We start from the raw sequence: 60,948 nt of genomic DNA, 5'->3' as shown, positions 1-60,948 counted from the left end.
AAGGGGAGGAGAGGTAGAAAGAGACAGAGAAACACAGAGAGAGGTGTGGGAGGGAAATACATGAATGCAAAACCTCATCTATGACTGGAGCCCTCCTTTCTAGATCCAGTGATCCAAGAAATCAAAGTTTAAACGGAAAAGGAAATCTGTGGAAATAAAAAGAAAACGGAAATGTTTCTCTCAGATTCTTATTTTCCCAGAAAGGGAAAGGATTAGAGAAAAATAATAATATTATTGTGTTTTTTTAAAAGAAGAAAGCGAATTTAAAAGTATATTTTAAAACTCTTTACAGTGTCAATTAATGCTGACCAGTAAATAACAAAACCGAGGTATTCCTTTGGTTATGCCAATTAAATTAGAAATATCCATTAAGAAATAAGCAGCATTATCCTCAGTAGACCAATACAGCATTATAGCAAGTGGAAAAGGAATATGACCAAATATGTGCAAATTAATAAAAGCATTTTTAGTAAGAAAATCTATCATTTTTACAATAAAAGCTTTCCATTTTAGACATTATTGCTCAACAGACATTTCAAATATGATCAACAAATGCCTGCATAATTTCAAGCCCACACCATTGTGTTCTTCATGGCAATATGACTTTCAGTCATCCTTTTTGTCTGATGGACTTTCTTCATGGCTCTCAGGACTGACTTTATTACTTGGAATGGAAGGAGCAGGCTGGGCTTCATTTGGCAGTGAGAATACATGACATGTCTGAAGGTCTAAGTATGTTGTGAATATCTTAGCATATTCCGGATGTTTTAAGGCAAAACTTTTGAATTCCTCTAGAAGGAGAGAGAAAAAAATCAAATAAATTGGGATGAATCTACTTTGCTCATGATGCAGAATACCAAACATTCCTGAACATACAATTATTGTGCAATTCTGTCACTCAGCTCCAACATGGCTAGTGGGAATGTAAATTGTAAGCTCACTTTGGAAGATGGGTTTTGCATTCACTAGTCCAGGTGACAATATGCCTATTCCAGGGTTCCTAAATTCCATCATGAGGTATGTCACCTAGGATGATTTGTGCCTAGTGCGTTCTGGAAATCAAGTATGAGAATGATCATAGCAACATTATTCATAATAAACAAAAATGGAAGTCTGTCAGGAATAGATGAATGATGGGATGAAGGTTATACAAGTGTTCACCTTATAAAACTTCACTGTGGGGGCTGGGAAGGTGGCTCAGTGGCAGAGGGCTTGCCTTGCATGCATGAGGCCCTGGGTTCGATTCCCCAGCACCACATAAGCAAAAAAAGCCGGAAGTGGCACTGTGGCTTAAGTGGTAGAGTGGTAGCCTTGAGCTGAAAAGCTGAGGGACAGTGCCCATGCCGAGTTCAGGCCCCACAACCGGACCCCAAAACATCACTGTGCTATAGATTAAAATCTTAAGTCCATTTGATGTTTTTAGCAATAGCTGTCTATGATGGCTTTTAAAATTATTTTAGATCTTAACTCTGCTATAGAAAGACCCAGTCTTGAAAAATTGAGCTGGGGGGAGGAGGGTTGAGTGGGGAGCCTGGGAAGGGGCTCAGTGACTTGCATGCATGAGGCCATGAGTTTGATTCCTCAGCACTACATAAGCAGAAAAAGCCAGAAGTGGCACTGTGGCTCAAGTGGTAGAGCGCTAGCCTTGAGCTGAAGAGCTCAGTGACAGAGTTCAGGCTCTATGACTGGCAAAAATAAAAAATAAAAAAAAAATTGAGCCGGGGTTTATAGTCAATAATGGCTAAAATAGTGTACATATTAATCATATCACAAAGCCTCTGAGGAGTAGACTGCTTTACATCTCAAATGTTTTAGATCAAGAGAGGAGATGGGTATAGAAGGCTGATCAGTATCAGGACTGAATGCCAAGTCTCCAGTAAGCTGGTGTTCTAAATACAGGATGCTGTTCTCAATTCTGAAGTGTGTGTGTTCTCTTCTACAGTGCTATGTCTATATGGGAAAGAAGACTTCTGGGACACTTTTGCAAGACAACTGAGCATGAGAGTTGATCTAGTGAAACCAAGGACTTTTGTTTCAACACAGTGCTTTTTTCAAAAGCTCAACTATTTCAATGGAAAATAGTACTAAGTGATTTATAGCTAACCTTACTGTTACCAATTTAAGTATTTTTAAAAGAAATATGCTTTAAAATAAAAACCTTCTATCTTTCTCTTTTCAGAATACACAGAATGTTTCCCATTGGTGAGAGACCTTCAGTGGTATTAAAGGGCTTGAGTTCAAGCCCCAATACCAGCACAAACAAACAATACCCCACTAGATTGGCAGTGGAGGGGAATCGATAATGGGAGAGGGAGACGTTCTGTATATCTTGAAAAGAAAAGGGTTGAAGTTTTTTTTTCTTTTTTAAAAGCATACTTCTCTAAAAAATCACAGAAAGGCTAGCTACAAATCACTTAGTATTATTTTCCAATGAAATAGTTGCTCCAGTTTTTCACCATTTGGTAGTTGAAATAGAGTATTTATGAGGGGAAAATAGTCAGAGGAGAATTAGTACTCATGGATTTATCAAGAGTCATGCCAGTACAAACACTTCCCTATTTTATCCTGCCTGTTTTTTAACTAACTCAATTGGTTAAGGGCCCCAGGCACTTAATTATCTTAAAGACAATATTAGGCAGCCACAATGACAGTAATTAAAGACAGGGTTTACTGTCTGTTCTTCCCATTCCATGAAAGTTAACTGGCTAAAACCCTTTGAATGCCAAGAGGGACAACCCTTCAGTCAGAGGAGAAGGTTAGAGGATAAAACCAGCCTGGTTTCCTTGACGAAGTTGAAGCTAAGGGAGGAAGGAACCACCTAGCCCTCTCCCCTGTGCATGCATGGAAACTAAATCATCCTCCTTCAGCCCTAGGAAACTTGTTCAGAAGACCAAGGTCCACCAGTCACTAATGGATGGACTCAAGATGGCACCACAGGATTTTGTCGTAATGGCCTTCCTCCCAAGGGCTGTTAGGAGGTGGTGAATGTTAAAGCTTACCTACATGACTACAATAGAACAGATAAAAATGATTAGTTATTACTGCTGGTCCATAGCCGGCTGTAGCTTCAACCCAACTTGCTCAGTGCTACTCAATGTTGCCTGGCCACACCATCAGCAAATACAGGAGACAACGGTAACAACTATACAGGCTCTAAAGCCAAACTGTCTTGGATTTCTTTCTTATTTTGGACACAGGTCATGTCGCTCATTATATAGCCAAGGCTGGTCTCAAACCCTCATAAATCCTCCTGCCTTCTCCCCTGAATGCCATGATTACAATTATTTCCTACCATGCCTGGCCTCTGCCTTGGATTTTGAATCCTTGCTTACATTCTTTACCTGGATGATCATAGGAAAGTTAACTTCTTTGTACTCAATCAAATAATGAGTACCCTTCTTGAAAAAAAAGGAAATATGGGTTAAATAGGCTTGTTGCAAAGAGTAAGTAAGTTCATATATACAAAATGTTCAGAGGAGTGCTTCATGCTCAAGTCCTCAATAATTAGCTCCTACTGCCATATAACAATACTGTTAGCACCACCACCTTCATTATTGCTATTATTTGTACTATTTAAGAGAAACATTTCTGTGTTTCAATTCATCATCTGGATGCCCTCTGTGTAAACCAAGAGCCAAACTGCCTACTCACCATAGGAAATAGAATCCCCTTGGGCAATTTCCTTGAAGAGACCAGAGACATCAAGGTCAGGCACCCCAAGAGAAGCCTGCAGGATGGTGGTAAACTCTTCTTCCATTATGTAGCCATCCTCATCGACATCAAAGAGCTGAAAGGAAAGACAAAATAAATGTGAGCTCCCCAGAGCATAGGTGGTATTGAATGATCTTAGATAATAAACTCTTTCATAATTCTAATGTCTACTGTGACTGTGGCTATTTGTGTGTGTGTGTGTGAGAGAGAGAGAGAGAGGGAGGGAGGGAGAGAGAGAAATCCTGTCCTGTTATAGTTTAGTGGAAGAAAGAAATATGACTCTCAAGAGGGATATCAAGAGTGAGTACAAAGGATCATGGGAGGGGAACATAATGAATCTTGCCCCAAATGAGGCTTGAATAAGCTATTTGGGAGCCTTCCTAGGGGAGCAGGGAACAGGTTGTGAGTTCTGAGAAGTCTCCTCAGCCCACTCCCTGGCCTCCCAACTAATTCCACTAAGGCACATGAGTCTGTCCTGTCACTTGCAACTAAAAAATTGAAGTACAAACCTTCTACCTCTAAAGGTCACTATGAAGGTGAAATAAAAAATAATAGGAAGTTAAATAGGAAGTGCTGGTGGCTCATGCCTGTAATCCTAGCTACTCAGGAAGCTGAGATCTGAGGATTGCAGTTCAAAGCCAGCCTGGGCGGGAAAGTCTGTGAGATGCTTATCTCCAGTTAACCACCAGAAAATTGGAAGTGGCGCTGTGACTCAAATGATAGAGCACTAGTCGAGCTGAAGAGCTCAGGGACAGCACCCAGGCCCAGAGTTCAAGATCCACAACCAAAAAAAAAAAGGAGAAAAATGAGAGAAGGGGTAACAAGTATGACAAGAAATGTACTTATTACCTTATGTAACTGTAACCCCTCTATACATCACCTTGACAATAAAAAAAAATGAAGTGGTAGCCAAGAGAAGAATGTATAGAATCCTATATAGTATAAAACATTAAATAAAAATTAAACATATGCAAAAGTATTCCTAAAAATATAAAAGACAACCCAGAAAGCATAAAGCTTATATTGGTTAAAAATACCAATGATAGTTGGACATGGTAGTGCATGAATATAATTCAAGTGCCTGGAGAGGCTGAGGCAGGAGAGCCATATGTTTAAAGAAAGAATAACCCAGGCTATATAGTGAGATTTTTGTCTTATAAAAGAAAACCTTAATTAATTAATGAAGGAATGAACACAGAGCATGACCTTTGCCTTACTGGAAAAAACTGCTATTTATAGATGTAAGTCTTCCTTTCTCCTTGCCTCCCATCCATCCTCAAACCAAGGTCGAGGCTAGACAAAATTCTCACGACTTCTTTAAAAACAGTAATTACTGTGATGGAGGAGGGGCAAGTTTTCTATCAAGTCTTTCATTGGTAAACCAAAAAGTGACTATTTGCTTAGCTAAACTTATCATTACACATGCAAACCCAAAACAGAAATATAAATGTCTAGATTGGAATAAGTTAGCTATGTGTGTAATTTTAGGTTGTATGATGAGTAAGTCTATAAAAAATGAAGATTTGAAACTTCTGAAACATTTCTGGCCCTTGTTTTATGACTTTCTGCTAAACATCAACTAGGTGGGCTCTTTATAAGCCTAGCTAACTCTGCTTAAGCCAACAAGATAACAAGTAAACTTGCGACTCTCTTACTGATGACAAAACACAAAAATGTCCCTGATACTATCATTGGTGGACTCTAAGGCAGGCAGGAGAAAGAACTCTGGACAAGAGAGGTCTCTAGAAAATGGAGAGAGATCACAGTGGTCTCCAAGACCATCAGGAAGGGGTCAGAGTGGGAAGCAGGGAGAAAAAAGTCCTCAGCATCCAAGCGGGAGAAAGGCAAAGAGATCACGTGACTGCACAAGAGGCAGAAGAATAGCTTGCAAGACCAGCAGATGAAGCTTCTGTTTAACTGGAGATGATATCAGCTTGAAACTCATTTACATGGACCTACTCCCCTACTCCCCTACTTCACTTTGCAATGTAGTCTTCCTGTTCCTCTGTGCCCCTGTAGGTAAGGAATGTCATCTGAAGCAGCACGATGCCAACTCTCCCAGTCACCATTGCTGTGAAAACGCCCTGATACTCTGGGAAGATGACACAGGGTAAGAACTTGAGATGTTTAGGACAAGGGTTCACCTGACTGCCCCTCTCCCCTCAACAAAATAAATCCTATCAGCCCAATGACCTTCAAGGATCTCTGACACATGGAATGAGAAATGAAAGCCAGATCAGACTTTTCCAGAGAGTGAATTAGGGTGAAGAGCAACAACTGGTGTTTATTTATAAACCTGACTCCAGGGCTTCAGACATGAAGCCAAAAAAGAAATAATTTTTAAGCTAATTTGCTCAATCACCTGTTTGTCAATCTTGCCAGGCAGCTCCCATTTTTGTTTAAATGGATGCTTGTGGTGGTGTTTGATTTTTTTTAAATTCTCAATTTAATAATGGACTTAATCACATTATTCCTGTTCATGTCACAGCGGGTCTACACGCTCCTGTGACAGGTCCACTGGCTTTTCAGATAATACACTTAGAGTCAACATTTGTTGACAGAGATGACTGGGAATGGGCAAGTGGGTCTGACAATACCTTAAATGCCACCTGGATGATCTCCTCTGTGTTGGCAGGGTTGCACAGCACAGCCAGGCCAATCACATACTCTCGGAAGTCGATGCTGCCATCATTGTTCTGTGAAAGGAAAGGAGAAATCAATCAGGAAAGCTGATGGTTAGGTCACTTTTAGCACACCACAAGGTGAGATACAAAGTATACTCAAAGCTCCACGCCCAGCACTGAACCTGTTGGGGAAAAGTTCTTACTGGTACAGAACAGCAAGCCAGGGGCCCGCCCTGGCTTGATGGAGAAGGAAGAGCGATATCTCTCCTTTTTAACAAATAACTAAACATCCTATCACTGAGGCCATTTAAAGTGGATCTTCACACACAGAGTGGGTTCTTGAGCTCAGCCTCCTCTGGGAGGCAGGATCTAAGACTTTCTTCCGCAGGGGGATCAAAACACTCACTCTAGCATTAAAGTGGTTCTGTTAGCACAGCCAACACCATGAAAGAGTCATGAGGAGTTTCTGAACAACCTTCCACTCACAGAATAGACAGGAAAGGAGAAAGGGCCAGTGGAGGCATTCATTCCAAGTTAATTCTTTTTGCTTCTGGCTTAAGATGCAGTCATCCAGGTTAGGTGGACAAAACTTGGGCAAGTACAGGAGCTCCTTGAAGGCATCAGGACCCAGAACATTCTGAACTTTATTTTAACTTTAATTATTTTTTAGATAGAGTTTCACTTGTGTCTGAGACTGACAGCAATCCTATTTACTGAGATCTCACACACTCACACACACACACATGCATCTGACACATTTATATGTGTGTGTGTGTGTGTGTGTGTGTGTGTGTGTGTGTGTGTGTGTGTGTGTGTGTGTATACCACCATGCCAGGCTTTTGATTGGTTAAGGAAGAGTACCACTTTTTCCCCAGGCCTGGTCTTGAACTGTGATCTTTCTATATCTGCTTCTAGAATAGCTGGGATTTTAAGTATGAGCCACCTACCACATCCAGCCTGAACTTTTAAGCCAAGGAAAATGAAGCATAGGAGTTTGTGCAACACAGGAGGCATTTCCTAATTGTACCATAAAAAAAGGATTTCTTGCACACTAATTATTCATCTAGACAGGAATACTGAAAGAATGCAAGAATAAGAAGTAGAGAGATGGACAGACAGAAGAGAGAAGAGAGAGATGTGGAAAAAGAGATGGAAACAGAGAGAAAGGAAAAGAGAAAGAATGCGTGTGAGGGAGAACAGAAGGAAGAGAGAGCAGAACTAAAAAGAGAAAGGAAAAAGTGCAGGAGAGAGCAAGAGGAGAGGGGAAGAAAAGAGGAAAAGAAAAGAGGAGGAGGGAAAGGAGACCATTGTAAACCAGCACAATGATTAGAAACTCAGATGTGAGAAGCATTTTGGCAGCAAATCTTTAAGGAATGAATTTCCAGATAAACCGTGAGCTAGTAACCACAAAGTGAATGCAATACATAAATTCTTAATGTGTCAATTTAACAAACCATGTTTGGCATCAACAAGAGCATGAAACCCCAAGTAGGATTAAGCAGCGATGCTTCCTTCCACCGAGGCTCCCTTCCAGGTAAGGACAGCATTCTTCACTTGGCTGTGCTTCCCATACCTAGCACATAGACACCTAGCACACAGCCTTTCTCTCATCATCCTTATCCACCATTCTTGACTCACAGATCCTTACTTTAAATATCTCTTTTAAACACCATGGCAATCATTCCTCACTGGGGTGTCATGGGTAAACTTGGGAAAGAGAGGTGCAGTCTGGGGGGCTCTTAATGTACTGTTTATATGCATGTTATTGGTGCATGATATGTACTGGGGTCTGAACTCAGCCTCACTTTGCTAGGCAGAGGTTCCATCACTTGAGCCATGTCTACAACCTTTGCTTTTGCTATTTTTCAGGTAGGGCCTTGGTTCTTTATTAGGGGGTGGGGATGGGCTGGCCTCAAATCACAATCTTCCACATCTCTGCCTCCTGAGCTGGTGAGATTACAGGTATAAACCACCAGGTTTGGCCCAGGATATTCACTTTTTAAGAGAAAAAAAATTGGTAGTTTTCATAAGCCTTTCAAATAATAAAGATTCAATAAAAAAAATCATGAATCACTTTCACCATATTACTTTACCTTCCTGGAGGGAGGAAATGAAAAGGAATAATAGTTTAATTTCACCTTTCCACCAGAGAAAATAGAAATGAAGATTTCAAGATTTCCCTAAAGCAGCAAGTTTTATTCCCAAGATTAAAAACTCAGGTCATCTGATTCCATCATTGTCTTGAAACTAGCCTGTAAGACAGTGTTTCCTGCTTCCTTTAATCAACTTTATGGAGGTGTAATTCATTTATTTATTTATTTTTTGGTCGGTCGTGGGGCTTGAACTCTAGGCCTGGGCGCTGTCCCTCAGCTCTTCAGCTCAAGGCGAGCGCTCTACCACTTGAGCTACAGCGCCACTTCTGGTTTTCTGGTGGTTTATTGGAGATAGGAGTCTCACAGTCTCTCCTACCCAGGCTGGCTTTGAACCGTGATCCTCAGATCTCAGCCTCCTGAGTAGCTAGGATTACAGGCGTGAGCCACCAGCGCTCGGCTTGGAGGTGTAATTTATATTCAGCAGGATGTCCCCTTCCATCTACAGTCTGACTGACTACTGGGTATACCAGGGAAAGCACCACCACCAGCTGCAGTCCATAGCCAAGAAGCCTCAGAGCAGAGAGGTGCTTAATGAAACATAGCTATGTTGTGCGACATAGACAAATTTCTTCTGTTTTTCATATTTGTGTGTGTGTATAGTAATAGGGCTTGAACTCAGGGCCTTGCACTTACTTACTGGCCAAGCACTCTACCAGCTGAGCCACACCTCCAAAGGTGTGGCTGTACCTGGCTTGTGCCTGGCCTGTCTTCCTCCCATCTATACCTCCTGAAGAGTTGGGATTCGTAAGTATGTACCACCAGACTCGGCTTATTTAAAGATAGAGTCCTACTAACTTATTTAGCTCAGGCTGGCCTCAAACCTAACCTTGATCTTCTCATTTCTGCTTCTGAGATAACTGGAATTGCCTACGTGGGCCACCATACCCCCACGGCAATTGGCCTTTTCCACTAAGAAATCTTAAATAGGAGTTCTAAAGAACTGATCTAAAAATGATGTGTGGACTCTAAAGTTACAATGACTGATTGGATGATTGGGAACCCTCCTTTGATTTTAGGTTGTGTCTTGCTTGTGAGACATCCAATGTTACCTATACCACCAAACCATCATAACTCATCATCATAACTCTATCTAGAGAAATGGAAGCAAGGAATTGCTTAGAGCCTTGTTGTAGATCCATGCCGTGAGCCTCAGTCCTTTCCCAGTGGTCAGCAGGGTCAGAAAAGAATGGCTGTGTGGGGCCATGGTGAATCCATGGCCTCCAGCATCTGTCAATCACTCAGCGAGATCACACTGGCTTCCAAGGTCAGAAGGAAGTTCTAGGTCACTTGTTCAAACACTGTCTGCTGGAAATGTCAGGAGGAATTCTCAGGTGCCAGTCTTCCGGAGCTGTTCCACAGGAGGATTTATTCATCATTTTTCATTTGGATTCAGATACTCTGTGTTTTAAGTCTAACAACATTTCAGGATATTATTTCTCAATATTGAACTCTCCAGTATAGGGACTCTTTCTCTTTTATGTTATCTCTGGTATAATATTATCTTTGCAGCTGGAAGATAATCAGCATTCTCCAAATCATTTTGAAAATGTTTACATCAAACAGAATTTGCTTGTCATCAGTCCACAACAAAAGACTCTTTGTCTTTGAAGACATTACAAATCCAATCAATCTTCAGTCATCCAAAAGTCAGGGAAGAAGTATTCTGTCCGCTTGTGTATTCTGATTAAGAGTTTATTTGTACTCATGTGCCTCAGAATATTGCCAGTTTTCTTGGGATTTAAGCTGTTTTAATATACTTGGCATTAAGTAAGTTCTTTCCTTTGTTTTTGTTCTTGTTTTTGGCAATACTAGGTTTTGAACTTGACCTGTGCTTACTAAGGAAGCACTCTACCATCTTAGCCATGCCTCCAACAAGGAAACATTTTGGAAAGCAAATTCTGAACGTTCAAGTTTGATGCATATTAAATATTAATACAAATGTTTAGTGGGGGGGGTGCCCGCACGCTTGCCAGTACTGGGGCTTGAACTCAGGTCTATATGTTCTTCAGGTCTACCAGCTCTTTAGGCTGGTTTTCTACCACTTGAACCATGCCTCTCCTTGAGGATTTTGCTAATTGGAGATGGAATTCCTTGGAGTATTCTGCTTGGGTTAGCTTTGAGCCTTGATCCTCGGATCTCAGTCTCCTGAGTGGCTAGGACTGTGGACAACTAGCCATTGGCACCTGGCTTTACAAGTATGTTTTAAGTGCTACTCCCCCAGATCTGGGCAGTCATACAATCCTACTATTTTTGAAAACACATGTGCTACTCAAAAATTCTTTAAAGCTGCCCTTGTAAATGATACTCAAATTTTGAATGTCTTTGTAAGTTGGCTACTCTTAGATGAAGCAAATATTTTCTTTTCCTGCGTTACTCAGGTGATAGAACTTAGTAGATTATATGAAGATAAACTTAGTTCCCAAAATTCTATGGGCTATTCTGAAATGTACAAGTGTGAGTGATATACCTTCACATATTTTATGAGGTTTAATTTATTCCACTGACTATATTTTTAGTGACAGAGATTCAACAAAGATCTTCATCTTAGACTATAAATAATTTTCCATACAGAGCTGTATACATTTTAAAAAGTTGTTGATTAACACTTCCAGTGACACTACAAATGTACTTTAAAAACATGAAATACTGAAGGACAATGAAGACATTTAACCAGGAGCTGGGTTCCTGGTTCTACACAATGCCAAAGATTCATCTACTTGGAGAAATCTAGACTGAGTGAATTTTCTACTATCCACTTCAGTAACTGAGGGTCTCAATTACAAACCCAAGGATACCAGGTAAGAACCGTGCATCTGCTCAGCATACTCTTCCACACACACACACTGGGAGAGTCATAGAAGCAGGTATTCCTCACCTTGAGAAATGGAGGAAACACTTCATACCATTCCTGGTGTGAGAGGATTGTTTTTCCTTTAATAAAACATTTGCAGTGTATTTGTTGCACACTGCCATTCCAACAACCATAAAGTGGAAAAGTTACATTATGAAGTTAACATTCTAACTCCTTTAAAAAAAACATCTTGGCAGCTTTCTCCCTTTCCTGGCTATTCTTCTACACCTATCTACGCCTATCAAGATTCTTGGATTTATTCTCTAACAGGGCAGCTGATATTAATGCATGCTCGCTGTCACCATCATAGGGTTATATAACCACACCTTGTCTAAGGAGCTTTCCAGACCAAGTGAAGTCACAAGTCCCCTGAGGAAAGTGGATGTGTTTTGTGTGCTTGCTTCACCTGAGAATTACAGGCCTATGGTGTTTCATAAATGTTCTGTGATGGCGATGGCAGGAAACACAGCAGCCTATGACAACCTCTCCCAATTTCACCTCGGATTTCTAACAGACCCTCAGAGATTCCCAACATGCAATTGCATCATTCCCACAGGTCACAACCTTCTTCTAAAGGAGTCCAAGAGGAAAGAAGAATTTATCTTGAAATTCAGGAAGATTCTTCAAAGTAGCCCGGAGCAGAGAACCCATACACACACACACACACACACACACACACACACACACACACACACACACACACGTGTGTGTGTGCATATATATATATATATATCATGTACACACATGTATACACATATACATATGCATGTATACATATATGTGTGTATATGTATGTATGTGTGTATGTACACACACACACACACACACACACACACACACACATACACACATCAGCAGAAGAGATGGAAACCAATTAATTAGTGGGTAGCTAGTTTCAGTGCAGGCTCTCCTGCTGAGTCTATTCATTTGGGGATCCTGGATCAACACTGCAAAACTAGGCCTGAAGTGGTGGTTGAAGTAGTCTGCATGTATGAAAAGAGAACAATTAAACCTGTTGTAATTACATTAAGAAGGTCGGGACAGGAGTGGAGGGGAAGAAGGGTGATGGGGATGAAAACAACTAACGTATGCTAATAAAAGAAATGATAACATCATACCAAGGGCTTTACCCAAGAAAGGTATGACCACTCCTGACTTCTTCCTGAACACTGCCGTGCGACCTCTCCTGCAGGGCCTCAGGTATGGCAGAGACAGGTCTGAAAGTTCTGGGTAGACAGCAGGGATGGGAAGGGTCATGGTATGAACTTGCAATCTCCAGGGTAGCTTAGGAACAGTCCTCTCTGTGCTCTCCTGCTGAAGAGGCTTCTTTTGCGTGGGACATGGTTACTAGTTTGCTCAAAAAATTCTCCCATGGAAGTAGCACTGTGGCTTAAGTGGTAGAATGCTAGCCTTGAGCTGAAGAGCTGAGGGACAGCACCCAGGCCTGGAGTTCAAGTCCCACAACTGACAAAACAAACGAACAAAGAAAATTCTCCTAGTTGGGCATCGGTGGCTCATGCCTGTAATCCTAGCTACTCAGGAACTGAGATCTGAGGATCACAGTTCAAAGCCAGCCCAAGCAGGAAAGTCCATGAGATGCTTTTTTTTTTTTTTTGGGGGGGGGGGGTCCGGTCGTGGGACCTGAACTCTGGGCCTGGGCACTGTCCCTCAGCTCTTCAGTTCAAGGCTAGCGCTCTACCACTTGAGTCACAGCGCCAGTTCTGGGTTTTTTCTTTTTTGCTTATGTGGTGCTGAGGAATAGAACCCAGGGCCTCAGGCATGCAAGCAAGCACTCTACCACTGAGCCAACTTTCCAGCCCCCGTGAGACTCATCTCCAATAACAACACCAGAAAACAGGAAGTGGCACTGTGGCTCCAGTGGTAGAGTGCTAGCCTTGAGCTGAAATGCTGAGGGACAGTGCCCAGGCCCAGAGTTCAAGATCCATGACTAACAAAAATAAATCAAAAAACAAAAATTCTCCCAATGATTCTGACTTGCAGCCAGGGCAGAGAAGAGTCAGTGCTATTTGTTTTCTAGGTTGGGCTATATTCCATTGAACTTATTATTATTTATATGTTTTTCTTTGTTTGCTTTCCCTGTCTACAGTTTCCAAAGATAAGCGCAAGAACGTTCCTTGCTCTGAGGTAGGGCAAGACATGACAAGAACTGGCCAGTGTTAGCTGGGCAGGTGTGGATTTGTGTGAAGTAAGCGTAAGAGAGATCCTTCTGATTCGTTAAGGCTGTCAAAGGTGCTTTTCAACTAGGGATAGATCTCAGGATTCCTCAATAGCCCATTCTCTTCACAAATTTACCAAAACAAAACAAAACTCACACCAAACAGCCAAGTGTTGGTGTTGCTACAGAATGGAAGGAAGAATTCTAGAATTAGAGATAGCTGCTCTGTCATTTAAAGCATGCTCTCCTTATATGAAATTGCCTAACTTCATATTTCTGAACCTAAACCTATATATAGTAAAGTAGGATTCCTAGAGAGCACTTTTCATGTTTCTTTATAATGGAAAGACCAGATATGAAATTATGAAAAAAACAGACTTTGAACCTATACACAGACACAGACACAGACACAAACACAGAAACAGACACACACACACACACACACACACACACACACACACACACAAAGTGCTTTCTTGATTTATTCCAGGATTTAATTATTTTCAACAAGTTGTTATTAACAAATAACAATCATAATAGACTTCTAACTCTTTGGAATTCATTCACCAAACAAGCAACAACTTTTGAAAACCTATTCCATTTGAACTCCACCCCATACCTGCTCATTATATCTAGAAGTCACTACAAATTCAGTATCTTAAAAAGCTGATATACAAACCATGCGGGATAGTTTTCATGAAAAATGTGCTTTAATTAAGCCACAAAGCATTGCACATGCTCAGAACTGTGCAGGGCTATGAGCACTGGCTGTGCGTGAGGTGTCTACAATGTAGCCAGCAAGGCAGGGTAAGGCTTCGGGGAGCCCAGGCCTCCAGTGGTGGTCCTGATGGCTCAGCATTCCCTTTAGGAATACATGGTGAGCTGCAGCCACTCTCGGATGGATACTTGAATCAGTCCATCTGCGTCTCTATCCAGAGATTTGAAGGCACGAAACATGGCATCCAAGCGGACCAGGCAGCTGATGAAGTTGTTAAAGTCCATCCTCCCCTCCTCGTCAGCATAGCGGCGGATGATCATTTGGTAAAGCTGTTCATTTAGCTGGAAGCCCGCTGCCTGCAGAGCCCCCCGCAGCTGAGCACTTCCCAGGTAGCCGGAACCGTCCCGATGGTACTGTTTATAGACACACTGCCATTTCTTGATGTTGTTCCACAGGTACTTAAACTCTTCGAAGCCCAGCTTCCCCGTGGTGTCACTGTCCATGACAGATACGATGCTCCGGCAGGTGTCAAGGCTAAAGCCGTCAGTCTTCAGATCCTTGTGCTTGGCCAGGACTTTGTTGAGGATGTGCATCAGGTCAGTGGCACCCACCTCCATGTCTGGTCCAGCCAGCTGGGCAAACTGGTGCCGGAACCACCTGACTTCCTCACTTTCAGAGGCCTCCACATTGGTGAAATGCTGCCGGGTGGGAGGAGGCTCTGGGGTGTACTGAGCTGCCGTGGCCTCGCTGATAAGATTGACGATTCCTCCAATGATCCCTCCGATATTTCCCCCTGTTCCCGCTCCCCTTCCACCTCTTTGCTGACCACCTCCTCCAAGAAGGCCTCCCAGAGCTTCTCCAAGGCCTTGATTTGCCCCTTCCAAGATAGCCTTTGCCAGGAACATGCTTCCACTTTCAGAAGCAAGCGGAAAAGCTGCGGAAATCCTGCAGATGGGAGGAAAAGCACCGAAAGAGAGCGCAAGTAGCTTACTACAACAGAACTGGCTTTTCTGAACCTGCTAGGAAGGCACCACGCCCAGGACTGGATGGTTCATCCTGAAGTTGCCAGAATTCCACCAGGTCCTAGCACCTGCCACCTTTGAGAGCTTCAAACAAAAAATGTTTTCCACTCTTCCAGCTAAATACTCATAAAGGATCCCCTACAACACATTAGAATAACAGTTCCAATAGAGAATGCCAAACAATACATTTCTGAATGCCCTTGCTTTCTTCACTCTCTCAGCACCTCAACAATGATGACATGTGTTTTTCCAGCAGAAGAAGTATGACTCAAAGAAGTCAGAGGCTTCTTTGGTAAGAAATACTTATTGTCGAGGGTTGAACTGAAGAATTTACCTCTTCCTTTAGAAGAAGATTATTGAGATCTGATGATCTTAACACAAACTTGCAAGGAGGATTTTTAACTTGCAGGTCCTACCTTCAGAAAAAACATGAGTCTGTGGTTCTGCTCTGGGGTCCATGATCAGTATCATTTGACTATTTTCTTTTTTTTTTGGGAGGGGGGAGGGGGTTCAGTGGTGGGGCCTGAACTATGGGCCTGGGCGCTGTCCCTCAGCTCTTCAGCTCAAGGTTAGTGCTCTACCACTTGAGCCACAGCGCCACTTCTGGCTTTTTTCTTTTTCTTCTTTTTTGCTTATGTGGTGCTGAGGAATCGAACCCAGGGCCTCGTGCATACAAGGCAAGCACTCTACCACTGAGCCACCTTCCCAGCCCCCATTTGACTATTTTCTGAGGTGTAACTCTCATATACAACTCTCATATTTATAGCTCCAAGAATTTCATCAACAGAACACAAACCTGAAACCAGAAGCCCCCTGAGTGCTTCTTTCCAATTACTCCCTTCTCCCATGGACAATGGATGCCCCAACATCTAACACCACACATTAACTTTTTTCATCATAGGTAAATGAAATAGAATAAACACCTTTTTCCTGGTTTTTTAATTTAAAATATGAAAGGTTTTAAATGATGATAAAAATACATTAAGCCTGCAAATTTGTCATCTTAATTATTTGCATTATTGTGAAAGCATTGCACTACCATTTTCAGAACCTTTTCTTTCTTTTTTTTTTCTTGTTCTTTTTATTTATTTATTTTTTGGGGGGTTCGGTCGTGGGGCTTGAACTCTGGGCCTGGGCGCTGTCCCTCAGCTGTTCAGCTCAAGGCTAGTGCTCTAACCACTTGAGCCACAGCACCACTTCCGGCTTTTTTCTTTTTTGCTTATGTGGTGCTGAGGAATCGAACCCAGGGCCTCAAGCATGCAAAGCAAGCACTCTACCACTGAGCCACCTTCCCAGACCCTTCAGAACCTTTTCATCTTCCCAAACTGACACTGACAAGGGGAGCTAAAGGTTATCAAGTATTCAAGAGATGGTAAGCTGAGAGTCTATTTCTGGGGATGGTAGGAAATAGAAAGACATCAATAAAATGGAACCAGGGATGGGTGGGGTTTTGAATTGTATGTGACAGAGCTTGTCTTACCGCTTGTTGCACCACTACTGACAAGTGACATGTGAAGCCTAGAGGTATGAACTTACTTTGGAAACGGTATGATTCTAGAACTGAGCTAGTAGCTGGTAGAGTCCAGGGACACAGGAGCAATGTCCTGTCTCCTTATGCCATACACAGGGGTTTGTGTGACACTCTAATGACTGACTTTATTTCTCACAGGCACGATGAAATGATGCCTTTGAACACCCAAGGATGAATGTCTCCCTTAACCACATAGAAAAAGACTGACAAAGGGGCTGATTTTCCTTTTAGGCGATCACAAGGTGCCTTAGACAGATTTAAATCTATTCACCTAAGGCTGAGAGGAAATCACCAGGTTTCTGTTTTTGTAATATTGTTAATTAACTTGATGATACCATCCACCATCATAAACAATATACCTCCCTTTGCCCATCCCAAATATTCTTTGTCTGCAGTTGAAAAATCCAATTCCTCTAACATTTTGTCTATGAAGAAGGAGGGCATTTGGCTAACCATTTCTCATAAAAGACTAGTAATAGATTAACAAGCCTTTTACTCTCTAGACTAATCCCAATGGTTATTTTATCCAGACAGCCTTAACTGCTGTCTGGGAGAGAACTCTATTGTCCAGATGTGGAGAAAAAAGGTTGGGGAATAGGCCACAGAGAAGGAAAAAGTCCCATTTGAGGGAGGAGTTGATAAACATAAACAGTGAACAACAATGCAGGAATGTCATTGGCAACAATATTCTAACAGTGTAAAGCGTAAGCAATCTAAGTGTGAAATAATCATGACGAGAGATAAATATAATATGCTATCTCTAGATGAAGAATCACTACCCAGTAGCAAAATGCAGTAAATTACTAACACCTACTAAACGGATGAACGTCAAACATAATAAGCAAGACAGAAAGAAGAGACCATAGAACTCATTTATACTATACATCCAGAAAAAGAAATCTACTGAGACAAAACATAGATTAGTAGTTATCTAAGGCTGCAAGGTTAAGTAAGTGACAGAAAAACATAATTAATGATACAAATGATCTAAAGCTGACTGATAATAATAACTGTATACCTTGTTAAGTTCATCAGAGAAAGATGAGTGAGTTACAGATATGAGAAATGTACCTCAAAAAAGCTATTTTTAAAGCCAACAATGACAGCTTGTAGGGACAAGATTACCAAACTAGAAATTTTAGTCCTAATCCTGCGATGAACTAACTATCAATCGAGCTATCACTGCCTCTTGCGAACTGGACTGGCCGCTTCCCACAAAAATAAAGGACAGGCAATCTGATAGCAAAGGTCCTGTGAGTTCTGTATTCTGGGAGTTTAGACATCCGTGTGCCAGGAAAGAGTGACAGTAGCTCATTCTAAACAGGGAGCTCAGTTTCCTTCCTGTGCTTATGCCTTTCTACTATACATTAATTTAATTATCTACATCTTGAGTCTGGTTTCACACATTTTAAAGCTATGCTTACTTACCCTCACTTTGACAAACTGCCTGAAGTTCAACCTGTCAACTATGTGTGTTTCTTCCAAATAGAATTCCAAGGTAGTGGAAATGAACCTGATCTAGCTCAACACAAAAGGATCTACAAGTTCTCACAACTGTAGAGGGGGACTTTCATCTGACTGCAATCTGATCTGGACCAGACTTTTGTAATTCACTGGAGATTTTAACCATGTGATGTTTGATGAAATCAGAAGTCTTTCTAGAGTTCATATAGATGTATCCATTTTTTCTTACAACCCTGGGCTGTCACTCTGTCACAGGGGGCAAGTAAATTGTCAGAGAATCTGTTTCCTACAGAACCCTGTTCTTGACATCTTTTTGCTCTTGGAGGAGACCAGTAAGTACCCACTTGCAGTAGTAAAGAGATTAAGCTTGAATTGTTGCAGTCTCCTTTCCTCTATTTGCTTCCCAGGTACACATGCATTAAAAAGCCAAAAGGAAAGCATGTTCATTCCCATGTCCAGTAACTCTCAGTTTAATAACACTCTGACAGAAAACATTCTGATGGGCTAAATGCGGGAGAGCTAGGTCAACCTGAGAACTGAAGGAAGATACGCTCAGCCACACAGGACCACTACACTTTCAGGACAATTTGAATAGAAAAGCTGATCTGTCTCACCCAGAAAGTTACAGCCTTCATCTGCAAATCCTATCACAGAAACTACAGAAATTATAGAAACAGATCCTGATGAACTAGGAAACACTTACATGAACTAGGAAACACTTACCAAAACTGAGATGAAACTTTAAAAGACAGATGTTATGCTTGATTCCCAACCACTTAAAACCCACTAGGTGTCATGTCCTAACTAGCATGCGCAGAAAACCTGCACAGGGCAGCGGTCTGCCTCCTCTTAACAGGAAGGGGCAGGCAGGGATGCTGGCTTGTTATTATTGGCACTCTAGACATCCACTTGAACTAAGACCAAGAACAGGGATACAGGGAGAACTTGGGATAAAGAAACACATTCATTCCGTATAATGAAGCAGTAATAAAAGATCCACAGAAGTTTACAATAGCCAAAAAGGCTGGGTTGCCAAAGTGCTGAAGCATACACAACTTTTTCCTGTCTAATATCTAAACAAAGGACCAAGTTAGGCCAGAAGAACTCAGTACTAGACAGCAAAAGTGGGAAAAATAACAGCAACCTGTCCATTTGTTTTTACGGCATGGAAATAGTAACTCCCTCAATTTGACGAGGCAAAGGTCTGTAACAGTTCTGATAAAGAGAGATGCAGAGTTCTTGCCAGACTATAGATGAGGATTGATAAGGCCATCTTCCTCTTTCCTTTCCTATTATCTTCGAAGATGCATGATAAACCACTAGTTAGAACTGTGGGAGGAGTTAACAAGAGATAGGCGGGTCAGTCAAAAACAAAGAGTCCTAGTGATCTGCTGTGGATCAGATGTGGAGCATCCCACAAATTAACCGTGGTCACTCTAAGCAACGCCTGCCATCGTTGATCAAGCCCTTAAACCTACCAGCATGCCTTGTTGTTTTGGAAGCAGGATCAGCAAACAACAGCTGGTGAACCCAATCCACACTGGCCAATGTTCTGTAAACAAAGTTTATTGTGACCAGCCAGGCCGCACGGTCCAGCAAACTTTCTATGCCTGCTTTTGTACTTTGATGACAGAGATGAATGCTTGCAACAGAGATCAGAGGTTCTGACAGGGAAAAGATATCCTGCATCTGGCCTTCTGGAGAAGATTCTGTCTAGTTCTAGTACTGAATGGATGTGCTGTTATGGTGAGAATGTCAGATGGTCACAGTACACTGACTGTATCATGAGATGCAGAATATGGCAGTAAGAGGTGACAGGCAGGTAATATGGAGGAGCAACAACTGCGTGGTGGCTGAAACACGTGGTGACTGTCTCACAGGTCAGAAGGTCAGAAGATTCCACTGTCCCAATAGCACACACGTCTGCTCAACAGGACAGTGCTTATGGAGGTTTGAATGAAAACTGATGCCACAGCCAGATATGACTATAGCTGTGAAAAAAACTGGCTCAGTCAGGTGGGATGGGCCATGCCGGTGATCCTAGCTACTCAAGAGACTGAGATCCAGAGTATCACAGTTCAAAGCCAGCCTGCACAGAATAATCTGTGAAACTCCATCACCAAATAATGAGCAAAAAACATGCATGATTAAAGGTGTGGCTCAAGTGGTAGAGTACCAGCAGAGCAACAATGAAACCCTGAGTTCAAACCCTAGTACCAGCAAAAAAAGAAAACAAAAACAAAAGCAAAACAAAAACACAACTGTCTGATAATTATTTCTGATTTAGTTAGTATTATTTTTATTTTTATCAAATGCTTTTAAATTCCTTCAAATCTGATTCCTAGTGAGCAAAGTCTAATATTTAATTTGAATGATAAATATGAAAAATACTGAGAAGACACCGTTTTAAACCCTTGTTTTAGTTCTAAACTCGAACTCATGTGGATATTTAACTCCTCCCCAATTACCCTCTGATCTGGGGAATTCAATACATATTTGTGAAAATAAAAAGCTAAATTAAACTCAAGAATGAAAGGGTCTTTTCCTCCTTTTTTGCCTCCCAATGATTTTGGAACTTTCCAGAGGAAGCTGGTACATATTGCCGTGCTTCAGATCATGAGTGACACATTCTTGCCATCAAGTATCTGAGGATCTATAGAACAAACTGCAACTAGCTATGTTTTTTAGGACAACTTGAGACAAAAGCCATTATGAAGCTTTCATAGACCAGCCAAAAACACGCTGGGAAGAAAGAGTAAGGGAATGGTGGAGAAAGTCATCTTTTCTCTATCCTTAAAATGACAGTCTGACAATGGTGTTATATTTGAGAAAAGACTGAAGGGGGTAAAGGAAGGAGAGAGGGAGATAGAGGAAAGGTGAATGGGAAGTCTTTTTTTTTTTTTTTTGCAGGGGGTGGGGGGGTCCAGTGGTGGGGCCTGAACAACTCTGGGCTTGGGCGCTGTACCTTAGCTCTTCAGCTCAAGGCTAGCGCTCTGCCACTTGAGCCACAGCACCACTTCTGGCTTTTTTCTTTTTGCTTATGTGGTGCTGAGGAATTGAACCCAGGGCCTTATGCATGCAAGGCAAGCACTCTACCACTGAGCCACCTTCCCAGCCCCTGAATGGGAAGTCTTATGGGAGGTTTGTATCATAGAAATTTATGGCCACCGAAAGAGCAACAGGAACACCCTACCCTTTTTTCTCTTTCCCACCCTTCCTTCCCTGCCCCCACCCCTCATTATGCACTGAATTTACCAAGATAAGAGAGAAACAAACTATAGAGCCGCTGAACTTCCTCGCTTTTCCCATCAAACATTCCCCAGCTAAATCACGTAGCTAGACTGGGAAAACAAGCCTGGCATGGAAGTGGGGAGGTGTCCAGGGTGGGGCAGCAATTACATAATTCAGCTTCACAAAACAGAAAGCCTCAGTACAGGCACAGACCTGCAGGTGTGTTAACAGTGGGAGGGAAGGAGAAAGAGATGGAGATCGAGTGCATTAGTTATTGATCTTAGACTATTTTCTCTCTATCTTCCAATAGGTCAAAGATCAAAAGAAAACCACTTTAGAGATGAGCTTAGGGGTCCTAGCTAAAGCTGCTAAGAAGGGAAGCAAACTCTCAGACAGAAATAACTGGGGAGCTTTCTAGGGGAGTCCCTGGAGGAACCATTCTCACAGCTTCCCCAGTGCCTGGGGACACTTGTCTTGCCTAGTTCAGAGTGAGTCAGTCTGGATAATTGATGGGTATTTCCATCCTTGCTCTACAGCAACAACCTTCTCCATTCCCAAACCTACTGTAGTTCCAAGTGCTATGGGAACTATTGAGGTTGGTGGCAGGTGTCATCAATCATTCACACAGAACTGATGTCCTTACCATCCTAGGACAGTTTGATTACCTGAAGGGCAGAGCAACCTCCATAGGAACTCTTTTTAATTTTGATTTATGATGCTGGTGAACATGAGCTCTAAGATGTGCTATAAATTTCCTCCTTTGTCTAGGTTTTGTGTCCTTTCTCATTTCTGTGTCTGCTGTCCTTGTTTGTACGTCCTAGCCATATTCCTTCCACAACTGGTTATGTAGACAGAGAAATTATACTGATCATGATGACTTGTATGGATTCTCAAGCCACAGCGAAAATTACTCTAGAAATCTCACAGAAGGACTTGTGATTTTAAAAGTGGAAAGTTACTTCTCATTTTCCAACTTGCATCGATACATCCAATAATTGAATTTTCCTCCCCTAAATCTTCCTTTCCTTTTTTACAGTACCAGACACCATGGCACTGACACATCGTAATTTGATGTGGGAGGGGAAATAATTTATATACCGTTACCAAAGCCTGAAGAGTGGCCCAGATATTACCTACAGGAGAACGTTGCTTAATGGAAGCACATTAAAGGATGTTATCAAAGTTAATCATTAGAAAGAAAAGTATGCTCTGGAAAAGAGAAGAGGCCCATCCTGCTGTCATCAAGATATAGTTTTCATTTTCCAGAGGAAATAGAGGACCTGGTCTTCTGGTACCAGTCAAGAGGAAACAAGCCTAGTTTAGCTTCTCTTTCCCAAATATGACTAATCTCTCAAAGCAAAATACAAAGAGAAACAAAAAAGAAAGGAAGAAAGGAAGAAAGGAAGAAGGGAGGAAGGAAGGAAGGAAGGAAGGAAGGAAGGAAGAAAGAAAGAAAGAAAGAAAGAGAGAGAGAGAAACTGGACAAGTTACCATAGCAGGATTAGTAATTTAAAAAAAGCAAAACTTGGAGAATGATCAGTTGGCAAAGCTGTGAGACCCTGGAGTTGAGAAGGCAACAGACCATCTTCAAATTGTTAAGATCAATTCTGAATCCTATACATGACAAAAATGTCCATTAGAAAAAAAATGCAAATTACAGTTATCTTTAGAAAAGGAAAAAGAAAGAAATCAAATCCTTAAATCTTTACCCAAATGAAACAAAAAGCCTACATTTATACAAAACCCATACCTGGATGCTCAGGTTATAGCTACCTGCAGAACTGCTTCCAGATGGACACCAATCAAATGTTCCTCAACTGAGGAATAGAAATGCTGATGGTGGTATGTCTACACACTGGGACTCTACTCAGTACTAAACAGGGAAAGGTAATGGAGACATAGACCACCCTGGAATCTCAAATGCCTGATGCTATGTGAAAGACACTAGAATGGAGACTCTAATACCACATGGTTGCACTGATCTGGCATCTGGAGCATGTGAACTCACAGGGATGCACAGCAGCTCCTGAACTGGCAGGACAGGGATGGAATGGATTTGACTACAAACACAAGGCTTCAAGGGATTGGATTTTTGCACAACAGCTATGTGTTGGTTGCCAGAGCAGTTTCATGCCTCTATGAATCGGCTGGAACTCAGAATTGTCAGAAAGGACTGAATTTTCCTGCCAATTTCACATGTCAAAAAAAAGCAAATAAAAAAATCAGAACTTTAAATCCTGATAACCTTTTTCTTAAGATAGCTTTTTGACCATTTTTTTCTAATTGCCAATACTTATATATTCACAAGCAGAAAACAGTTGAAAATAAAATCTACTTGTGATTCATACCTTCTGGAAGAAGTCCAGAAGCTATTAGAATAAAAAATGACCACACCTGCCATGCCATCAATGTACAAAACTTTATATAAATTCTGAGATCCTTACCAGTTATACAGACTTCTCCAATTCCAAATTACAGATGGGACTCTATGGTCACAGTATTTATTACCGGCCTAATAAATATTGCACTAACATTTGGAATAACTATGCACCATCATTACTGTTGCAATGCACACACATGCTATTACTAGTCTTCATACTAGGTGATTTAAAAAAATAAAATAATGCTACAAGCTCAGCCTTAATTCTTCTGATACCGACTTAACAAGTGTCTGCAATCACTTAGCGTATCGATCTATGCCCTGTGAGGACTGGCAGAGTCAAACTGTTAAAGGTTAAATTTTCACATACCCTGTCAAAGAGTGCAAAAAGTTGTCGCAGGACATCTGAAACAGGTAACTTCAAGTATTCTGCAAATTCTTCGATTCCAATTCTCCCTCCTTTGGAGGAACTTGCAATGGACGCATACTCATCCAGGTGTTTACGAATGCCATCCCAATCTAGTCTAAGCCAAGAATCATAAACACACATGATTAGCTTTTTACCACCCACCTGGACTGCTTAAAAGCACTGTTCTATTAATTTATCTGAAGGAAAAACATTGTGTAGGTTAAGATTAAAAAGGAGATGCAAAAGGGTTCTTAAAGAGACATACTGAACACATCTGCAAACATTTAATTTTTAAGAAGCATTTTCATATAATTGATAAATATATTGGAATACCAAAGGGAAAGAAAAGGAAGTCAGAAGAACAATGTGGTGGAATAAAAAGTTATTCATGAGAGGAAAATGAGATTATAAATTTTATCCCAAATGTTAATTTAGTAAGTAAGTAGTATTTATTGAGTTGCTACAAAAGAAGCTGTAAATCTTACTTTCAAAGAGCTTTTAGGCTGAAAAGTCACACTTCACAAAATATTACTACCTGGAGATTCATTAGACTATACACACTTCCTCCGGTACCAGTTATAATAAATAAATCAATCACAGTGGTGAAACACTAGAAAGTTCTACTGTAGCTTACATCATTTCTGACTCTGTCATATAAAAATTAAACAAGCCACATTTCTACATCTAATTTCAGCGTGTAGCTACATTTTTTAATCTATGGGCTACTGTGGATATAACACTAAATAAAACAAGAGCAAAGCATTTTACTATCTTGAAGGTAGAAATAATATTTTTATACCATTTATCAAAAATATGATATCTCATATATTATATTTCTTATATATTATATATTTATATAAAGTATATAAAATATGTAAGTATATTTATGCATAAACTTATATACATAAATTTATATATGTTTATTATACATATAAATATATATGTATATATAGTTTTTACTTGGGCCCACAGTAAGTCTGTGAAAGAGTAGAAAAAATGTGTTTCTTTGGCAAGAAAAGCCACAACCACTGGATTAAAAAAGTAACCATGCTCTTCCTAGACAGTGTCTAGGCCTTGAGTTCCTTTTGCTCAAGGCTAATGCTCTACCACCGGAGACATAGCTCTATTTCTCATTTTTTTTTGGTAATTAATTGGAGATAAGAGTCTCATGGACTTTCCTATCCTGGGTGACTTCAAACTGTGATTCTCAGATCTCTGTCTCCTGGGTAAATAGGATTACAGACATGAGCCATGGACAAAATTACTGTATTTTAACACTGAACTTGCATGCGGTGGCTTGTTCTGCATGAACTTCCTAGAAGAGACATCAAGATCCACTGAAGCTGTACACTCTGTACATTCCTACTAGCATTAAGAACAGAATGAACCTAGAACTTCTATACCAGGTAGCTAGATAGGAATGTTGCAAATAGTTCATTCCAAATCACAAAAGTACCAAGGGGTGTTTTCCTCTTTGGGAGAAATAAAAACAAGTACCCAGAAAATAAGAAAGGTAGATCTAGGGAAAGTATTTTAAAAAAGCATTGGTGGTCAGAATTATTATTGGAGCTTCTTCCATGTGAGGTATCTATCATATCATGCTAACCTTCTGGTAGCAAAGCAGGAGCACTAATCAACCATGGAGAGTCATGTCCAACAAGGAAGGCCATCTGTACCCATGTTCTCTGTCCCTTGCTTTCTTCCTGTGATCAAAGCATGCACAAATCCTCAACTGAACTGTTCTCAAAAAAATACTAAACCCAACAATAAAATGGGAGATAAGCTCCCAATCCTTGCTTTCCTAACAAACACCACAGGATCTGAGAATGGAACAATAATAAAGTGAGACAAAAGATGAGCTCCTTTGCTAAGACCAATCTAAAAGTATAGTAAGAAGACACTTACTTTAACTTACGGCTGATTTTGGTAAATTCCACCAGCCCAGCTTCCATGGGCAGTGTGAGCTGTCCAGCCGAAATCATGAGCCTGCAGTCCTCATACGTGTGGTCTGTCACTGGCACGCCCAGAGCGCTACAAGAATTAAGAGGGATAAAAATACAATGCTTCACAAAAGGTGATGATCTTTTTAAAGTTTGAACTGATTAACACAGAATAGTACATGGAAGAGCAGAGCTACTTTTTCAATCCAGTGGCTGTGGCTTTTGGTGCCAAAGAAACTCACTTTTCTACTCTTTCACAGACCTACTGTAGCCCAAGTAAAGCTTTTAACATCTCATGCTTCTGTGTATATAGCTGGGAAGTTTTGCAATACCTGGTATTGAAATCAAAGTCTCACACATGCTTGGCAAGTGTTCTACCACTTGAATCAAGCTCCTAGCCCTCATTTTGTGTTTTAACTAGAACAGTAATAATTGAGTCTCATGCAATCCAGTGATTTTGGTTCTAGACTTATGGATCTTGTATCAGCTGGGGACTTAGTGGCATTGGACCTAAGATTCACTCTTCTCATTGTACCTAGGAATAATTAGGTCACAAGGCAATACCTGGGTAGGTACAGGTACTGTTTAAAGGTAAGTGGCATTTGTACATGCACCCAAGCCACTACCATCTGCCTTCCCTTCCCTTTTGTAACTGGAGGACCCCTTGCTGCATGGCAATCTTTAAAATACTGAGACTAATGGGTACTGAGCTAATATTTCTTCCAAGCCTAACAGCATCCATATACAGTGCAAAGCCTCCCTCTTGCCTACCTCCCAGCTGCTCAGAGACTCAATAATAGTGAATTAGGTTTGGAAAATTCATGTATTAATAAGAAATGAACACACACATACACACACAGCACAAAGGAAAGGCTATGCAACACATGAAATGCTTTCCTTGTGACTCCTCTTCATTAAGTTTTATTAACAAGTGGAAATCATAAAATGATTTTCAATTTTATTTGACTGTGTTGAGTCATTGTTATAAGCACTAACTTCTGAATGAATGCGATTGGGATAACACCTGTTTTCCATCAAAAACAGGTTTTCTGGGCTATTTTTTTCTTTGATGAATAAATACATGGGTGTTAGACTATTTAAGAAGGAAAACAAAGCTTTAGAATATCTCAGGAATTACAACAATAACTCATGTCACTGGAACAGCTTGGGCTCTGGGACCAGGAAATGTGGAGCTGAACCTCAAAGCAGTCGCTAGTGTGGTACAGGGCCCTAAGCTACTCCTTCTTTCCCTTCTGGAGTTGTGAGGATGCTGGCTGGTGTAAGTAAAGAGCCAAGCATGCTACTCAGGAAATAGCTGCAAGTAGTAGTACCACCACCAGCTCCTCACTTCTGCTGGGCTCTTCATCATTTTCAACTACTTTTATCTCATATGTTCCTATTTTAGCCTCATAATAATTAAAACCATGAGAGGCCAGGCACTGGTGGCTCACACTTGTAATCCTAGCTACTCAAGAGGTTGAGGTCTGAGGGTCACAGTTTAAAGCCAGGTTGGGCAGGAAAGTCGGTGAGACTCTTATTTCCAATTAACCACCAGAAAACTGGAAGTAGAGCTGTGACTCTAAGTGGTAGAGTGCTAGGACTTAAGCAAAAAAAAAGAAAAAAGAAAAAGAAAGAAAGAAAAAAGAAAGGAAGAAATAGAAAGAAAGAAAAAGAAAAAGAAACAAACAACAAACCTCAGGGAGGGTACCCAGGCCCTGAGTTCAGGCCCAATGACCACCACCAACAAAAACAACAATACCAAAAAACGTAAGAGGCAAAGCAATCGTTTATAATTCCAAGACAAGAAGGAACTTTGGAGGGGTCTGTGTAGCAACTAAGATTCTCCTTGGCCAAGTAAAGCTCTGAAGCTATGAAGTTCTTGCTGAATTCAGGGTTCCTGCTGAATTTTCACTGAGAAGAAAACGCTAAAAGCCTGTTGGCTCCAGAGCTCCTGCAGGGGGCGACAAGGAGAAGCAGGCTTGGAGTAGGGTGGGGAGGGTACACCCAACATCTGGCAGACAGAAGGCTGTCTGGGGACTGGCATGATGTATAGCATTTCTCTGATTAGGATATTGGCCAGTTAAAACTCCTTTAAGTGCAGGAAAATGTTAAACTTACGTTTTTCAGTTTCTGAATACTAACGTTCTAGACATTCCTGCCTTGGGAAGCTGTTTCCCTTTTCTGTGTATCTGTCCCCTGCAAACTTGGACCGTTTTGGAAGCTGAAGGGAGAGAAAGGAGGCCCTAAGAGCTTCACACAGCTGTGTCCCACAGTTCCAGGCCAGCCTGGAGCCTACAAATGATCTCTTCTGCCTACAACTCTGGACCCCATCTTTCTGAGCAAGGCATATTTCCATTGGTTTGGGGCTGCATTTGGGAGAGCATTTTAGGTGATTTTATTGGCAGCGTCCCTATTTTACTTACCCAAATAAGTTGGGGAAGGAGACACTTAGGAAAAGGAGGAGAGAAGCCTTTAAGCAAGGTTAAGCTACTTTTTACCAATGATTTTCCAGTTACTTACTAGTTATAATGATGTACAGACACTTACTCTGCCATTAAACTCCGGACTCTACTGGCAAAAAGCACAGGATCTTTTTTCTCTTCATCGTTTGGTACTTGAACAGGCATAAACTGAAAGACAAATGCACCTTTCTATAACAGCCCTCCAGCCCAAGACATCAGTGTATAGACGGTCAATCAATCTGCAGAGTACTTTGTCATCTTTGAGTACAGGTGACTAAACAGAATAGAAAGAGATCTAGCCATGGACTCAGGAGATCTGCATGCAGGCCCTGGGTCTGCCTGTGTGCTAACTCTATTATAAGATCTTCTTAGGCTCCTCGACTCTGAACAAGGGTCCCTGTTGCTTGTCCTGTTTGTTGTGAGTTACATCAACAAGCTAAGGTCTGCAATTCTTTTTTTTTTTTTTTGGGGGGTCCGGTAGTGGGGCCTGAACTCTGGGCCTGGGTGCTGTCCCTCAGCTCTTCAGCTCAAGGCTAGTGCTCTACCACTTGAGCCACAGCACCACTTCCGGCTTTTTTCTTTTTGCTTATGTGGTGCTAAGGAATCGAACCCAGGGCCTCGAGCATGCAAGGCAAGCGCTCTACCACTGAGCCACCTTCCCAGCCCCTAAGGTCTGCAATTCTGAGGTTGCAAAGCTGTAGCTACTAATGCCTTTCTCTCACACCTGCATTTCCCCCTTTCATATCCCTTATATAAAAAATGTTTTTTTCTTTTCTCCTTTTTTGTATTTTATAGTATTATCTTTCTCTATCCATTTCAATGTCAACCATATTTTTACTATTTGATTGGACTTTATGTTTTAATCATTCTTCCTCATTTTTCTTTCCTCTTTTTTTTTTTTTTAAGTCAGCTTCCCAGTCTGTCAGCTCAGCTATGCAGAAGGCTGAGGTCGGGAGGTCTGTAATTCCAGGCCAATCTGGGTTTTAAAAAAAAGTTCATGAGACTCCACTTCAATAGAAAAAGCTGGGTGTTGTGGTTTGCATGCCATCCCAGCTATGAAGGAAACATAAATAGGAGGATTGCTGTCCAGACTATCTTCCCCCCGTCCTCCTTACCCCACCGCCTACTACAAGATACTGCCAAAGCAGGAGGTGGTACCTAGAGAAAAGGACAGTCATAACAGCTAATTCTTGCAGAGGATGCCCTAAGAAATGTTTGTATGTAACTAAAGACTTTTAGAGGAGTGCAATTTTGCTAATAGTTACTGCTTATTGAATTCTAAGTGTGTACCAGGTGCCATGCTGGTTTTATGAGCATCATTTCACTTAATTAAGTTTTTCTGTTTTTAATCATCAAGAATTAGGATTAAAATGGTCATCATGGAGGTGCATGCTTGTAACCTCGATTGCCCAAGAAGTAAATACTGGGAGAAGTTGGTACAAAACCAACTTAGGCACAAAGTTAGCAAAACCCTATCTCAACAAAATAAGCATAAATGGCTCATGTCTGTAATCTCAACTTTGTGGGAGACAGACACAGGTAAGAAGATTGAGGTGTGAAGTCAGTCCCAGGAAAAAGAATGAGCCTTATTCACAAAATAATGAAGTAAAAAGAGGGGCTGGGGTGTGATTCAAGTTTTGGTAAAATGCCTGCTTTACAACTGTTAAGCTCAAACTAACAAGAAAAGAAGGAAGGAAGGAAAGAAGGAAGAAAGGAAGGAAGGAAAGAAAGAAGGAAGGAAGAGAGGGAGGGAGGGAGGGAGGGAGAAAAGTTATATGATGTTCAAGGTATCATGGCCCAATTAATTCTATTCAACACATATTGCTTAAACACACATCTGTCACATGTCAGAGTTCAGATCTTGGGGATATGGCAGAGAATGCATGCACAGGAAGCCCTCCACACAGAAGAAGTGTGTCCCACAGTGAGAAACATTCAGCAGGAAGAGCTGGTACCCACGATCTGGGGCTTTATATGATTAGCTCTCAACACCTCCCTAATGCACGTTCTACCATGTCCATCTGCTAGACAAAGAATGGGCAGAAAGAAGTTAAACTATGGCCAAAGCCACACTTACACAGCAGTTATGATTTGAAAGAAAAAGAAAAGTCTGTGTAAGGAAATAAAAATCTCACATGCTCCAAACAGACTTGTTTCTAAATCTTGTTATTCAAGGGTACAGGTGACTCAGAGATGAAGCTGAAGCAAAGGAGATAAGAGCAGGCCCCAGGTTTTGGCAGTAACTTGAGTGGCAGGGTGTGGATGAGACTATGCAGGAAGCAGACCTAGGGACTCCTGCAATGGCTCCATGCCAGACCCCAAGAGGTGGGCCAGGAGAGGTGAGGGTGTACAGCCCAGCTGGGACGCAGGAGGCATTTCATGTGCTTTCACAATTCACGTTCATTTTATTAACTTCTCCAAGGGGACAGTGGGAAGAGCACTGGGTCCTGGCTCTGCTGTAAGGTCCCAAAAGTCATCTTGCCCCTAGGAACCTTCCACTCAACAGGGCAAAGGCCCTTTTCCATTGGATGCATTTAGCATCACTATCCTCAAGGTGGAGAAGAAACCACCACCAGGGGTCCCCATGTGACTTTAAAATCCCGAGCAATGCACGGTAAACAAGTACTGCTAAAAATTCCCTGCATCCTAATGTAGTAAATATATTTCCTATATTTACATAGTTTGAAATTCAAGGAAGAAAACATGAGGCTGAAATCAGTGTTGAGGAGATCTCTAAGAGAAATGTTTTAAGAAAGAAAAGCTTTTAAATTGCCAAATATTTCTCTGTGTGTATGTGTGTGTGTGTGTGTGTGTGTTAAAGCCAAATGGCCATTTATAGTTTTATAAGTCATAAAAGTACATGTGGGGAAACAAACTATTACTACAGTGTCAACCAAACACAGCACAATGAAATATGGATGGGCTTGGTTTCTATTTGTGCAGGAAATATTGCCTTTCCATCACTCTGGGATTAGACTGGCATTGTATTCTTGAGGAAATAAACTGCACTGAGAGTACAAAATAGTAAGAGCCCAGGACTCAACACTGTCGGGCCTCAGCGACCCCCTGCCTCCTGGAGAAGCAACATAATGTAAGTTCTAATCAAGACTCTCCTAGGTAAGACTGGCCTAGACACCTCATTGCCACCTTGCCCATCATTTGAGCTCCTAGCAGGAGCACATCTTCTACTTGGAAAGGAAAATCAAGCAAAGGGAGGAATGCATGACTGTTATTATTGTAATAGCCCCAACACACATTGAAATGCTCTAGGGACTTTCTGTTTTCTTTCACCTCCACCATCTCCCATCATCCTCTGTTCTCCTAGCAATAACCCAAGTGCTATCTTGATTCCCCAGGCCCTTCACCTGGCCACAGACATTGTCTTCAACACCACCTCAGCCATGGTACCCAACACATGACCCTAATGTCATCCTCTGGATTCTTCAGTTCCTGTCATTACGAATTAGGGCTTAACTCTCCCTCACTTGCTCTGGCACAGGCTTATGACATAGGAACAGCCTATGGCCCTCTGCCTGTCCAAATAGCTCAGACAGGAGGCAGGCATATCATTTGGCCTTTCTGTTGCCTACAATCTCTTACCTCTGCCACATTCACAGTAGCTACTCTCAATCCCCTTGGATTGAGAGCAGATCTCATCTGATCCTGCCTTCTCCTCCTGGGAGAGACCACAGAGCGATGCTAAAGGAAGTTACACCTGCTCCACGCTTCCAAGATGCAATTCCTTTTTTTACCTCACTCTGCCTGGCCTGCTGGCATGTACATCACTTTCAACTTCAGAGAGAGGGCAGCTATGGGGCTTTTGTTCCCTTTCCCTCTGCATCTGAGACTGAGCTCACAGATCCTATTCACCCAACACACATGCTCTCATCCCCTCACGGCCATATTCTACTCTGCCAGACTGTCCCAGGGAGAGAAGGCTGACACATCTGTCAACGAGCACCTAATTCATGCTTTGGGGTTCACAGTCCTCACCTCTGTAAAGTTTTCTTTAAGTAACTAACAATGTATTCTTAAAGAAATAAAAATCTTCTTTATAATTTCAATATAGTCTAAGTGCAGAGTGACCATGACAGCCACTCAGGCCCGAGGCCTTCAGGCTCCTTCCCACTTACTATATGGCAGCCTGCAAACTGCCATGCAGCTGAGGTATGCCACAGGCTAGACCATCTCAGGTCTATAGGCCAGCAGCCATAGGCTCTGCCATGCAGCTGAGGGAAGCCACAGGCTAGACCATCTCAGGTCTATAGGCCAGCAGCCATAGGCTTTGCCATACAGCCAAGGTATGTGATAGGCTAGACCATCTCGGTTTGGGTAAGCACACATTACATTGTTTGCATAAGGGTAAAATTGCCTAACTTTCTCTGAACACATCCCTGTGGTTAGGCAACGCATGACTGTATTTAGCCTTGCCTAAGCCAAAGGCTCTTTGAAGACTTAAAGAGTGGTATGGATGTCTGGATGTTGATTCTAACATTGTTGCCACAGTCCTTCCTTTCCCAAACCAGATATTCTTTTCAAATCAAGAAAACCCACTTGAACTGCTGAAGGCTGTGAACTGCCCACCTTAAAAGTACTTAAGTTATAATCCCAGCCACTAACAGATTACTATAAGTGTTGTAAAGGAATTTTTCTGAAGCAATATATACCTACAAGGTATAGATTCTAAAGTCAACATGCTCTGAAAGCATGCTGGTATGTATACACACTGTGAAGAAGAAAGCTGGCCTCAAGGTCAATGTGAAGGTCATGTTTCCATTCATAAACTAACTGCTGCCACATGGTGGTATTTGTTTGATTGAGCACTCACTGTCATGAAATAAACTAGCATATTCTGAATATGTCATATTTGATTCTTGTTTTTCAGGCTGGGGATGTTTGTTTGTTTGTTTGGCTAGTGCCACAGTTTAAACTCAAGGCTCAGGCTGAGGAGGTTGTTTGTTTGTTTGTTTGTCTAGTGCAAGAGTTTAAACTCAGGGCCTTGTGCTTGTTAGGTTTGCTTGCATGGCTGGCACTCTATCAGTTAAGCCTCACTTCCAGCACCAATATTTTGCTGGTTGTTTTGGAGCCTCTTGGACTTTTCTGCCTGGGCTGACTTTGAACCATGATCCTTCAGGTCTCAGCCTCCTGAGTAGCTAAAATGACAGGCATGAGCTACTGGTCCCACCTTACTAGCTACCTTATTCCCTGTGCTCCTGAGGTATGTGTTTATAAAGGCACATGTAGGAATGGCAAATTGATAAATGTAATCATTAAGCAGCATGTTAGAAACATACCATGATGCTATGTAATGATTAAGGAATAATTTTCAGCAGAGCTACCCTGTCAACATACTTGTTGCTCAAATCCATCCTTACTCAAAGATGCCAGAGTCCAATTGCATTGTGCAGGAAGTTTACAACTTACATTCTTTTTAAATCCAAGTGTCATGAAAATGGCAACTTTTTCAAAACAAGTCTCTATGGTGGGGAGGCAGGAGTTGAATGGAGAAAAGGCAGCAAGAAAATACCACTAAGCATTATTTATACACTCTAGATGTCTGATAAGGGTTTTGGTATGAAGGAGTTTCATTTCCATCGTATCTGAGAGATGTAAAATTCTAAGCTAAAGCAGTTACAGTACTAAGCTGTCTGATGACTCCCAAAACTGAGTGTCTAAAGACAATCCAAGTAAAGATCATCTTAAAAGCTATACCTAATACCACATTCGTGAGCAAGTCATCTTTGTGTGTGTGTGTGTGTGAGTGTGTGTGTGTGCCAATCCTGGGGCTTAAATTCGGGGCCTGGGTATTGTCCCTTAGCTTTTGCTCAAGGCTAGCATTTTATCACCTTAGTCACAGCTCCACAACTGGCTTTTTGCTGGTTAACTGGAGGTAAGAGTCTCATGGTCTTTCTTACTCTGGCTCCTCTCCTCCCAGTATCCTGAGTAGGCATGATTAGAGGCATGAACCACTAGCACCCAGTATTGAATAATGCATCTTGAACTAAATTTGACCAATAGTCAAGAAGTTTGGGACTAAGGGTATGCAGCTCATGGGTACAGGGCTTGCCTAGTAAGCATGAAGCATAGTACTACCAAAAAGAATTCAAAAATTTTGTTTACAATAGTAACAATGATTTCCATCAATTTATTAATTTTTTTTGCCAGTCCTGGGGCTTGAACTCAGTGCCTGGGCACTGTCCCTGAGCTTCTTTTGCTCTACCACTTGAGCCATAGCGGCACTTCTGACTTTTTCTGTTTATGTGGTACTGGGGATTTGAACCCAGGGCTTCATGCATGCTACGCAAGCACACTACCACCAAGCCACATTCCCAGCCCTGATTTCCATCAATGTTATAGTATAAGAGAAAAGAGGAGAATCTCAGATCAAGGCCCTGCTTTTCTGAGCCACAGTGTGGATAGTGCCTGAAGAACTGCTGAAATTCATTTTTTCAGTTACATTCCAATGGTAGAGAATTAAACTATTCAATTAATAAAGCAGTTAAGAGCTGATGTGGCACACATTTGTAATTTCAGCTATTTTGGAGGCAGAAGAAAGAGCATTGCACGTTAGAAGTCAGTTTGGGCAATTTAGAAAGTCCTTGTCTCAAAATAAAAAGGGCTAAGGATGTATCTCAGTGTAGAGTGCTTGCCCCGCACATGAGACCCTGGGTTCAATCCCCAATACTACAAAAACAAAATTAAATAAAATGCAATAACATTGTTAGGATTTGCACAAGAGAAAGACAACACCACAGATTTAAAATGCATATAATTAAAATAAGCATTCTGAATGAAAAGCCCCTCTATTTCCATCTTCCTGCCCTGAACCACAAACCTAACAATCAAATCCTGATGGATGCAACTATTTCCAACCAGCTGAAAGTCATTTTGTTTGTGAGATTAAGGAACAAAGAATACATTCTTGTCTTTGCCAGAAAGTACTACTCAAACAGATCTCAGAATCAGCTGGAAAAATGCAAGGATTGTAAGCTTAAAAATAAAAGGAAGGGTTGGGCACCAGTAGCTCACAGCTATTAGCCTAGCTGCTCAAGACACTGAGATCTGAGGATCGAGATTTGACACCAGCCTGGGCAGGAAAGTCTGTGAGAATCTTATCTCCAATTAACCACCCAAAAGTCAGAAGCTGAGCTGTGGCTCAAATGGAAGACAACTAATCTTGATAAAATAAGCTCATGGATAGTGCCCAGGCCCTGAGTTCAAGCCCTAATAAACAAACAAACTTGTAAATAAATAAATAGGAAGAAGGAGAAGAAGGGAAGGGAAGGGAAGGGAAGGAATCCCATGAGATGAAAAGGAGAGGTGTTGGCAGTTGTGGTAGCCAAGTAGCAAATGTCCTTCAGTTGTCATGCAGCTGGACCACAGAATGTTCTAAATAAAGCCCTATGGCAGTTCCAAGACTGCATGGACTGACTTACCTCCACTTCTACCTTTGTGAAGGGCTGGCAGAAAGTAAGCACACAGAGCTGGAGGCTGAGAAAAGAAAGAGGAGGACTTCTTACACAGGAACACAAGGTCACCCACTGCTGCCCTCTCCACATGGGTGCCCAGCACTTCCCATCAACACTTCCCATTTATAAACACCACACTGAAGCTGGAATGCTTCTTTGGCTCACACAATTCTTGCAATTCAAAAATTACATCATCGAGGGCACCAGAGAAGTCCTTGCTATATTGTGCTCATGAGTCAGAGCCACAGCTTGATAGACTCATCCCCAAGTTTCAAGTTTCCTTGACAACTTAGATCTTCAAGCCAGTGGCCTCAGAGAAACTTCCCCCAAACTGTTCTAAGGTTCATCAATGTGTTTAAAGGAAAATTACTGAGAACAATCCTACACTTCTAAACCTTCTAGGAATAATAATGGTAAAATATCAAGGAGCCTTTCCTTAAAAGACGGAACTGAATCAAAATGGTCTCGTACTAATAAATATTTTCCTTATGGAGAAATATTTTGAAAATTGCTAATTTCATTGTAAAGCTGGACCAAAGGTCTTTCTTTAAAGTTGTTAGCCAGCCCTTGAAAAGATCGTTTTTAAAATAGTTCTTCTCTTTGCAGTTCTCTAGCATATATTTACAGACCCTGGGTAGGATTGTTGCAAGATTTTTCAGTTCAATCTAATTAGACAATTGACCCAAAACTCAAGCAGACTAGATTAGTCTGTATGTTTAACAAAACAACCATGCAATCTCTTTTTGCTGCTTAGAAATCAAAATATAATTTGCCTATAAAAAAATATTTCTGGGCCAGGCGCCTGTAATCTTAGCAACTCAGAAGGCTGAGATCTGAAGATCCCAGTTCAAAGCCAGCCCAGTCAGAAAAGTCTATGAGACTCTTATCTATAATCAACTACCAAAAAGCCAGAAATGGCTGTGGCTCAAGTGGTACAGTATTAGACTTAAGCAAACAGCCCAGGGACTTTGAGTAACCATGTCCTGAATTCAAGACCCAGTACTGTCACACACAAAAATGTTATCTGAAGGGACTCTTAAGGAAGTTAGGAGTTTAAACAAGAAATTGAGCTAGAAGAATGAATTAAGGAAGTAAATTTAGTACTTCTAATTATGACCTATTATGTAGTAATTTTCAAGTATTCTATCTGAAATTCACTACTACTCCATGGTGCTAGAAGGGTGGGCCCAGAAATATAAATATATTTGGAAATATAAATATGTAACCCCAAATGTTCAGGCACTGCTGTTTCTAAAATAACCTGTTCTACTCATTCTCCCCACTACTTTTCTTATATAAAAGTCAAAAACTAGGAATTCACAATCAGTAGTGATAGGAAGTCTATATTAGAGTCAAATTAAAAAGGTGGTATCTTAGAGAATTAAAGATAATACACTATCTACATATCATTTTCAATTTGTTCTTTATTTGTTGCATTGTTCGCTTTACCTCAACTACCAAAGACCACAGCACAAGAGAAACACAAGTGTTTTTCACATGTGTTAACTTTCCATTCCACTCACTCTTAAGCTACCTATTCTGATTTCAATGTAACATTTCAAATGTGTATATACACATTCATGAGAAGAAGCTAGGTAATACTTTTGTTTTTTGTTCTCTGATTGTCAGTATTTTGTTCAATTGGGTGAAAGATATCCAAAGAAGGAATTGTGTTTGAAACTCACGACTTCCTTCTGCTTCTCAGAGATCACCCATGTCTGAGCTCTGTCTTTAACAGTATCAGAACTGGACAGGACCCGGGGAAAGGCCTCTAATCCACCCTTTAAGTGATTCTCCCAAAACTGACAAAGGTTTAATTTTTCTCCCCACGGGGGAAACTATGTAAAAGATCTTGAAGGGCAGATTCTCCACTTTCTGTTCTTTTCAAGGGTGGATTTCACTTTGGCTTGTTCAATAGTGAAACCATTTTTCTTCCTCCTCTCTGCTGTGTATATAGAAACTGCTAATTACTGCACTTTGAAAATCCAAGAGCAGAACCGAAATCGCGCAGTCCGTCATTTTCTCAACACATGTCAGACTCATCCCATTATTTCAGGATGGAAACATCAGCTAATCAGAAATGGAAGTGCGAAATTCAAGTTGAGTATGATGCAGACTTGTCTAAGACCCATCCAATGTGCCAATTGACTGGGAGACACCAGGGGTTCAAGGACAAGAGAGTAAAGATGTATGTAGAGATATAAGTTAGAAGATGTAAGACTCTGACTAGGTAACATTACTAAGGAATAAATGGTCTTTGGGTCCTTTATTAAAATAAAATGCACATGGACTAAGACTATAAACAAGTAACTTACAATGTAAATCCTTGCCATGTCCAGGTCACTGTGTCCTACAACAACCAAAGGACATAAGCTGTTAGCAGGAAAATAACCCATGCAACAATATTCTTATCTTAGTACTAGGATTCAGAGCACATTGAAAAGTAAAATGCACATATTATTATTCAGGTACAGTGAACTGATCTACAGATTCCTGAATTATCTGCACAGCAAAGATTTATTTTTCTATATCATTATCTTTTTATGGAAAAACTTGTTCTAAACGTTTAAGGAAACTATTGTATATGCTCAGTGATTTTCATGTCTAGAAGACTAATTTGCTTATAAAAATAAAAACAGAAACAAAAACAGTTAAGGGCTGGGTTAGGTGGCTCACAACTGTAATCCAGCGAATAAGAAAGCAGAGACAAATCAATTTTAAGACCACCTCTTACTAAAAAACAAAATAAACCCAAAGGAACCAGTCATGTGGGTCAAATGGTAAGGGCTCTGAGTTCAATCCCTAGTGTCACAAAAATGATTTAATAAAAATAAAACAGAGCTGGGCATGGTAGTTCATGCTTATAATCCTAGCTATTTAGGAGAAAAGGATCTAGATTCATGCCAGCCTGGGCAAGTTTGTAAGATACCTGTTTCAACTAAGAAACAACTGGGCACATTAGTATGCTTCTGTCATCCCTGCTACATCAGAAGCATAAACGGGAGGATGGAGGTTCAGGCTGGCTCCAGGCAAAAAGAAAAATAACAGAGGCAAAAAGGACTGCGGGCACGGTTTAAGTAGCAAAGTGTCTCCTATCAAGCACAAAGTCCTGAAATCAAATCCCAATGCCCCAACAGCAACAAAAACAAACGAATAAACAAAAACAGAATTCATCAATTCTCAAAAAAAAGAGGTTGGAAAAAATCAAGTTGCATATTTAATAAATTCAAACCTACAAATAAAGATATAAATAAAAGTCTGACAGATTTTATTCATTTCCAAAGCATCTACATCCACTGACTAGAAGTAAGAACTGACCAAGAATCTCATTTTTATTTTCTGGTATCTGTATTGGAGCTCAGGGCTTCCTTCTCTCACACAATTTGCTAGACTGGCATTCTACAACGTAAGCCAGCTTCACTCATTACTGGTTAATTGGACATGGAGTTTCTCAAACTTTTCTGCTCCAGCTAAATTCCAACTTCAGTCCTACAGATCTCAGCCTCCTGAATAGCTAAGATTACAGGCACGAGACTCCAGCATAGATAGCTTTATTTGAAAACATTCTGGACACTAGACAGCAAGTAGAATGAATCTGCCCAAATTGTTTCCAGCACTTTTCTATTCATTCCCTTCTTCAAATGTTAAAAGGGCTCCTTAAAGAATGTGTGCCACTTAGAATGGTGAAGTTCTCCCCATGGTAAAATTTTGCTCACCAATGTGTTGGGGTATCTGAGGAGGATGGGCTGCACCGGAACTCCTGGAATGAAGGCTCCTAGAACCACAGTGACATTTCACAGTGTCGTTTGCATGTGCATAAAACCAAGAGTCACATAAACATTCATTACAATAGTATAAAGTCACTAATAGTTTAACAGTCCACATATCATAAACTATTGGCTAAAGTGTTTACCCAAGTGAGGACTCTTAAATTAAGATTTAAGCAAAATATTAAATGCTGAGACTAAGCCACATAAGCATTTATTTATTTATTCGCTTGCGTTCACGTCCCAAATTATTCAACAAGATTTTTTAAGTAGTGACAAAAATCAATGCAAAGAGAAAATAAGAGTATCTGGATGAGACCAATTACTCAAAGCAAAACTGCTACACTGGCAGAAGTGAGACATAACTCAGACCCTGAGGACTCAGGCAGCCCATAGAAAAACCCTTAGTGTGTGCAGGAAAGCGGCATTCGGGTCTTGCGGTCTTCCCACTATGCAAAAGGGAGTGAGCCCAGGAATGCAACAACAGATTCCAATGGTGCAACTCCTTTGAACAATTAACTTCCAGTTTAACAAAATGAATACCGGGAAGCTGGAACATGGCGGGTGTGAGGTTAAGGGGAGAGGACAGAGAATAACGGAAGGGAGGGTGAGTGAATGCAGTCATTAGTCATCATATGCAATGCACATATGTGAAAATGGAAACAAGTAACTTCAGGGGGTGGAGAATGCTAAGGGTAACACTGATCAAGATGTGTTGGACTTACAAACTGACATGTTGAGTTGAAACCCCTTTGTACTATTATTTAAAGATAAGAAAACAATAAAAAAAAAGTTTTAAAAAGAAGGATAATGAATTAAGATTTCAAGGAGAGGAAAAGTAGGGAGGGAAGGAAAAGAGGAGGGGAAAGACTTTACAAAGGAGTTATTATACTAAAACAGAAAGCAAAGGAGAAAGTTCTGTGGGATCAAAATGTCAAAAATGTTTCATCAGGAAGAAAGGCTCAGAGCAAACTCTAGTTATTTTGTGTTATTTCTGTGTTACATTTTGTGTTTGTTATTTTGTGTTTTTCATCCAAAGTATTGGAGAACTCTTTCACATTACTTCGTTACAGTACATAATTTAATTCATCTCACCTGGTTTAAAAGTAATCAAACAGGACCGATTAGTACAAGTTCCTTCTGGGAAAACTAGTATCTTGGGAGAAAAGGAATAGATTTAATAGTTCAGTCTAATTAATAGATGACTTCCTTACACACTTTCTATGACTTCACAGACAGCTACTTTAAAAACCAAAATGATATAATGAGTTGACATTGGATTCTAATGGCTGATTATTCTATTCTCTAAGAGAAGCATAATTGGACCATTAAGACAATGAGAAAATAGGTTTAAACTTTGAACCAACAATATACTTTATTGATAAAAGATTCTAAATTTTTTCATAATGATGTTTTTGCTAATGATCTGTTTTTACTAAAGAAGACACAGAAAAGTATAAATCATGGTCCAGGCACGCACACCATGTACACTATGTATATATCAGTGCTCTGATAATCTCTTATGTTGCTGCAGATTTCCTGTGAAATGCCAACTTCTCCCACAGCAGAGATAAGAGACACCATAGGACCAACGCTGTGCACTTCCTGAACTCGCACGCAGAGCACAACTGAATATATTGGGTCTGTTTTGTTTTGTACGAGAAAGTGTAGCTGCTTTGAATGCATTCCTTGTGAAAGATACACGCTATGGCTAGTTTCCCCATTATCTAAGTAAGATAGCAACCTTTCAGCTTCTGAAGCTTTTAAAAAAAGTTAGTCACAAGTAAATTGCTAAGAACATAAAAGGAAGTCCCTGCAGTTACGGCAGTAAGCAATGTGTATTTCACAATAAATAAGAGGGGAAATATTATTGGGTGAAATGACTATAATCAGTTTATTTGTATTGTGAATTGCATCTTCCAATTTTTTGTTCTTGTTGGTTGTGAGGCTTGAACTCTGGCCCTGGGCACTGCCCCTCAGCTCTTCAGCTAAAGGCTAGCACTCTATCATTCTGGTTTTTTGGTGGTTAATTGGAGATAAGAATCGCACAGACTTTCCTGCCCGGGCTGGCTTTGAACTGTGATCCTCAGACCTCAGCCTCCTGAGTAACTAGGATTACAGGCATGAGCACCTGCACCCAGATGCATCTTCCAATTTTAAAAAAATGGGTCGCCTGGAACATTCATATACAATAACTAACCTGTTGTACTTAGTGGAAATCCAACATCTATATTACTACATTATAGGACTGAGTAGAGAGTAAAGTCTGACATCTCCGAGGGAAATTAGAAGCATCCTGCCAATAATTCTTTCAACAATTCTCCCCCAAGGGGGATTGCACAGTCAATGTCTGAATATCCTGAGGATTCCAAATCGTTCTACTTCTGGACAAAGGGAAAGTTCCCTCACAAGCTCAGCAAAGTAAATGGAAATCAACCTACTTGATACGTCTCATCTAGTAATCCTAGATCTATGTCTTGGATCCAAAGAGAAAAACCAAACTGTTGTAGCAAATGCCACCTTATCACAATCATTTATGAAATCATTGCTCACACGTCACCATTTCTAAAACCTTCTGGTCCTCCAATTCTTGGTACTGTGGCATCTACATGTCATCCTAGGCTCCCAGACCACAATGGGACTCTTAATCTACAATAGATCTCGTGTCTTCATCTGAGCAAAGAGAAGGATGCTTGTTAGAATCAGCCTGGCTTGCTGGGTAGTAAACATTGCCCTGCCTTACCCAGAGGAGACATTCTGGGCAAGCAGGTAGTAAAATAGCAAACCATGACAAAAGTTGCAGATGACTGTGATATGCTCCCTGGACTGCAAAGCACTGTCTACATGCATCTCCTCCAGAGACTGTACTTTTTATTTTTATTTTTTGGTCCAGTGCTGGGCGTTGAACACTGGGCCTGGCTGCTGTCCCTGAGCTCTTCAGCTCAAGGCGAGTGCTCTACTACTTGAGCCACAGTGCCACTACTGGTTTTCTGGTGGTTAATTAGAGATAAGACTCTCATGGACTTTCCTGCCTGGGCTGGTTTTGAATTGTGATCCTCAGATCTCAGGCTCCTGAGTAGCTAGGATTATAGGCATGAGCCACCAAAGTACAGAAACTGTACTTTGTTAAATGCAATTGAGTTCTACTATCTCCTACACTATAGTACATGAGATATTCATATTATCTAATGATAATTAAAGTCAAAGATGGAGAATCCCTTTTTATAGCAGAAAGTAAAATTTGCCTTGAAGAGTCTGATGAATAAAAAAAAAAAGAATGACACATTTCAGCCCATGGGAATATCGTGTGGGAAAGAAAATTTCTTTCTTTTTTTTAATTTGTGTGTGTATGTCCCAGTAATGGGGCTTGAACTTAGGTCCTGGGCACTGTCCCTGAGCTTCTTTTGCTTAAAGCTAGCACTCTACCACTTGAGCCATAATTCTACTTCTGGCTTTTTTGGTAATTAATTGGAAATAAGGAAGTGTCAGAGACTTTTCTGCCCAGACTGGCTTTGAACCATGATCCTCGGACCTCAGCCTCCTGATTAACTAGGATTACAGGTATGAATCACCAGCTCCTGCCAAGAACTTCCTACTATTCCCCAGTTCATCCCGCGTCCCACATCCTGCATCCATTATGCTAAAGATGCCTAGTGCAGGAAATATCTGTGGATCCAAATGAGCAAGTCCACAGAGGTACAAGACACTGCCAACAGAAGTCAACCAACAGCTGCTGAATTTTACCTGGGGCCATTCCCCTCCTGATGTGGCTCGCTTTATTATCTCATTGATTGTGTTTTTTCGAGAATCGGGATCTACACGGGACACCAACACTGGCTGCACAGCCCGTAACAGTCCTTTAAATAAACACAAAATCACAATCCAGTGAGTCATGTTTTGGCTAAAGCCACCATGGCAATAACACCAGATAAATTACAAATTATAAAACAAACTTTTTATGAAACATCAAAGTGATAGTAAATTAAAGATAACAAGCAAAAAAAAACCATTCCAACTCAAAGTTTACCAGCATTTAGATTCTAATTTTAAAAGAAAAGGTGGATATGTATACCTAAAATTATTTCATTTATTTAACCATCATAAGCAACAAGAATATGGAAAGCGGTTCCTGTAGTTCTCCCTCAACTGACATGGCACTTTGGAATATGTGATGAGATTTTCTTGTTTGATTTTAAGAAGACGTGAAAAATTGGGGAAATGAATTCATGGTACACATTAGTAAGAGACAATCACTATATATTTTACTGCAATTTTCAGCACAACAACAGTCTTCTAAACAGCTTCCTGGGACATGCAAGATCAACCTCAATTTACCAAAGATCTGTGGCTTTCCCACAATTTTTCAGAATAAAAGTCTCATTGCACAAAGCAATGGAATTACACACTGAAGATAAAGATCTGTCTTAGGAGAATGACAAGGCTGCATGATCTCTCCAGAGATGATTATCTGCCTTATTATCTCTCCAGAGCCACCAGATGACATTGAGAAACTTTTACCACCACTCTCCCATCACTCCCATCATAATAACCTTGGGACATCTGGGAGCCTGGAATCCGTTACTGGGAGACTGAGTCCCTTAGGGAAAGAGTAAAGCATCTGGTAGAAAAACATCGCCCTGGCTTCATTGTTGTCAATGGCAGAAACTACCTATTGTTCTATATCATAATTTTCAAAGACATATAGATCCTTCAGGCAGCTTTGGGGTATAATCATAAAGCAGGATAAAAATATGAGCTTAATACTCTGGAGAGAAATTCATAAGACAGCATGCACCTAGTGTTGGGGGGGGGGGTGTTTTGTTTTGTTGTTTTTGCCAGTTCTTTGGTTAAATTCTTTCTCAAGCCTGCTTAGGACATGGCAGGTAGTCTTCCTAGCTCTAAGTAATATGAACAAGTTAGAAAGTTTAGTGATACAAGTAAGCTTTAGAGAAAATGATAAAGCTACAGAGAAGGCCAGTGTTTGATTTATTATTATTATTATTATTATTTTGCTAGTCCTGGGGCTTGAACTCAGGGCTTAGGCACTGTCCCTGAGCTTATTTTGCTCAAGGCTAGCACTCTGCCACTTGAGCTACAGTGCCACTTCTGGCTTTTTCTGCTTATGTGGTATGGAGGAATTGAACCCAGGGCTTCATGCATGCTGGGCAAGCACTCTACCACTAACCCACATCCCCAGCCCTTGATTTATTTTTTGCTACAAATTCTTTCTTTCTATCCACTCACTCTTTCCATATAGTAGTTCATTATAATCAAAGGAAATAATATTTTAAACGTTCTATAGTTTTAAAAAGGATTACCAAAACCTATATTTGGCTGGATACAGTATCTCATGCCTGTAATCCTAACTAGGAGGCTGAGATCTGAGGGTTGTGTTTTGAAGCCAGCCCAGGCAAGAAAGTTCATGAGATTCTTATCTCTGATTAAGCACTAAAAGAGCCAAAAGTAGAGTGTGGTCCAAGGGGTAGAGTGCTAGCCTTGAGCAACAGAGCTTAGAGGCAGCATGCAGGCCCTGTGTTCAAGCCTCAGGTCTAGCACCAATACACACACACATAATGATAGTATACATTTTATAATATTATTACCATATATGCTATTATGTTTATATAATTTAATAAATATTACTATATATTAATACATTAATATATACATTAATATGTTATATAATATGTATTTATGTTGTATATAACAATATATAGTATAATATAAATATATGAAATATTATATATAAAACATTATGTATTATAAAATAAAACATATATAATATACAACTATTACATAATATAATCTTATGTAATATATGAGATATAATATATGATAACATATATTTAATATATATCATTAAGTATTTCTTTTAGTTGAAAGAACTATCTCATATATTACTTACATATGATATATAAATATATTGTATTTATATTTTACATTTATATTATGTGTTGTACAGTAGATAGTATATAATTATATTTATTATATTATTGTGTTATATGTTTATTATACTATATGGTATATATTGTCAATTATGCATTATATATATTTTTTTTAGTTGAAAGTATGACCATAGAAAGTACTTACTGCCAATCAGAGGGGTATATGCATTCTCATTGCGAGACACCAGGGAAGGTAATCCTGCCACAACACAAGCAATTCCGTCAAAGAATGTTGAATGAGGAGCGACAACAAAAATTGGTGCTTCCAAAGGACTGGCAATCTTTCCTTTCACAGTAACTAGAAATCCCATTGAGAAGAACAAGGCACGACCCAGAAACTTCAAAGCTGGGTGAGTAATTTTCCTACAAAAATAAATACAGAAAAAGACATAATTAGCTTCTGGAATTAAAGCTAGCTAGCTTTACTCTGAAATACAATGAGGAAACGCAAACATGCCAGAGAATGTCACTTAAAATAGGAGGGAAAAAGACTAACAGCTAACATTTTCCTGAAGCCAGGCACTATTCTAAATGCTTACCTATAATAATGTGGTTTATCTTTTTTCCAGTACCAGGGTCTGAACTCAGGAACTCGTACTTGCTCTCCTGGCACATTACCACTTAAATCATGCCTCCATCATGGCTTTTGGTTAGTTAATTGGAGATGGAGTCATCGAGGGTTGGTTTTCTGCTCAGGCTAACCTCAACCATGATTCTCCAGATCTCAGCCTCCTGAGTGGTTAGGATTACAGGGATGAGCCACTGGCATCTGGCTCCTCTATTAACTTGTAATTGACAGCCTAATGTGATGAAGTGCTCATGATGATACATGGTACTTATATTAAGTACTTCTTATCATCATATGTTTTCTAATTACTAAGTAGTACTTATTATTCTCATTTTGCAGATAAGAAAAACAAGGCACAAAAAAATAAGGCAAATTCTTGAGCACAAGAATGTATAGCAACTAAATGGACACATGATTTCAGAACCATAAAATGATAGAGGTGAATTTTCAATGTGCATCCCATGCTCAGACCATCCAAGCCCATAAACACAGTGCTGCCATCTTCCCACATTGGGAAGCCTGGTGCTGGATTATTTTAGGAACAAATTTTGGAACTAAATCTTATCTCCACTGTCATAGTGCTTAGATATCATCAAAAATTTCAGAAGTAAAACTGCCACCTGGTTTTCATGAAACACACACAAACACACACACACACACACACACACACACACACACACACGCACGCACGCACACACACACACACACACACACACTGAGAGGATGCTAGCATTTGGTGACTCACGTCAGTCCTCCAGAGGACTGTAGTTGGAAGTCACCCTAGGTAGAAAAGTCCTTGAGACTTCATCTCCAAAACAAGCAGCCAAAAAGCTGGGCCAGAGGCATGGCTCAAGTGTTAGAGTTCCAGCTAAGCCAGCAAGGAGAACAAGCTCAGGACCCTGAGTTCAAAACCTGGTCCTAGGGCTGGGAATGTGGTAGAGTGCTTGCCTTGCATGCATGAAGTCCTGGGTTGTATTCCTCCATACCACATATACAGGAAAAGCCGGAAGTGATGCTGTGGCTCAAGTGTAGTGCTAGCCTTGAGCAAAAGAAGCTCAGGGACAGTGTTCAGGCTCAAAGTTCAAGCCCCAGAACTGGCCAAAAAAAAAAAACACCTGGTCCTAGAAAAAAATGATTCTTCTACTACAGATTAATTAATCAAGCTGTGCAGGACATGTAAGACAAGTAAGACAAGTTCCTGATTTCATAAGCTCAAGAAAAACACTCTGAGACATTTACGTTCCTCCAGTGGAATGGTTATCTCAGTAAGTAAATAACACAAAGTTTGCCTGAAAAGTAAAATGACGTATGTGTGGTCCTCCCTCCCTATGTGTGGGAAATAGTCCCAGGAAGCCTGAGGGGTTCAGACAACTCTCAGATGCTCAAGTCTTTATATAGCATGATGAAACATTGCACATAACCCATATATCTCTTCCCGTAAACGTTAAACCATCTCTAGGTTACTTATGATAGCTAAGCCAATGAAATGCTGTGTGAGCATTGTTTAGAGAACAGTATCATTGGAAAATGCTTGTACATACTCAGTATAGATGTCATTTTATTTCTGAGTATCTGTGGTCTACAGTGGGTTAAATCTGAGGGTGTGAAACCTGTAGATAAGGAGGGCTGAGAATGTGTCACTCACCAGGTAACTAACAAGAACTTAAAAATACATTTCCAGTCAAGTGCCGGAGCCTTACACTTGTAATCCTAACAACTCAGGAGACAGAGATCTGAAGATCCAGGTTTAAAACAAGACATGGTAGAAAAAAGCCCCAGAAACTCTATCTCCAATTAACTAGCAAAACGCCAGACTGGGAGCATGGCTTAAGCAATAGCATGCCAGCTGTGAGCAAGAAAGCTGAGCAAGAGCTCAAGTCCCTGAGTTCAAGCCCCAGTATAGGTCCAAATAAATAAAAATAAAGTTAAAAAAATGGAGGTGGGGAATTCCACAGACTAAAAGGGACAGATGTCTCAGGTTTCTCTCCTATGCCAAATCTAGACGTTTGTGTGTGAGGAGGGGGGGGCGGGCAGGGAGAGGAAAGTAGAAGGGGGTTGTTTGGGTAGAGAAAGGGTTCCATCAGCAGGGGAAGAAGGGACAAGAGAATCTGATATGAGGTCCAAGGTGACTGTGATCAAAGTGTATCATATAAATGTATGAAAGTGTCACAACCAACCCCATAACTCAGAAGCTAGGTGCCGGTGGTTCATGCCTACTCAGGAATCTGAGATCTGAAGACCTCTGTTCGAAGCCAGCCCAGACGGGAAAGTCAGCCAGACTCTTATCTTCAACGGACCACCAAAAAGCTGGAAGTGGAGCTGTGCTCAAGTGGTAGAGCACTAGCCTTGTGAAAAGAAGCTCAGAGGGCTGGGAAGATGGCTCAGTGGTAGAGTGCTTGCCTTGCATGCATGAGGCCCTGGGCTCGATTCCTCAGCACCACATAAGCAAAAAAGAAAAAAGCCGGAAGTGGCGCTGTGGCTCAAGTGGTAGAGTGCTAGCCTTGAGCTGAAGAGCTGAGGGACAGCGCCCAGGCCCAGAGTTCAGGCCCCAAGATTGGTACACACACACACACACACACACACACACACACACACTCTCTCTCTCTCTCTCTCTCTTTCTCTCTCTCTCTCTCTGTTGCTCTGTCTCTCTGTCTCTGTGTCTGTCTGTCTCTCTCTCTCGTTCTCTCTCTCTCTATATATACGTATATACGTAAGACAGTACAATAAACAAGAACTTAAAGAGATTTAAATGAGCTTTCGGTCTCATCATTGTCTTAGCCATGGTGTAAAATGCAGTAAAGTATTCTCTGAGGAAGTTTCTGTGACTTTAATTTCACAAGAAGTAGAAATGACTCAGCACACACACTCGTGGCCGGAGGGAAGGTTTGCGCCTCCCTTCTTCCCCTTTCCTTTAGAGCTGAGAGCTCTGTTCATACAGGCAGGCACACAAAGGACTCCCATCTCCACACTTCTCATTTTTAAAAATCTATACATGGGTGGGGAACATCTGGGCTGTGGGCTACATAAAGGCCCATGAAATCATTTGACACAATATGGGACACATATGCTTCTCATTGGCTGCCTGAGCTGACAATTTTGTAAGGCCCACGGATGATGTCATAAACATCAGAATGGGCCATGACAGAAAAAAAGGTTCTACAGACCTGATGCACGGGTGCAGCTTCTTATACATCTGCTTCAAAACGCCGCCGCATATTCAGAATCATTAGCATTGCTCTTTAGATGTTTAGAAAACTGGCTAAAAGCCAGCTGCTGACAGCTCACACCTGTAATCCTAGCTACTTGGGAGGCTGAAAGCTGAGGGTCATGGTTTGAAGCCAGCCCTGGCAGGAAAGTCTATGACACTCTTATCTCCAACTAACCTGAAAAGAGCTGGATTTGGGGCTGGGCTTAAGTAGTAGAGTGCCAGCTTTGAGTAAAAATCCCAAGTAAATGCTGTAGGGCCTAAGTTTTAAGCCTCAGTACCAGCACACATATGTGCGCATGCACACACACACACACACACACACACACACACAAACACACACACACACACACACACATGCGTGCGCGTGTGCTAAAAAAAAATCTGGTGCCACATACTAACTTCAACATCTGTCTGAGAGGGGATGTACGAGAATAGTGCTTTAATTGACAAAAGTAGAACTTCTTCTTCTGCAACAAAAACAATAAAAACACAAACAAAAGGAAACTGTCCTTTTCTAATTTATTTTGTTTGCAGCACCCTTAGGCCATCCCTCTCATCATCTTCAATTTTCATAAGCACCTAATAACAGAATATTCTGCACACATGTTATATATAAAGGAATGAGTCAAGCAACCCTTGAATGTGGTTTCAACCACACACCCTTGAGTTCTAGAACAAAGCATTGTGTCATGCAAGGTCTGAGCATTCTCTGGGGCATTGACAGCATGGTCTATTTTCACGCTAACTCTGTTTCATACTAACATTTGCTCATCAAAATATGAAACAAATATTAAACCCCACATTTTTTTTAAAGCTTTCTTTTTTGGCATGGGCGAGGAGGTCTCTGGTATCAGGGCTTGAACTCAGGGCCTTCTGCTCTCACATGGCTTTTCCCTCTACCACTTGCATCACAGCATTTTGGCAGTAATTAGAAACAGGACTAGAGCCTGGGCTGGCTTTGAACTGCTACCATCAGATCTCAGCCTCCAGAGAGGCTAGGAGTACATATGTGAGCCATCAGAACCGGCTGTGTTAGAAACTTCCCAGAACAGTGTTTCTCAGAAAGTTTGAAGGATATATCCGCTTTAGTTATTTCTCTATATGAAGTCTCAGAGTATCTTTGCTCAGGAGGAGGGAGCCCTGGACAAATGGGAGCCACCATCTCCCTACTTATATATCCTGCATAGTTGAAAGCCAGGCACATTGCTGTACCACACTTACTTGTTATGATGGGGGTCACACTGCCTTTCAGTCTAGCTGGCCTGATTTTCCTGATCTCTACGTTCTAAATAAAGTGGTATTACAGGTATGAGTAGCCACACACTCAGTCTCTGTTCATTCTTGGTCTTTTCTCTGAAACCATCCATACTGGATAATGCTTGAGACTCAGTTCCATCCCTTCAGTGCTGACATTTAAAAACACTAAATTAAACTGATTAATACCTAAAGCATTGTTAATAATAATCACTAAGTAATTAACAAAAATTACATAATTAATCCACACAATTAACCCTCTGCAGAAAGCATGATACTACTATGGGGATACAAGAGTCAAGTAGGAAAGTTGAAGAAAAGCAACTTAGAAGATGCCATCTTTCCAGATATACTAACAGAGTATCCTTCAGGACTATCCATCATTTCCTTTTGTTCAACAACCCAAGAGTACAGAATCTTTTTTTTTTTTTTTTTTTTGCTGGTCCTATGGTTTAAACACAGGGCCTGGATGCTATCCCTGAGCTTCTTTTACTCAAGGCTAGGACTCTGCCACTTGAGCCACAGTGCCACTTCCAGCTTTTTCTGTTCATGTGGTAGTGAGGAATCAAACCCAGGGCTTCATGCATGCTCAGCAGGCAGTCTACCACAGAATCGTTTAACAAGGATTAGAACAGAAGGCAATCCGAATGTGATGTGCAGTTATTTCTACATAAATTAAAGCCAGTTTCATCTGTCAAAAAATGAATTATTAAAACTGAATGGGTGGATACTCAAGCTTATCATTGACTAAACCATCATAAACTATTTTTGAACTTGCATTTGGAGACAGTCCTCCCTTACCTCCTCCAGTCGGCTATTGGATGGGTCAGCTTTTCAGGGCAACACGCAGTAGCCACTGCAGCAAATGGCCATGCCAGTAATAAGACGAATGCCACCATCAAGGCACGCAGGGGAAGCAGGACGATTCCAAGAAGGAAAATCTGAAAGTCAAAGTAAGAAACAGATGCATGGCTGTGATTTTAACACAACATGCTATCAAGCAGAACTACGCAACAGGAATGTTTTATGCTAATCATGCATTCTCTCAAGGAAGAACTGAATGCTACCTTGTATCAGAAAAAGGCTTACATGCAAAGAAAAATCAGAAATGGCATCTGACCTCACAAAGCCTACTTCAGGCAAAAGGAAAGGGGAAGGAAGCCACACAACCATCTAATCTACGCATGGATAAAGGGGACTCGAGGATGTGGACGGGCATAGAAAAGGTGTGCCTGACTTGGTTAGCCAGGGACAGCTTCCTGAAGGAGCTGTTACCTGGATGGTCTTTGCAAGCAGATATTATCAGGGTAAGGAAGGGTGATTGCTTTGGAGGATACAAGTAGGAGGAAGAGTGTGAATGAAGATATGGGTGTGTGAAGAAGTAAAGGCACTGTTTTATTCACTTTTCAACCCTCTGAAACTAATAAGTGGATGAAGAAAAGAATACAAATAGCAATGGAAAGTACATAAATCAGAATAGCAAATAGTATGTGAAAGCTTATTACATGTCAGGTACTATAAGCATGTAATTTATTTAGTTCCTCCAACCTAATATTGTTTTACACAAAAGAAGTAACGACACAAGGATAAACTGAGTTGCTAAATAATGTTCTGTGGTTAGAAAGTGTCAGGACCAGAATCTGAACTCAGTTTCATTATAAAGGCTTAACTCATAGTCCTTATACTACCCTGCCTTTTAAATGAAATAAACAGTTGTTAACTGCAACACTGATGTTGTCTTCATTCTATAAGCCAATGATGCTACTCAAACAGGGTCTTCCTTTTATCTCAACTAGCTTTTATAAGAATCTGAGCATCATTCAATGACTTTCAAAAAATGTCAAAAATCTTCTAGTAATCTGATCTCAGCCATGGTCCTAGTGACTATAGTTTTAAAATAAGACTTGGAATCAGGAAATGTGTCCTCTAAAGTTTTCTCCTTCAATGTTGCTTTTGAAATGTATTCTAGATCCTTTGCATTTCCACTTAAGTTTAGAGTTGTCAATTTCCATGTAATCCACATAATCCTATTTAGATTTGTATAGGTTATTGTGGAAGAACTGTCATTATAATAATATTGATTCTTCCAACTCATAAATATGAGTTACCTTTCATTTTTGTAAGTCTTCGTTACTCTCAAAGAACTATTTTGTTGTTCCCAATGTAATAGGCTTGTGAGGTTGAAGTGAAATAGATTCCTAAGTATTTGATATTATTTTATTGCTATGCTACAAGTATTACTTATTTCATTTTATACTTGTTTGCTGGTAGGATATAGACATTTAGTTGATTTTCTTTCCTTTTTTTTTTTTTTTTTTGTTGTTGTTTTGTTGATCCTGGGGCTTAAACTCAAGGCCTGGGAACTATCCCTAAGCTTTTTCACTCAAGGCAAGTGCTCTACCACAGTGAACCACAACTCCACTTCTGTTTTTTTTTTTTTTTATGTTTTATTAGAGATAAGAGTCTGACAGATTTTCCTGCCTGAGCTGGCTTCAAACTGTGATCCTCAGATCTCAGCCTTCTAAGTAGCCAGGATTATAGGCATGAGCCTCCAGTGCCTGGCTCATTTCTTTTTGTTCAGACAAAAAGAACTGAGACTTGAACCAGGTATCTGACACATGCTTTCATTAAGTGGCTGGTGCTCAATAACCTAAGCCACATCTCTGACCCTATGAAGTTGATTTTTAAGTTTAGGTCTTATAGCTTATGACCTAGCCAAGTTGACATCTTAATTCAATAGCTGGATGCTCTGTAGATTCATTTGGAAGTTATTCCTATACAATCATGTTGTCTGTGAGTAAAGACAGTTATAGTTGTTGTTTTTCTTTCTAATCTAAAGCCTCCTGTTTACTTTTCTTATCATATTGTATTGGTTAGCACCACTATGCAATGTTAAATAGAAATGGCAAGCAAGGTACTTACATTGTTCTAATACTTGGGTATAGAGGTTCAATATTTCATCATTACATTCCTGTTTGTACTTTATAGATGCCCTGTATCACACTGAGCATTCCCTTTTATTCTTTCTTATCCTTAGTGGGCACTGAATGTGACCTCATTAGCCTCCTAAATTTTCATATGTACTGAGATGACTATGTTTTTTCCCCATATGTCTGGTGACAGGGTGAATTACACTGAAATTGAAATTTGTATATGTAAAGAATCCTTGTTTTCTAGAAATAAACCAAACTTTGGGTGTGAGACATGATCCTTTCTGAAAATGCTGTATTTTACTTGCTGGTATTTGGTTAAGAGTTCTCCTATCTCTGATCGTGAAAGCTATTGGTTCTTACTTTCTTTTCCTGTGTTGTCTTTTTCTGATTTTGGTATCATGCAATTCTAATTACATATAACTAGTTGGAAATTGTTCCATCCTTCTTTTCTTTTTGAAAGAACTTGGTTATGTGTCCTTGACATGTTCCTAAATGTCTGATTATTTATGTCATATAATCTTGGCAATCTTTCAACTGTGGATGCAGGTGTGAGGGTGCATATGGTATATATTAAAAATTCACACTCTTGCTAGGTCCTGGTAGCTCATGCCTGTAATCCTAGCTACTTTGGAGGCTGAGATCTGAGCATCATGTTGAAAGCCAGCCCAGGCAGGAAAAGTCCATGACGCTCTTTTCTCCAATTAATCACCAAAAAGCACGAAGTGGAGCTATGGCTTGAGTGGTAGAGTGCTAGCCTTGAGCAAAAAGCCCAGAGATAGCACCCAGACTCTGAGTTCAAGCCACAGGACCTGGGACTGGTGCATGGGCATGCACACCTATGCATGTGCACACAGAAATACACACACACACACACACACACACACACACACACACACACACACTTCACTCTTTCATAAAAGTCTGCTAATATTCTTGTGTATTTTTAGTTTTTAGTTGTTAATAATGTCCTCTTGGTAAGCATTATGTAATGACGTGTGCTTTCATTCCTGATGCTTGTGATCTTTATTTTCTCTAGTAATGGTAGGGATGTTATTAACCTATTCTACAAATATACTAACAAAAGGGTTAACTTCATTAATTTTCTTTGTGGTTTGTTTTCTCTTTTGTTGATTATTGCCCTTATATTCATTTCCTTTACTTAAGGGTGTGTGTGTGTGTGTGTGTGTGTGTGTGTATCTTTCATTATTGATGATTTCTAATATAATGTTTTGCAGTCAGAGAGCATGTGTGTAGTGTTTCAATCTTTGGAAAATTATTGGGATTTTTTACAGCTCAGCACTTAGTCTATTTTGATAAGCACAGTACGTATACTGAAAAGCAGATTCTGCAATTAGAGAGGGGTGGCTAGTGTTCCAAATGTCAATTCCATCAAGGTAATTATCGACATTGGTTGAATCTTCGATGCAGTTTCATTTTAATCTCTGGTTTCATCATCCTATTTTATTAAGTAAGTTAGTATCCTCAGTTATGTTAATATAGAGCTCTTCATTTTGTTTCATACTTTCAACGCTGCATAAACATTGTGCTAAGTTTTTTTCTTTTTTTTTTTTTTTGGGTCCGGTCGTGGGGCCTGAACTCTGGGCCTGGGCGCTGTCCCTCAGCTCTTCAGCTCAAGGCTAGCGCTCTACCACTTGAGCCACAGCGCTACTTCTGGCTTTTTTCTTTTTGCTTATGTGGTGCTGAGGAATCGAACCCAGGGCCTCGAGCATGCAAGGCAAGCGCTCTACCACTGAGCCACCTTCCCAGCCTGTGCTAAGATTTTCTAATTGATTGCCCTTTCTGTTTTACAAAACATCCCTCTTAATATAACACAACACATCTTGAATTCTATTTTATCTGTTGTGAATATAGTAAAATCAGCATTTTACTCTTAGGGTTTTCCTAGTAGATTTTCTTCCATTTTATCTACATTTATATTGAAATTTTCTGGGTCTTATATTTTATCTAGTTTGATATTGGCCTTTCAATTGGATGGTTTGGTTTGCATATACTTAATGTAATTATTGATGTTTTGGGGTACAGGCTTTTGGTTTTGCTATCTCTTTTCTGCATGTCTCATATGTTTATATTTCTCCATTTTTCCTTTTTCTGCTTTCTTTTAGGGGATGGGGAGGTGAAGGGCTGGAACAGTGTCTCCCAGGCTAGCCTTGAACTTGCAACATAGTCCAGGCTGGCCTCCTACTTCAGCCTCCCAAGAGCTGGGCTGCAGAGAGGATCTATATGTGGTCTGTAAAGTCCATTCAGTGACGTTTTCATTTCAAACATATTACTTTCAGTTTTAGCATGCCATTTGGTTCTCCTTTATGAAAGTTTCTCTTTCTCTTCAGGAGTTCCTGCCAAGTATTTACTTGTTATAATCATCTTCTTTTACATCCTTGAGCATGTTTAAAATAGCTCCCTCCAAAGAGCTACTTACAAACAAATTCCTACATACATTATTTTTCCATATACCTACTTCTGTAAATGATTAGCTCTCCTTTTTCTCTTGACCTAGGCCCATTACTTTATTTCTCTGAATTTCCATTATGTTTTTTAATTGCCCATTTTGAATACTATATTGCAGATACCTAGATTCTGTTACTTTCTTCTGAAGAGTGTTAATCTCCCCCATGCCCAGCAGGTAGATAAATTTCCAGTCAATTAATACCACTTGGTGGAGGTTTGGTTTTATATTTTGCTAGAAAATTGGGGGAGCAGGAGGAATCTGCTCCTAATCTGAGACTGAAGACTTAGTCCTAGGACACAGCTCTTCTCCTAGGACATTGTCTCTGTGAGGTTGTCTTGTAAAGTCCGGGGTGCTCACTGAGGTCCTCTTCCTTGGTGGGGCTCTAACTATAGTTGCCCTATTGTAAGTACCAGTCCAAATGTCCAGTCAGCTTCTTCATCCCTCTGTTGTTGCTTCCTCTAGGATCCTTGCAGGCTCCTGTGCTAATATACACTTTGAGGGTTGAACGAAGATGAGAGGAATTCACATACCAATTTGTGCTTAGCTTCTTACCCTGCATTCTGCCCTCTGTCTTATGTCCTCCTTTGCCCTCTGCCCTCTGCCCTCTGCCTCAACAGACTTAGGGCTTATGAGACCAAGAATCTGCTCCTATGTTGTCAAGAGAACTCTCAGGACAAAAAGAGGAGTAGAGAGAAATTTCACATAATAACGATAACATTCTTACAAGAAACAATTCCTCCTCAAGTTTCTGTCTTATTTTTTGCCATCCAGAGTGCCTTCATACAGATGTTGTACTTTGAGATTGTAACTTGTATGATTTAAACTTACAATGACTTTGGGATTATAATTTGCATGATTTAAGCTACTCCACTATGCCTGGGACCAAGACTTTCCCTAGTATATTTCACTTAAGAACTAGCTCATAAATCCAGTAAAGCCTTGCAATCATTCTCCTTCCTAACAAAAAGATATGTGATCAGACACCTAGGTAGTTCAGAACTTACACAAAGGTAATCTCAGACCGGTGTAACATTACTCGGAGCTCTATGTAGATGGCAGATGCATGTACAAGGGTAGTTGGTCTTTGTGGTACCATGGGGTTTTGAAAACGGGACTATGGGGAAGATGAGATAATACAGTCCCCAAGTCATTCTGGCAGATTATTAGCTGAGACTTTCTTCCAGGAAGATCTCATCACTAGAAAAAACAAGAAATAATCCTGACTGCTGAAAAGAACCACAGCATAGAACCTGGAAAGAGAGCTGGAGAGGGGCCTGGGTGCTATCCCTGAACTCTTTTGCTCAAGGTTAGCGCTCTATCACTTTGAACCGCAGCTCCACTTCTGGTTTTCTGGTGAGTAAATTACTCATGCTTTATCACCAGAGATGAGTACTATATTTTGTATGTTGTAGGCATGCAATAAAAAATTTAGTACAAATAACCCCACAGTTAGACCCTTACTTTCCATTTTATACTCTATATACTCTTTATCTACCACCAAGTGGTTGAATCTTAAATAGAAAAAAATAATAAGAAAAAGAGAGCAAAGCTAAAGCTAAACCTTATAATGAGATGCAAAAAAAGATAACTGTCCTTAGCCAAAGTATTGCTCATCATTCAAAATTCAAATTAAGTCTGAATTAATTACATGAAATCATACTTAAGTGACAAGATGCCAATATTTTAATTTGGATGACATACAATATTGTTTATAAACCAGGTCCATTCGATTTTCCTCTTTGCCCAGATCATTTAAGTCACTGAAAACTCTGTGGTGTCTTGTTATTATGTTTTTAAACTTTTTATAAAAGTATCCCTTCTTCTCTCTGCATCTTTTCTTTCCCTCCCCTCTCAAATGACCTGATCCCCTGTCCTCATTCTTTTTTTTTTTTTTTTGATTGGTCGAGGGGCTTGAACTCTGGGCTTGAGCACTGTCCCTGCACTCTTCAGCTCAAGGTGAGCGCTCTACCACTTGAGCCACAGCACCACTTTCCGTTTCCTAGTGGTCTATTGGAGATAAGAGTCTCACGGACTTTCCTACCCAGGCTGGCTTTGAACCACGATCCTCAGATCTCAGCCTCCTGAGTAGCTAGGATTACAGGCGTGAGCCACCGGTGCCGGGCATGTCCTTAATTCTTGAACCCACACCTTTGCTCCTTTCAGACGAAAGCCTTCCCCTCTCAGGCCCACAGCTTTTTTTCCTCCCTCTCAATCTAAGCAGTGAATTTTAAGAACAATGTGCAATTTGTAGACAATACTAGTTTTAAATATCAATATTAAGATCAACAAATAACACTTCTTTACATAGTGCCTCTATTTTAACCCCCATTTTAATTCTGTGGTACAATTACTCCAACTTAACCGATGAAACTGAATAGATAAGTAGTTCAAAAAGATGAACTGACATGGCCAAAGTCACACCATTAGTAAATGACTAGCTTTTCTAGCCACAACGTGGTACACCATTACAGATCGCCCTCAGAGCGTTCTTTGAAAGAGCTCTCTAAACAAAATTCACTGTAAGGGTAATAACAGATAGTTATACATGTGCCACTTGGGTCCTCCCTCCGAAGTATCAAGCGAAATGAATGTGTATACTTTCATTTGAGTGTAACCAATTTGACTAAGTTTAATCTTGAATCCTGGCCAGTGAATTTCAAAGTGTTTCAGGTGTCTCAAGAGAGAAAGACAGGAAGATCAGCTTTGAGAACTCTCAAGTTTCGTGACACTGAGCCTTTCAGCGCCCCTGATCTGCCTCTTCCTCTTCCCATGCTTTCTTTGACCAGACGCCTATCTTCCTCAGAGAGGAAGTCAACGTGACTGGACTGCTAATGGTAAAGGTACCCCTGCATGAGAGAAAAGGGAAGAGAGAGGACTCTTCTCGGTGCAGCCAGCGCGTTTTTAACCATGGAGGCCATCCGGACCACCTGTCATCCCTTGGAATCTCAGGATCGATTCCTGACTAAACACTGATTCCCACATCTCTCTTCCCTTGGATTCCGATTCCCCCAGCCTGGGTGCCTCGGCTCGGCTCCATCATTCCAGCCTTACCTGTTCCAAGTCCACACCTGGGCTCCCGAGCCTCCGCCCTCTCTGCACCCATCCCAGTCTGCCTCCTCTCCCTCCTCAAGGAAGAAAAACTAAAAGGGCCCAGCTCTTCCCTGCCCGGTCTAGGTCCGCTTCGGTGACACTCACACGAGCTCAAGCCAGGGTTCTGGGGGCCCCATCCCCGCTCGGACCCCCTCCGCTCGGGATCCCCTTCCCACCCGCCAAGTTCCTCCACCCTCAGACCTGCATCTCGGCCTCCTTCGGATTCGCAGCACTTCCAAAGCCCCCTCTCGGGTCAGATCCACGGCCCCTGGCTTCCCGGCCGCGGGTCCCGCGTGCACCACGCCCCTCACCTGCATCCGGACCGCGCGCGCACCCCGCGCGCCTCTCACCTGCATCCGGACCCCGCGCGCCCCGCGCCCCGCGCGCCCCGCGCGCCCCTCACCTGCATCCGGACCCCGCGCGCCCCGCGCCCCCCGCGCGCCTCTCACCTGCATCCGGACCCCGCGCGCCCCGCGCCCCGCGCGCCTCTCACCTGCATCCGGACCCCGCGCGCCCCGCGCCCCCCGCGCGCCTCTCACCTGCATCCGGACCCCGCGCGCCCCGCGCCCCCCGCGCGCCTCTCACCTGCATCCGGACCCCGCGCGCCCCGCGCCCCGCGCCCCCCGCGCGCCCCTCACCTGCATCCGGACCCCGCGCGCCCCGCGCGCCCCTCACCTGCACGCGCCGGGCCGCGTCGATCCGCGTCTGCTGCACGAAGGGGTTGGGCACGGACGGCGGGAAGAACGACGCCTGGCGCGGCACCATGGGGGGCCGCGGCCCCGGGTCGCCGACGCCCGCGCCCGGCACTGTGGCCGCAACCGCCGCCGCCTCGGCGCACCTGCTCATGGCTCAGCCGCGCGTGGGACCCGAGCAGAACGCGAGATGCACAGCGCGCGCGGGCGCCGCCTGGCCCCGCCACAGTCCCACTGAGGTCCCAGCCCTGGGAGCCGCTCCGGGGCCTCTGCGCACGCGCAGGTTACCTAGCCGCCCAGGGCTGGCGCCGGGTCCCTCAGCTCTAGCCCCACCCTCGGAAGTGCCTGCCGCGCCCGTTTGCTGGTGTGGCCACGCCCCCTTTGCAGGTGCGCGCTTTCCTTCAGGACAGTGAACCCCCTAGTGGACCTCAATATCCCTAACCCTGCAACGACAAAACACACCAGACAGCCTTCTCTGCTGTAGGGTCAGGAAAACCAAGAATGTCACTGCATTGTGCTGGTTCCGTGTCCAGTCGGCCTAATCTCAATCTTCCCGGGACCCAGTTTACCTAAATGAAGAGAAGTAGAACCTAGATCCGGGAGAGATTGACCAGTCAGGCTCTTCACACTAAGTGACTGAATTCGTGGAGGTTGGGCTTGGTATCTGTTTGACTTCTGTGTGTGCTTTCTTTTTGTGTAAACAACCACTTTGGTATTTGCAGCTGATAAAGGCATTGTTATCAGGAGTGAAGTCAGACTCGTGGAAAATTTATAGGCTGACAATGGGGAGATGGCTCCTCACAGGAAACCTGCACTGCTGCTACTACGAAAAGGACCAAAATAAATAAATAATAAATAAAAATGTGGCTTCCACTGCAGAGGA

The 60,948-nt window shown here is 41.3% G+C and overlaps 2 protein-coding genes across 2 annotated transcripts; both read right to left on the bottom strand.

The window, feature by feature from the left end:
• Positions 1 to 485: 485 nt before the first annotated feature.
• Positions 486 to 60,263, bottom strand: Lpcat2 (lysophosphatidylcholine acyltransferase 2). The gene is made up of 14 exons (XM_042689962.1): positions 60,049 to 60,263; positions 51,685 to 51,824; positions 45,999 to 46,216; positions 43,653 to 43,765; positions 41,004 to 41,064; positions 39,858 to 39,916; positions 38,457 to 38,491; positions 36,109 to 36,163; positions 28,758 to 28,840; positions 26,176 to 26,301; positions 24,232 to 24,385; positions 6,309 to 6,407; positions 3,652 to 3,787; positions 486 to 791 (listed from the first exon to the last, which is right to left on the bottom strand). The coding sequence occupies exons 1-14, from the start codon at positions 60,217 to 60,219 to the stop codon at positions 607 to 609; spliced, it is 1,635 nt and encodes a 544-aa protein (XP_042545896.1). The 5' UTR covers positions 60,220 to 60,263; the 3' UTR covers positions 486 to 606.
• Positions 14,377 to 15,210, bottom strand: Capns2 (calpain small subunit 2). The gene has a single exon (XM_042689963.1). The coding sequence runs from the start codon at positions 15,136 to 15,138 to the stop codon at positions 14,380 to 14,382; it is 759 nt and encodes a 252-aa protein (XP_042545897.1). The 5' UTR covers positions 15,139 to 15,210; the 3' UTR covers positions 14,377 to 14,379.
• Positions 60,264 to 60,948: the final 685 nt, after the last annotated feature.

The sequence above is a fragment of the Dipodomys spectabilis genome, unplaced genomic scaffold, assembly GCF_019054845.1.
Source record: "Dipodomys spectabilis isolate Male_0828 unplaced genomic scaffold, ASM1905484v1 ptg000130l, whole genome shotgun sequence".
Taxonomy (NCBI): Eukaryota; Metazoa; Chordata; class Mammalia; order Rodentia; family Heteromyidae; genus Dipodomys; species Dipodomys spectabilis.
Note: the sequence above shows the minus strand (reverse complement) of the source record. Positions and strands in the feature narration are given on the sequence as shown.

Excerpts from the sequence above, each read along its gene's own strand:
- Lpcat2 (XM_042689962.1), bottom strand. The coding sequence starts at position 60,219 with ATGAGCAGGTGCGCCGAGGCGGCGGCGGTTGCGGCCACAGTGCCGGGC. Across the intron at positions 46,217-51,684 it reads CCAATAGCCGACTGGAGGAG|GAAAATTACTCACCCAGCTT; the intron begins GTAAGGGAGGAC and ends TTATTTTTGTAG. Across the intron at positions 6,408-24,231 it reads TTTTTGCACTCTTTGACAGG|AACAATGATGGCAGCATCGA; the intron begins GTATGTGAAAAT and ends TTCCTTTCACAG.
- Capns2 (XM_042689963.1), bottom strand. The coding sequence starts at position 15,138 with ATGTTCCTGGCAAAGGCTATCTTGGAAGGGGCAAATCAAGGCCTTGGA.